This window comes from Sinohyriopsis cumingii, chromosome 7 (genome assembly GCF_028554795.1).
Source record: "Sinohyriopsis cumingii isolate HCF-2022 chromosome 7, ASM2855479v2, whole genome shotgun sequence".
NCBI lineage: Eukaryota > Metazoa > Mollusca > Bivalvia > Unionida > Unionidae > Sinohyriopsis > Sinohyriopsis cumingii.
In genome coordinates this window covers 94,863,941-94,936,029 of record NC_142967.1, presented here as the reverse complement: position 1 = coordinate 94,936,029, position 72,089 = coordinate 94,863,941, and the positions used below count along the sequence as shown (strand labels likewise).

Genomic DNA, 72,089 nt, shown 5'->3' with positions numbered 1-72,089 from the left:
CTAAGGGACCTTGAATTTTATTTTGTACGATTGCCACATTAATGTTCCAGTATCAATACAACAAGAAACATAAACTGGGGAATTAACATTAAGTAGCAGAACTAACAAATATATATCACACAATATGGTTTAGGGTGAAAACAAATACATTAACGTAAGCATCGTGTTGTGTGTGTGCGAGTGTGTATTTGTTGTTTTGAATTTTTAACGTACGATTAACAATTTTACAGTCATATCGATACGAAGTATGCATTGCGACAGTTTATAATAATGTCTAGCACTGTGGCATCATGATGCAGACATGTAGCACGATGTCCCACCCAGTCACATAATCCTGACACCAGGCCTACCAGTCCTAACACTAACCTCTTAATGCTTAGCGCCAATAGCGGCAGCTGTTAGTACCATTTTTGTAAGTATTTCGAACCCAGGACCTCTCACATCTGAAGGGGAATCTGTAACCACTAGGCGACTGGAGTGGTCTGCGTCGTTTTGTAAATAGGAAATATATTAATATGAAATTGTTTAGGACTTTTGGTTATTTTTATATAGTGTTAACTAAAATTAGTGTATTTTGTTTTTTAACCTGGTCGGTATCTTTCGACATTCTTTAGCTGAAAAAGTCTAAACTATATTAATATGATTATGTCGTCGGAAAGAGTTTTTCTGACAAGGTATTCATAACGAACTTTTATATCAAAATTTTTATAACGAAAGTACCACTCTAGGTTTGTGAATTATTATTGTCATTATCATCATCATCATCATCATCATCATTATTATTATTATTATTATTATTATTATTATTATTATTTATGAGAAGTTATAGCTTAAACTACGAAAATTATATCTAAAGGGTTCTCAGCATCTCTCCTTTATCGTGAACATGAGTCCATCTTTCCATTCTTCAAACCATACATATAAAATGCAACAAGGTGTCGACCCAAAGCCTTGAAGCTTTGCTACATGGCCCCCTCTTATTATTATTATTATTATTATTATTATCAATGTTTAGTAGCACCTATTATATGAGGGTTTTTTTGTTGTTGGACATATTCCAAATAGTTTCAATAAAACATTTTGGGACAACTGTTTTCTTGCCTGTTTCATGGCATGGGTGGGTCAGGGTGAGAGTATTTCGATACCGCCCATTATCATTTTGTTAGGTTTTGATTTTTATCTAGACTAATTATATATACAGTCAGTTACTTTTGTAAATTCAAGTATACACAGCCAGATATTAATGTATATTAGGTACAAAATTGATCAAATAAAGAATTCAGGTCTAATTATTACATACTGTGTTCACGTGATTGTAAAGACCACATCGTGTTGATAACAAGAAAGTTTCTTTCAGGAGACTGGAGTTTCTGTATCATCCTGTGGGCTACAGCTTTGAAGAAACAAATTACAAAATTTGAAGAAGAAATTGGCAAAATTTGCATTCGGCTGTCGTCAAGACAACTGTTTGATTTAATACAAAATAAATTCTCCAAAGTTTAGTTCCTAAACGAGGACAAACGAAAATGTAATTTTCACGGTCTTCTACGCAAGTTTTTCTGCCTTTGCATTATGTGTATTCCGTTCGTTGTCGATTTATCTCTAACATCTACGATATTCACGCTGAAACATAGCTAATCATTTCGAAAAAAATGTGTATCCAGAGTGCTTAAATAATGTATTCTGGATCGCAATTTTCCAGTACAGTGGTAAAACCCGTGTATAGTTAATTCAACTAAACGCTCCGGAATTAAATTTCATCAAATAAATTCAGCTCCACAACATTACGCGATAATGCCAACGCAATGATTTGTTTGATTTTTTTCATATTTTAGAATCCTTAACAATATTTAAACAATTGGTTGCCAATTACTCATTATGTACTGAACCTTAATGGTCATATCAACAAATTATGATTCCAAAGTTGTTTGGCCATAATATTCCTTGATTAGGACATTTTTAGTTCTAATTGGTTTTATCCATGTGAGGCAGAACATGTTGTAATGAGGTACACGTATGTTCTTAAGCAAATTTGTTTTAATTCAAGATGATCTCTATGTTATACGATGTTATATACCATTTGATGGAATCTTATTCTCTTGCAGGGAAGCATATCAATTTATTAACATTAGCTCGCATTCACATTGTAAATAATCATCTGTTTATTTATTTCCAGCACGCACTTCTTTAATAAAGTACTGTTAAAATATTAGAAATTCCTTGTACTAAATGATATCGATGTTTTCTCTGTGACTGTGCATGGAAGTATTTCTTCCTATGTGTCTGGGTGGAAGGGCATATTATGTATTATTGAGCATCCTTTTACCTGTCTATTCGTAACCATTGAAGTACCTAATGTCGCTTTAGTGTCAGAGAATCTTCACTTTCAAAATAAATGCAGCGTTATGACCGATGTGGAGTCCATCCCAACGTTTTAATGATCTTGCTGCGATCTCCACGTCTGTGTCTGATTCTATGCATTCTTGTATGAGAGCGAAATGTTGTGTTTCATATATGTGATCGTCTGTACACCTTTGTAGTTTTGGTTGATGAATAGCATATTGCTTTTGATACTCAAACTTGAAGGTCATCCCTTACCAACTAATATAGATTCCATGGCATGGTCAAGTCAATCATCACACGAAATATCCGCATTGCGAATGATAGCAGGATTAATATTATTATTAATATTATTATTGCTATCAGAATGCACTGTAGAAGTAATAGTGGTGTTATTGGTTCTACCGCTTCTCTAATTATGTGTTCTCAACCAAAATAATATCATGGTAACAAGTATTCTAGCGGAAAGGAAATACAAATAATAACAGGGAACCCGCAACAAATCAAAAAATTTCTAATAATATGTAAATAAGCTAATCATAATTGGCAGAGTTAAATTTCCGGCGTGTATTTGGATTCGGTATATCATGGTAAGGCTGACCGATTATACTTTTCACTTTGTTATCTTTCTGCGAAAATATATTTGTTTACCCAATTTTTAGCTTTATTGTTGTTTATATATCATTTTCACGAACACGTTGGTCGGTTGTATTTTAACGACACGTGAAGCACACACACACACACACACACACACATCTATATATAAGGAATACAAAATCATATGGCGAATAACAGTCCTTTCCAGTACACTGGTTCCATCATGGGATCAGGTTTGTCAGTGATTGATTAAGATAAATTTAATAAACTGGTTACAAACGGTACAAAACTAGTATGATACTAGCCTTGTTATCAGGTTTGCAGTGATTGTATTCAGTTTATTGCACACACACACACACACACACACACACACACACACACACATATATATATATATATATATATATATATATATATATATATATATATATATATATATATATATATAATCTCGAGCAAATGTGAACTTTCTCTAAATAGTCATTTAGGCAACAGCCCTGGAATGGTCTGGGCATGTATATGTCCATCGACCATTTAGTTATGTGTCCGACGCTATACAATCTGTGGATTCTATACCATAAAACTCGCCACACTACCAAAATTAACCAGACGAGATATCGGAAAAGAGCATGATAAGAAAAACTCATAGGTGAATATGGCATTTTGCCATCTTCAAATAAAAATAAATAAAATAAACGTTCAAGTCCTATCGCTTACCCTTACAATTTCCATGTTTTCAAATTTCTTCCTAACGAAAGAATAAAGACATTGGGATTGAAAGTAGTAATGGATTTTTTTTTACAAATAACTTTTATTTTTCAAAGTTTTATTTTATTGTTCAGATTGTTGACTGCATCAATGCATGTGACGCACCAAAACCTCATATGTAATGTCTTGCTCGTTTTAAGGATTTCCCAGTATTCTAAGCAGTATTTTCATACCATTTCATACCTAAGTCTCAATAGTATATGTAACTACCATGACGAGATGCCATTACTTACCTTTACTGAGCTATCAGCATCTACCATTATCGTTCTCGATATTTCTCATCACTGTTTACCTCTGTTTATATATGTTAAGGTAACCGTACTTCAATATTGTAGAGTTGTTAAATTTGACACTTTTGCAAAAAAAGAGTTTTGAGATTGGCTAGATGGCAATATTTTTACTCTGATTTAAAATTTTTGTAATATTTCAGCGAGTCTAATGAAATTATTGAATTGAGACCATTATAGCCTCACAAATTCTTTTGAATTAGAATTACAATTAAAACTAAACCGAGTGCTTGCTATTAAGAACAATAACATAAATATATATATATATATATATATATATATATATATATATATATATATATATATATATATATATATATGTTTTCTCGCTAACAATGATTAACAATGACATATTAATGAATGTGCTAAATTGTTTGTAACTGAATTTTTTAAATTACCGTAACAACATATTTTGATGTGTAATATATCCTATTAAACAAAGAGACGTGTTTTTCTTAATAATAATTATAGTGATTTTCAAAAATAAAGAGAAAATTTCCCTGAACGTTCAATATTACTATCACAAATTCATAATAAACACGGTTCACATACAACTATCGGGAACTCGAACATTGAATAAGAGTTATTTAAGAGTGATTACTTGCAGCTAATGTCCAACCATCTAACTGAAAACAATGTGTGTTTTACAAAATAGGTTTGAAAGATGTCTTTCAAACCTGTTTCTCATTTTAATATAACACATAGGAGAAACCAGCCTCTTCCCGAACTTAATTTATGAAACAAAATACCCTCGACAACGCTATACATAATGTATTATTTGTTGGACACATTGTAGAAACCTTAACAATATTGAAAATATTGTGTTGTCCATTGACCATTGTTTACTTAAGCGTAGTGGTCACATCGTAAAAGTATGTTACATACGTTTTTATTCGCGCGCATGTTTGGCCATATCAGTCTGCTTGATTAGGGAATTGATACTGTATTAGTTGTATCCGTGTGAGGTATGATCAGTGGCAATAACACGTCCTTATCATACGGTTTATTTTTCAAACAATTTGTTTGAATTCAAGTTTAACTCAAATATTTATCCCATTTTTATATGCCATTATCTCTAAGCTGACAGTTATGCAGAGAAACACGTCAATTTATTAACGTTTGAGAGCATACGCATTGTAAACAATCATACGTTTATTTATTTTCAGCAACAACTCCGTTAATAAAGTAGAGTAAAAAATACTAAAAGTTTCCTGTTATGAATTATATCGAATTTGCCCTCTTTGTACATGAAGTACCTCTTCCTATTTGTGTCGGTGAGTAGGCATATTATGCATGTGTTAGACAAAATGCAACTTGTAGTGTACATCTTTTTGCTTGTCTAACCTCAGCCTTTGAAGTAACATATGTCACGTTACCCTTCCTTGGATGTATGTGTGCTTTTGTTTGTGACTTCTTGTATGTGAGAGATATGTAACTGTTCGTAAATTATATTGATCAATTCTAAATGTGTTTAGTGTCTGTGCGCATTTAAAAGTTTGAGTGAAAAATAGTATGCTGATTTTGAGACTCAGTCTTGAAGGTCATGTCTTTCCAACTGATATAGCTAAAAGATACCATGGCATGGTCAAGTCATTCACCTCAGGAAATATTTGCACTCAGAATGATATCAAGAAATGGAAAATTAATATTTATCTGGGAACCGAGGAAATCACGTAGACATTTATATCCGATACTCTGCTTAGAGAATCAGTTTATGGGATGCGTATGGTTTAGGTTTTCTTTGTGGTTTGCTGTTTTGCGGTACTCCAACAAAGGCAGATGATATCATGAGGAAGCAAATAAATTAAAGTTCGCTTCTGGAGTGCACATCACGGATCTGATCTGTGCTGATCAGCTCCCATTTAGGTACTGTCACTAGCATTCTATCGGCAATCGCGAGCTACAAAGGTTGAACATTTCACTTTGAGTGTTATTTCCGATCTGTGTCACGCACAATATCATTAATATTAAGGCTGGTGCTCGATGAATTTGACTTATATATATATATATATATATATATATATATATATATATATATATATATATATATATATATATATATATATATATTTATATATTTATATATATATATATATATATTTATCTATATCTATATATATCTATATATATATATGTATATATATATATATATATATATATATATATATATATATATATATATATATATATATATGAGTCAAATTCGCTATACATATATATACATATATCTATATATATATATTAATATATATATCTATATACATATATATATATACATATACATATATATATATAGATATATATATGTATATATATAGATATATATGTATATATATATGTATAGATATATATATATATATATATATATATATATATATATATATATATATATATATATCTGTCATTTGTGTGTATGTCTGTCCATCTGTCCGTCCGTCCGTCCATCCGTCCGTCCATCAAATCATATATGTATCTATCTTTCAATGTATCTATCTATCTATCTATCTATCTATCCATCTATCTATCTATCTATATATATATATATATATATATATATATATATATATATATATATATATATATATATATATATCTGTCCATCCATCCATCCATTCATGAATCCATATATCTATCTATCTATCGATCTATCTATCTATCTATCTATCCATCTATCTATCTATCTATCTATCTATGTTAGAAGAGAGAAAGAGAGAGATAGACAGATAGAGCTGAGTTGAGGACCGTGAAAAATGCTCTAACGCGGTATACCACGGCATTTCGGAACCATTGGATACTACAAGTTTAGTAATAGCCAAGAATCGAATGAGGCAGGGGCCTTATATATGTTTATTAATTTGAGTCTCACAGTAGCTAGAAAAACATCTTTGTCTGTTTTATAGGAACATAGCAGCTAATTATTAGACAAAAACATGATTGTGTGGAGATAAAGGAAAATAAATTGTTCTTCTCATCACATCAACCGACAACTAAAATTAAAGGACCATTGCCTTGTAGTGGATGAGTTTTTTTTAAGTATATGTTAATTATTGTATATTTTATAATCTAAAAGCGCTAACGTGGACTTGAATAATCTTACAGTATATTGTAAAAGACATCTTGCTAACCTGAGGGAGGCTATTAAAAAAGAAAATGTTGCTACTAAAGCGTATAATCTTTTTGCTACAGTATTGCTATGATAGGCATGGAGACCTTCAGTGGCATGCCAATTCCTGTGCAAGACCATTTTCAAAGATGGCTAGTAAGTAAGGCTAGAGCACACTTACTCAAGAAACAGGATTATATATTGTAAACTTACGTGAAGTTAATACCCGTAAACAAATGTTGTTATTAATATCGTTGGATGATTCGCAGTGCTACAAAGGAATACATATACTTAACAAATTTATAAACGCTTTTATATAACTAAAGCATCACATTTTATTTTTGTATTTTTTGTAAGCTGACCTTGTTCTTCATTTTGTACATGGCCTGAATGTTTCACAATAGTACATGTGGCCAACGTGTCAGCATACGTTATACATGTCAAACATGTGATTAAAGAATCATAAATATAATCATATTTCTTATATCCACTATTTACTTGCGTTAAGTACTTACTGATGTAAAATTAATGTTATAACTATTTGTCAAGAATAGTGAAAACAAGCCGTAAATGTCATTGAAGTAGTAACAAGATTTTTGTTCTTTATTACTGAGAAAAACGAAACGCAGAGGTACCATGAAAAGTGCCATAGTACGTACCACCGGAAATCAAATATGTCGGGAATCGGGTACACATAAATATATTTATGCATCACGCTATATATGTGTTACCTAATAATGTACAGTAGTTATGTCTGCCTAATATTGTACAAATACATATGTCTCATAATATTGTGCAATTGATATGTGTTACATAAAATTGTGCAATATATATGTGTAGCATAACATTGTTAAAGAGATACTTATTACGTAATATTGTTTAAAAGATGTACCTAATATTGTTTTGACGTTTACAAAATCGGAGATTTTCCCATGTCTATCAAAATCTGGCTGATTTCTTGTAACCCTATTGATGTCTATTTGACGCGAAGATAGCTCTCATTCTTTATTATGGGGGCGAGGTTTGGGGGTTTTATGATGCACATGATACTGAAAAATCTCATGTGTCATTTTGTAAAGAGACAATTGTTACGTAATATTGTTTAAAAGATGTACCTAACATTGTTTTGACGTTTACAAAATCGGAGATTTTCCCATGATACAAAAACTTGCCGAACTCTTTCTGGTAGCAGTAAATAAGTTCACCTATCTAGGCAACACACTGTCACGTGCAGACACGAAGATGATGAAAACAATACAAAAATTGCTAACAGAAGTGTGGCCTTCGGAAGATTATGTTCAGAATTATGTAAAAGAGCAGAGGGGACATTCTACTAACAAAAGTTAGATTTTTCGAAGCCATTGTGCTGATGACCCTGCTGTATACTTGAGAAATATGAAGTGTTTAGGTGTCATTCCAAGGAAATATTTGATATTCACTTGGTCCGCATGAGGAAACTAATGAGGATAGAATGGCAGTACATTGTTCCCGACACTGAGGTTCGTCCTCTGGTAGACATGCCAAACATCCATAATGTGCTGAAGAAATCCCAGCTGAGATGGACAGTCTACGCCATGAAGATGTCAAAAAATCTTCTGCTATGTATTGAATAGATATTTTGCAATTGATCTGTGTTTATTAATATCGTGCAATAGATATGTGTTATCTGAATTGGTGTCATATAGATATGTTACATATTATTGCGTAACTGATAAGTGTTACGTAATATTAAGCAAAAGAGATATGTTGAATATTATTATATAATCATTATTTTCTGCATTAACTTTATGTTATTGTCTGACTGGCCCATTTTTTTTTTCTCATACTGTAGTGCGTCATCCATGCATTTCTCATAGTACTATCGTATGTTGGGAACTAGTTCTTATTGCACACGAACAATATACGTTCATCAAGCAATCTCCGGAGATTTTAATTTATTGTATTTATCTATGGATGATCTAAGCAAGGAGTTTGAACCAAGTATAGATGATACAGTTGACGATGTGGATCGGCGGTGTACTGAGTCACAAAAGACACTTTCAACCATGCAAATGCCTGAACGTGACATCATCAATGTCAAACAATATCTTTTTGACACACGTAATATATGCCATTGTTCAGACTGTGGGTCGTAAAGTCTAGAGTTTATAAAGATTATATATGTGGGATATTAAGTGCATGGGCTATCCCATTACTATCTGAGACGACCGATTTTCAAAATTAGTATATGCACTCATTTAGAAGAAGGAATGGAACTAAAGAAGGTATACGTTGGTAGGAATGCAGGAATCACATGCTAGTAAGCCACTGAAATTAAACCAGTAAGTCATTGGAAATTGTTTTGTATGTCTATATCTTTGTAACTCCTGGTACACGATTTATTCTGAATTTTAAAGTTTTCATTCACGGCTGTAAATCGTACAGAACATCTTTAGTTAAATACTGCATATGTGACGTATGTATCTTAAGCGTTTGGTATTACATCGGATCTATCAATAGAAGTTTACGTATATGTTGAAAATTAATAATAATAGACTTAATAATAAGCCCTGATTGCTCCTATGGCTTAATCCTCATTCACCAATGGGGTTTCGAGGTTTTTTGTGGAAGAATTAAGTAAGTTCCCATTGGTTGGGCTCGATCAAATGAATAGGCAAAATGAGTACTGTATGATGTCACGTGGTGTCTATTGCGCAATATAATCACAATAGATGCTGTAAATAAAGATAGACTTGAGGAATCAGTTCCATTCCGTTTTTCGAGTCATTCATGTCGTGCATTCTTGTTGTATGTCTGCATGCGTGTTTTATGTTGCAAATATATATTTTTTGAGAGGAAAAACATGTGTTTGGACTTTTCAAACGAAAAGAAGGCATATAATACTATTCTGGAACTGTTATGAACTAGTCGTTGGAATTCTGGAAAACGCTATCTTGTCAAGGTCACGGTTCTTAGAGGAACAGTAATTTTCCAGTTTTTAAATTTATTAAGAACGTTTCATTTATTTTCGATTTTCATAGACCTTTTAAAATAAATTTTTGGATTCACTTCATAATACCTTAGGTTTCTCTTCTGTTGTCATTTGCAGTTTTGGTAATTAAATTCTTTGTTACGTTTATACAAAAAAACTTGTTGAGTTTGATATTTTCTGTTACTTATTTGATTACCACAGAGACGTAACAAAATGCACCTTTCAGAAACCTTAATGTGATTCACATTGTTATGGATATTAATGCTGTTCAGCAATACTGCTCATTCTCTCAAACGCTATGATATAAGATTTCATCATATTGGCTAATAAAAGTAGTGATTTTTTAAAATAACATAGGTCACCAGAACATGACACTAAGCAGTCTCTGTCTAAATCTCTGTCTGATCTTTACATAGGACTGTGGAGGTCTGACATGATGGGACTGAATGGCTAAATATCAATATAATGAGATGGATGCCTGGAAAATTAATTGATGATTACCGTGTCACACTTATTATACAGTTTTGGGGGCTCATTTATTTTTAAGATTATTTATATAAGTAGACAGCAAAACATTTGGTAATATTCTGTCATGTAACCGTTTCTTAAAAACACACTCAAAACCATAAAAAGACGAAAACAAACACTAAACGCATAAAGCAATAATGTCGAACAAAATATATGTATCTGTTCGAGCATTGACAATAGCTAAGTGTCTTTGCATGTAAATCTTCGTACTTTGTAAACCAATGAGCATGGGTCACGATTTTCCAACCCATGTATAATTTTTCAGACAAATATCACAAATATCACAAAGAATTTGTCATTAACAAATCACATAAAGCATGAATCCAATTTAAACTTTCACGGTAAAATCATGTTGAAGAACGTTTTTGAATCCAGGTGGTACCGCACACATCGCTTTCCTCGCACGTAGCAGCTCTTCTGCCCTCTCAAACATTTTTATAGCAACATAAACGATTGTATAATGTCGATGATACAGGCATTAGTGAGTAGCACATACACCCTCAGATCGACCCAGTAATTATTTCTTATCACGCCAGATTCCTACTTCATAAATCAAGGCATCCAGAGGCTATGGTAAAGAAGAGCTAATTTTCTAACCTATATCGTAATATTATTTATTCGTTATCTTATGAAGCATTCTCCTATTCGATTAAGGGATAGCAGACACACTTACACTCTATATATAGTTCTACCCGACCCCTTCATAAGTGGTGCATTTGCTTTGTTTAGCTGCAAGGACAACAATTGTAGTTCGTGACGGCAATATAGGCTGATATGTTTAAAAGCAGGTAAAGCACAGGAGTTGTATGAGCAGCCTAAATGATTGTGGGAACAATTATGTAAGTCCACGAAACGCACAATTAGGTCATTGTTTTCTTTTGGCGGTATCGGTTGGGTTCACAGCTTTACAAGGCTACATGACACTGATTGAATGTTTGTCATCCTATTTGACCTCCAAAGTACACTTATTATATACATCGGGCAAATTCGCAATGGATGGGTACATTTCAGTGCAGACCCTTTCTTAGCCAGCGGCCTGTATATCCATATTGGATTACTATATCACGGCTGGAACAATTCGACGCACGGCAGGGAGCTACAACCCAACTTTGGCTTTGGACAACCAAATTTCTCAAACTCTTGTGTCCGAACTGACAATAGTTTCAAACCATCGTTTCTTGAGTGCAGTGTGTCATAATCTTAGTTAAATACACTCCTGAATTGGCAAAACAAAAACAAATAGTCGTTGATCATAGTTTCCGACGAGAACTGACTTAAGTTGGATATATTAATCAAACTTCAGCCAATAAGATTTCCTTTTGGAATTTACATTGAATCAATGATGATACTGAGATAAAATTGATCTGAAACTAACACATTTTGTTGGAGTGGTTTTGTTTTGTATATTTTCAAGTAGTAATGGATTATCTGACTTTCATGAAGTTTCTGCCAAAATTACAGTGCCTGTCGTACATGCATTGTTACTAATATGATATATTATTATACTTGAATTTTCATGAACGATTAATATTTTACGAATGGGTTCACATCGAGCAAGCGATGTTGCTTGAAGTCAAGTGAAATATCATGAGCACGTATAATTTTAGATGCAAACAGTTAGGAACATTTTGCTGTCGCTTCAGAAATATAAGTTATATGATAATTGACACGTGATTTTAAATATATTCACTTATTTACCAGTTAACTGACTGATTATTAGCTGGACTATAATTGCAGACACGCTTATTGTCTGGCTTTTAAAAAAAATATAAATTAATACTTTACTATGAAAATAATTTGTAAAATTTATCATTCAGGCTGTGGATTAATTTCTTTGTGAAAGTGTAAAGGAATTTTATAGATTATCCCTTGTGTTTTATTACAATGTAGTACCAAGGAATTAAACTGTATTTTTGTCGTATGAGAAGATATTGTGTTTCTATTAGTTTTATTAGCAAGTTACTGAGCATTTAAAAATTGCTTTAATTCATTATGCAAGTGTCATGCAAAAGCCTAAATGATAGTGCAACTGAACTAAGAGAGAGAGAGAGAGAGAGAGAGAGAGAGAGAGAGAGTGATGATTTTTCTCTTCCGTCGTATTTAGTAACCCATCACCATCATTTGCGTAATCTCTATTACCAGTGTTGTGGCGGTTGTTTCATAGATTCAGTACAAATGAGATACAGGTAACATAATGGCATTGTGTTGGATCATCGTAATAGAGTCCAAGGCTTAGTTCTCTTCCAAATAATTTCAAAAGCGCTTTGCTCAATACACAATGGCATCATTGCATTATCAAATTATAAAGTGTAATGGCAATGCTATATTTGCAATAATTTGACAAAATTCAACCTATATAAATGTAGGATGTCGTTATGATATTCACTTAAAATACGATTGTCCGCAATGTTGAAAATAATAGTTCCCCTCCATGTGAGGACACAGAGAAAGGGAAATAGAGGAGGGAATATTGTTGAAATATTTTTCCCATCATAAGAATTTTCGTCATGGCGAGACCCATCCTCCACACAGTGAGTTTAAGCTGAAGGAAGGTTGCATGATAATAAAGATGTAATCATTCCTCTCTCTCTCTATATATATATATATTTATCTATGTATATATGTATCAATCAATCAATGAATCAATCAGTCTATCAATCTATCTATATATCAATCTAATTATCTATCTATCTATCTATCTATCTATCTATCTATCTATCTATCTATCTATCTATCTATATATATATATATATATATATATATATATATATATATATATATATATATATATATATATATATATATATATATATATACCCCCACGAATATAGAAAACTCCTATCACAAAGCGACGTTGAGATGACGAGACTCGTTAAACTGAACTTCATCGCAGGGATGATGTTTGTGGGAAGTTAGCAAACTTTCGAGTCAGTAACAGAAAACAATTAAAATATTCGGCTTAGTGTGTATCTTTAAAAAAAACGTGCATACACTTGAAATAATATGTAATGTTAATTTACTATTAGCTGCTTCGACAATACCTTCCTCAAACCGAACTTTCTTTTTTGCATTAACAGGCTCACTGATATCTATCTATATTTCTCTTCTGTTTTCCCTCACACAGACACGCACCCGAACGCACACACAGACAGACACAGACAGACAGACAGACAGACAGACAGACAGAGACACACACACACACTTACATATATATATATATATATATATATATATATATATATATATATATATATATATATATATATATATATATATATATATATATATATAAAGAGAAAGAGAGGAGCAATTTTTTTAAAATATTTTTATCCTTTATAAGAATTTTCATCGTGGGAAACAGCCCTCGACGGATATCAGAAACATAGACAAGTCTGATAAAACCCACGAATATCGAAAACGCCTATCACAGAGCGACGTTGAGATGACGGAAATTGTCAAACTGAACTTTATCGTATTGATGATGTTTGCGGGAAGTTAGCATACTTTCGAGCCAATAACAGAAAGAAATGGGAAGGAAGTAGTTTCATCCGGAATAGTATTCAGCTTAAGTGTGTATCTTTAAAAAAAGACTTGCATACAGTTGAAATATTATTTAACGTTAATTTGCTGTTAGCGATAATATCTTCCTGAATCCCAACTTTCACATCTGTATTAACACGCTCACTGATACTTATATATATTTCTCTTCTCTTCTCCCACACACACTCGTACGTACACTCACACGACACACGCACACACCACACTGACGCATATATATATATATATATATATATATATATATATATATATATATATATATATATATATATGTTATCTTAAAATAAGTAACATAAAAAAGTGCGAAATCGGAATTCAACAAATAGTTTAAACCCCTATACTGTACAGTGAAACTGTAAATGAAAGTTAAAGCATTGTGAATTAAATCCCATATAACACGAAAGGTTATATCGCAAGACCAAATGTATGATGTCTTGAATGTTGAAACAAAGTCTATCAAAATCTGGCCGATTTCTTGTAACCCTATTGATGTCTATTTGACGCGAAGATAGCTCTCATACTTTATTATGGGGGCGAGGTTTGGGGGTTTTATGATGTACATGATACTGAAAAATCTCATGTGTCATTTTGTAAATATATCCTTGTTACATTTAAGTGCACTCCAAATGCATTCGTATAAAACGTTTTAGGAAGAATTAGTATGCAGTATATATACTATATAAACATAGTTTGAAATATGGGTTTGATCCCCGGCCGATTCATACCAAAGACTTACAAAAATGGTACTTACAGCTGCCTCGTTTGTCGCTCAGCATTAAGAGGTTAGTGTTAGGACTGGTCGGCCTTTTGTCAGGATAATGTGACTGGGTGGGACATCATGCTACATGTCTGCGGCATGATGCCCCTGTGCTAGACATCACTATAAACTGTCACACTGCAGACATCGTAGCGATAAGAATGAAAAATTGTTAAAGCTACGTTAAAAATCCAAATTACACACACACGCTTTCCACTATCAGTCAATTCAGAAACAAAAAACCCACTCAGCTCTGTTTCAAAACACCTGGTCCAGTATCAGTATCTTGCTTGTTTGATATCAGCTTCTGGTTTCCCTCCTAAACAGTAATTCACACATTGTCTTGCTTTCTGTAAGCATGTTGTTACATCTTGCATAGCTTTGCCCAGCAGCATGGAGTTACTGTAAGATCTTAATTGTTTGCTCTTATTTGATTTGGATGTTTCATCAAAGCTGTAATTGTATATACGTAAATTATAGATGTATATGCTTAAATCGTAGGTTTTAGATATTAGCAGTTATAACACAAAGCATTTTGCTTTACCTGAATTACTTCTAGCATAGCTAATGTTAGTGATTGGATTTTCTCCAGTCCTAACCTTTCTACATTGTTTTACAACTTGAGAGCCATTGGGATCCCATTCATTACCCAACCGATGCTGACATTTAGTTTGATAATCCCACCATGAGTTCTTAGACACTAGGTAATTTTACAATTATAGTCCAACAAAACTCCCCTGTGTTTTGCTATATGAGGCAAAAGAACTGCTCAGCCATGCTCTGATCTGTTCACACAAGGGATTTGTCCCTCTATTTGAAGTAATTATAAAATAACTTTACCAAACCTGAGTTTTCTCGATAATACAAGTGGGGGATATGCTTTCCTTTATTCTTGAAACACTCAATTTCCTTGCATGCAATCTGATTAAAAGTATATTTAAAGATGGAATATTTTTTTACAACAGATGTTGACAGAAATGGGCTTGTATTTCTGTCCTACAGAATAATGATTATATCATATGGACAAGAACTTTGAGTATGTATGTATGTATGTATGTATGTATGTATGTATGTATGTATGTATGTATGTATGCATGTATGTATGTATGTACACATGGATGCACACATGGATGCTTGTACTTATGTATGTATGGCACATCTGCACTATCATGACCACCACACAGAGCCAGATTAATTAGGTAGTAATATTCGCAAAGTTTAATTTGCTAGTAATTGTAACTGATGAGATAAGCCACTCTTCAGATTAGAGCAAATTCATTTGGGTGCTCTTAGGACTAAATGAACGTATTTAAAAAAAATTAAACACCTTCCAAGCTCAATATCAAGCCTTAATAGTCAGGGTTGGTTCATAATGTTAAAATTATTATACACATAGGTAGACCATCTCCAATCATATCCTAAACTTCAGAGCATAGAGACTTGAACACTTTGGAGGACATGTGCAATAGCATTAATAAATCAACCCTTCCATGTATCCAGGATCGCATAATCCCTAAATTGTCATCAAAATACTCAAGGAAACTAGTAGATTTACTTGTGGTTTTTTGGAAAACAGTAACATTTCCAAGTCTGTACATAGTTATATTTATTCAGTCAGAAACTGCTCTTGTTTTTACATCTTAATGAATCTGTCTCTATCTCTCTCATAATTAAGAATATATTTCAACTATAGTGGTTTTTCATACACTTCTGCTGGGGAATTAATGATGTTTTTATGACCACTGACGCCCCACCCCACCACCCCAAAAAAATTGGCTAACCTAATCTGCCCTCCTGTTAAGCAAATTACCCTGTAGGAACATTTTTATTAATAACTACACTAATATACTGTACTTGCTCCATTCAATGTTATTAATTATCCTAATATAAATATAAATTGTTTAAGTATTACCTATATAAACCATAAACACATTTACTAGAACATAACAGTAATGTAATGCTGGGAAAAATTAAAATTATCTAAGTTTAAGGCCAGCAAGGCAACAAATTTATTAAAAAATATATTATCTTAAAATGATATTAAAATAACTTTTTATCCTTTTTCAAATAATCTTGCTAAAATAGTTTTCTTTTAAAAGATATTATGTAGAAAAGATAACTTATAAATAAAGTCGAAAAAATATTCTCATGAAGGCAGTAACAGTCTATAAGCTGATATTTTGTTTTGACATCAATTTCATTACTTCGTTGTAACTGCTGAATGTGGAAACCATCTCTGATATTCTTCAACAATATCACCATTTTCAATTTAACTGCTGTGGTGGACATATTGGAATCCAGATTGGTATCATTATTATTTAAGGCCAACAAGACATCATAAGAAGTCTTCTGGTGGAAATCACATGTTGATATTATTTTCTATTTTGGAGGAGTCTGATGTTTAGAATAACAATCTGGTGTATGTTCTTCATAGTTAATCTCTACATAACCCCAACCCCTTTTACTAAACATATGGGTTGGTTCACTATATGAATTTGTGGAAAGCAGTATCACATTAATGTATACCATTTTTTAAATCAGAAAATATTGTATTCTCATCATACTAAAAATATTTACAACACTTCTCTCTATCTCTATCTCTTTTTCTCTCTCTTTCTCTCTCTCTCTCTCTCTCTTCTCTCTGTCTCTCTCTCTCTCTCTCTCTACATTGTTTGATTGGCCAGATATTTAAGAATGTATAAAGGCCTCATTGGTTGTTAACACGTGCTGTGCACCCAACTCTATTTTACTAACATCGTCAGCTTGCTAACCAAGTATGAGCTCACAATTAGCAAATTCCTCACTAGGGAAAGTGCATGGATCTGATGTTTACAGCGATAGTGAATTATAGCCGAAAAATCTTCTTTATACCCATAAAATAACAAAGTTTTGTATAGAGAATTGATAGACTTCATTTATAATGCTAGGGAAAGTAGAAGAAAGCAGGTTTGGATTACTGAACTATAATTTAAACTCGGGAAAGGAAAACTGCACAAGAAAAACAAACCAAATAACTCTTAAAACTACACCCCCCTCCGGAAAAGCCATTTAGAATGAGCTAGCTATAAGGACACCAGCACCTTCCCCCCCCCCCCCCAACAGTCAGTGGCCCAAATTCGCTATTTAAAATCCAACAAATCCTAACACATGTACTAAAGTTATGTTAGCACCCCATGACTCCGTTCCAGCTAATGCTGGTAAAGAGTTGGAGGTGTCTCCCTGTTTTGCGTTTCTAAAGGTCGTGGTTTGTGATTTATGCATCCCATGTCCTCCCATTTTTGGATTTCATGTGTGAATTGTTATCGTTTTCACATCAGGTTGTTTTTTGTTTCGTTTTGTCATATTTTTCGAGTTGTCCATACATGCTGTTTATGAACCATGTACTCCATTCCCACCCGGTACTTAGGTCAGTTTCCATTCTCATGTCAATACTTGCAAACAATAGTGCTTGTGAGTGATTTCTTGCCTAGAACCTTACATGCTTGAAACTTAGGATCGAACTCTGTTTTACTTTGCAAATGTCCAGGGTGAAAGTTTCCACTCCCATCCCCATTTTGTTATCATTATTATTTTAAAGTGTTGTTGTTGTTGTTGTTGTTCTAGGGTTTAACGCCATTTTTCAGCACATGATAGGCTATACATGGCGGCCAGTATAACTGGTGGAGGAAGAACCCTGGAAAACCCAGGGAAGAACCACCGACCCACGAGAAGCTACCGGCAGGCTTTCCCACGTACCAACGTTAGCCGAGCCTTGGACTCGAACCCACGCAGACAGAGGTGAGATGGCAGTGATCCGTAACGGAGAGCGTTTAGACCACTCGGCCACTCGGGGCCCCTATTTTAAAGTGACTTGCCATTGTCATTAAAGTCTGGTGTGGTGCTGTTTGTGTGTGTTGTTTTGTAACTGTATGTTTTAAAACAGATCATTAGAAACTAATCTGAGACACATAGTGCCTCTAAAACAATGTGCGAGGTATATTAGTGGACAGAAAATGTCTTAGAACGGAACGCACAGAACAGTGACGTCAAAACTGATTCTTAACTTTGAGCATGCGCAATTTTAGTTACAACAAAAATGGCAACTCTGGTTGAAAAGGTATCATCTCGAAATTAGGTAGCAGAATAGAGACAAAATTTGATTTGTTTAGACAAAATTTGTTTTTTATGAAATTGTCCTAATTTATTAAGTTGTAAACCTGTTTTGATGGGCAAAAAGTTGTCTTCATAGAACAACCTGTCTTGTTGAATTGTGTATCTGTTCTGTTGACAAAATTGTCCTTGCTGAATGAACTGAGAATAGCTGTTTAGACAAAATTTGTCTTCAATGAGTAGTCTCAAGTTATCGAATTGCATATCAGTTTTGATGGACAAAATTTGTCTTCATGGCTCCATGGATTGTTGATCTGCTTTCTAGACGTAATTTGTCTTGACAGAACAGTACCGGAGTTGTGCATTTATGCATAGGTGCTCGACGCGAGATTGATGTTGAGAAAATAATAATAATAATAATAATAATAATAATAATAATAATAATAATCTGAAGGAAAAAACATCATACAGAGTGACAAAACTGCCTTAGATTACCCCCATGACCCGTTCTGACATAGGACCCTCTCTATCATAATATATAAGAGAGAAGGTACGTAACTTCCAAATACTTCGTAACTTACACCCATGACCCTCGATTTCCTTCTGCTATTTCCGTCTTTAAAGACAACCGGTCGTACTATATGGCTTGTTTCACTCCCGATATGTTTTTCTGTTCATTAAGTTATCATTCACTTTGTTTGCGTTGTACCAAAATGAAGTTACAGGCTCCGTCTACAATAATGTCAGTTATTGGTTGCTGATACCTTGCTGAAGTCGGTGATAACCTCAAAATGTTTTCCCAAGTCATGATGTTTCCTTTAAATGCTGTATTGCAGCATAGTCCTATGTGTAAGACCTTGACAGTGATATTTATGTTTCGGGCGTCAGGGTCTTACTGCCTAACTAACAGGGTTGTGTAGTGTATTTTGATGTTGACTAGCATCGTAACGAAAGTAAAATCTTCAGGAATATCTCACAACTGGCAACTAAAATAATGGCGCTTTTCTGCAAAGTAAAGGCATAATGTTTTGGTCAGACTTTACTTACTCTGGTGTCTTATCTCTAATAAATTAAAATTCTCACAAAAGAAATGGACCTGTTTTCAAGTTTCGTTGGCCTCCATTTCAATTGACTGGACAGCGATGAATGCCGAAATCGGGTTAAGTTGAAATTCTATTCTTTAACGAAACGAATAAAAATATATTATTCCAATTGGAACTGTAAAATAACATTTCGTTTTGTTCAAGAAACATATCCGTCACATGAACCTACTTAAACATACTTTGGCATACCTCGACTACCGTCGCATTGCAAAATTTTTAAATGTATGTCAACGGAACAAGAAAATGCATCCATGTGCTTGTGTGATATTTTCATTCCACCAGGATGAAGACAGCACAGTAAATATATTAATTACACATAAATTAGTGGAAGAGTGTTGATATATGCTGCTGAATGTGTGAGATATTCCTGAAACTTTGACTACTCGTTCCGAAGTCAACAACATCGGACCATGCTATACATGGCTGTTATTTGGATAGTAAGACATAGCACTATAACAAAACCACCATGTGCTATGTCTTACATTGTAGGACTATATTGCATCAGTGCTTAAAAATTTCCCACTAGTTACCTACCCACATCCGTTTGACATAATTGGATATTTTGGAATTTGTGTTTTTAAAAAAACCAATTGTATCAGTCTATTTTGCAGTACAAAATCATATGGCACATTTTTATTTGGTGTGTAAATATTTAAATTCAGATCATCTTAATTATTTGCAGAAGAGAATCAGAGCATCAGACTTGATGAAAAATTGTTGTCGTGTCGGTGAGGAAAAGTATGACTTCAGCAGAATTGTTGATCTAAAGGGAGGCGGTAGTAGAGATTCAACAAAGAAGGGTAGAACACCAGGTATTACATCAGGCATGCCATCAAAGACTGCAGTGAAACCTGTTGCATTGACACTACCAGATGCAGTACCATGTGAAACTGAGGTAAGATACTATTTTCATTGCCCAACATGCTTTAGGATTGTAAAAATATATTTAACTCATTACAGTTTAAGTCCATTTGAGTAATGTCTGCTGCTGCATATTTCTTCTTTTACAAATTTAATTACACGTATAAAAGTGCCCTTATCCCGTATGTGTTTGTATGTGAGAAATAAAAATTTCTTTTGCAGAATCTCATCAAAATGTAAACATTTACTGTTATATCAATAGATGACGTGTATTTACCAATTTTTCTATATTTTATTTCCTTTTGTCTTATTTTCTATGTTGAATGTTTATTGCAGACAGAAGTGGAGGATTCAACTACTGAGATATTACTTACATTAGAAGAAATGTATAGTAATCTTTTAAAGGAGTCTGATGGTCTTTTCATGATTGACAAGACCTACCAAAGATTTATGTTGCAGGATTTTGACAAAGATAAGATGGCCCTTAAGGTAAATTTTTCTTTAAATTTTTAATCTTTCTAGATTTGTGTAGCCTAGTACTCCATACTCCAAGTTCCTGCTTCCAGAGCCTTAAATTAGGTAATAGTTCTGTTATGATGGACATCTTGCTAAAAGAATGAATAATTGGAAATGAGTTTTGCTAGTAGGAGATAAGCTACTTTAAACTAGTGATACTTTGTCAATTATACATGTATTGAAAACATTATATAATACTGTATGTATGTTTATTCACAGATTGTGTCCTTTGTATATTATTGTTCTATATTTATGTGAACATTGTTCACTAACAAAATATTGTTTATGTATAGGCATCATATTTGCAAGATATAGCAAAATTACATTGTTTACATCTGGCATACACAATGTGCATGCCACTTGACCATGTTCTCAGGACCCTAATATATGTTATAATAAATAATTTAATGCCATGTCCTCCTAGTAAATCTTTACCAACCGCTCACTGCTTTGATCATGATATCAAAGTCAAGACACATGACAAAAATAAATTGTGATTATGATTTGTTTCAATACGACTTTTGTTTGTTATTACGTTCATTATAATGTATTCATTTTTATAAGTTTAAACTGTTATCAAAGATCTTCGGTCTGTTGTTTTTTTTTCACAGACAGTGAAGTTTCTTTTTGCAACAAGAAGGGGATGTCTTTTAATGACGATATGCATTGGATATATAAATGCACCTGCGATGTAACTAGATCCGAATTTATAGAATGCTGTGGAGAAAGGATGCATGTACCATACAGTGGTAAAAAAATAAAAATGATATCTCTGCAATTTCAATCAAGTCATCCACTTTAAAGATGCATATTCCAATACTGACATTGTCACAAGAAAGTGAGATATAGCAATAACTTTGCCCAGTTACATGGTCCATTTTGTTTTTGTTGTTCCCATTTCTGTTATGCATGCAGTTTCATAGAATTTTACTAAAATAACAATTCACAATTGGAAACAGTGTTATATATCAAAGTCAAGTTCAGTGTGTCACTAGGAATTGTAGCTTTACAATCAAAATAATATTGGGCTATGCAACTTTTGTTCAGCTTTGGAGAAACCTCGTATAAATCAATTCTTTGTGCATTACTGATGTTATGACTTGGAACAATTATGTACCACTACAGTTTAGTTATGTAAGTGGTGTTTCTGCATTTGTTCTACCCCATGTAAAATGACTCATACTTTACATGGAAAGTTTTATTTGTCAAACACTATATGTTGTTTCTGAAATATAAATATTTAATCAGTTATTATAATTACCTATTTATGTGATTACAGACAGTTTTTTCCTATTATTATTGCCCACTTCATTGATCATGGTTAAATTGTTTGATCCCTTGCTAATTATTCAGCAGCTCAGTGGCTTGGATTACTGTAACAAATTATGTTCACTTGTGTAAGGACACATTTTTTATTTCAGATTTTTGAGAGAGTGCCTGGATGCATCCACATAAGCACATTGACAACCATTTTAGACCCCTTCGATGCAGTAAACCAGATTTTTCCGACTCTTTCAATAGGTATATAAATAATATTCCAAGTGCCAATCAGTATTGCAAATTACTGTGAAACCTAAGTTGTAAGGGTAAAAAGAGAATGATATTATAAATAAGTCATGTCATGACCTAGATTGACAGCCCATCCTTACTTTGTGTTTATTTTAGTTACACATGTATTTGCATTTGATCTGAGACATTAGCATTAATAACTGACTGATATAATAACTTCTGGTAATCTGATTTCTGTAAAACAGTGAAGCTTTTAAATTGTTTTCTGTCAGTGGTGATACACATGTACAACATTAACATTACATCAACGAAACTCAGAACAATTACACATTCAGATATGAATAATAAGTAAATAGCCAAAATTTAAAGCTGACCAAATTGACATTTATTAGATAATTACCAACTGCATGAATTTGTAATAAATGGTTCATTTTCAACCTAATTTTATTGTTTTATTTAGATATTCAGTAAATCTTGTAATATATGTTAACCCATTATCAAGACTATTTGCTATATTTACTTTTGAGTTTTCGTTTACAAATTCTTCACTGTAGTATTTTCAGTTTTATGAATATTACATTTCCGGATAAAATTTCTGTTTGTCACCATGCCCAATGATCGCATCATGGACTGTCTGGTAATATGTAGAAAAATATGAAAATGATTGCATTGTTCAGAGTGTGTATTTGCTTTTAAGTCGCTTCACATTTTTAAGATGATAATGAAGAAGATACAAATGAGTGTGATACATACGCAGAGGTAAGTTGAAATTTTGTTAGGTATTAAATAACATGCCCAACCCCACCTTAAAGTGTATGGTTTACATTCAAATCTAATACCTAATTTCCCTCATCATAAAAAGGTATGCATCACTTAAAATTGTTGGCTATAATTGTGTTTCTTTTAGTAAGATTTGAAAATATCTTTGAAAAGTAAATGAGAGGAAGTTATGTTTTGAACAATAAACTCATCTCCCCAATATAAAGTAAATATCAGTAGATAATGCAAAAGACATGTCACAATAAAATATGGGTAATTGGCTATGTTGATCTTCAGGACTTTAAGACAACATTATTATTTTTAAAAATCAGTTCATACAGTAATGATTTCCTTTCTTTGTAAATTGAACATAATTTCTTGAACTTAGAGATCTGAAAATAATGGCTTGGTTTCTTTTATAACTTGTATATTTACTTGATACTTTTATTTTCAGTTGAATAACAAATGTCCTTGATTGTGTGTCTGTTACAAACATTGAATTATTCAGTAAACCTTCTGTGATAACAATATTGTCCCGTCCTCAGTGCAGATAAGTAGGTACTAAATATTTTTTATAAAGAAAAGACTGAAAAATTATATGAACCAAAATTGTTGAATATTCAAATGCAATGAATTTTAATATATATATATATATATATATATATATATATACACATTTTATTTTTTCATAGAAAATAATAGAAGTGAGGAAGGGGCTGTTCTGTATTGTTATAGAACATTGTCATGGTGTAATCGATGTCTCTAAAGAAACTAAATGCTTGACCTGTGGAACCATCATGAAGGTCAAGTGCATACACCTTCAGAAATTTTCTTCCCATCATGAAGAACTCTGTCAGACAAGTGGGAGCACACATCCATCATCATATGAGCCCAAATGTTTGTCAAAGATAATACCATTTCATTCCTCCATCATAATGCAAGCTGAGTATAAGAAACCATTGACAGAGGGATTCAAATACGATGGTGAATATGTCATCTTCGTTTCTGACAACCGGCTGAGTGATGTTTGCTCTCTTAGACTGCAGGAATCCAGCAGCTACATACAGGCCAACATATTTGGCGTCCACCAGATATTAAATGCTAAAAGTAAGCAAACTTGAAATTTTAACTGGAAATTTCATTTTACTTTCATGGGACAGTTAAGCTCAAACATTTAGTGCTATCTCAAAAGGTTCTTCTGGGCATATGAGTGATTGACTGTAGGTGCAAATGCAGTCTGGTTATGGTATTTTAAGGCTACGTATGAAGAAAGGTCCCAAATGATTTAAAAGATGAGCTAACGAGAGACAATCGTTTTTTTCTATTTTTGCACCATTGAAATAAACAGAATCAGTTACTTTTGTTCCACTTTCTTATTGAATTCAATTTTTATGGCATACTGAGAGGACAAAACTATAACCAGATTCCCCACCCCAGCCTTTGTTTTGTTCATTCCTCTTAATTAGCCCCCGTTTCTTTCCTTCTTGACAGTGCCTAAATTAACCCAATCATAAATGCAACCCTGTTGCTTAAATTAACTGCTTTCATTACATCATACTATAAAACTGAATAATTAGCTTGTTACTCAAAACTGGTGGAATGGTTTTCATCTGTTTGGATGAAAAATGCTTTCTTATACACACAAATTAAATTATTGTGACTTTTTCGTGAGAAAATGAATAGTGTGTCATGTGCAACAGTTCAAATTTTCAGGGAAAGTTTGTAATATAATATGAAATGTTAAGTACAGATATATGGAAAGATAACAGGTACCCTCCATTAAGAGTAAACATTGAGAATATGTTATCATTACCTACTCATATAATCCTTAAGCCTGTTATATTATCCAGTACCACTAAATAATACATGAACATTTTACATGTGTCTAATGACTCATGTATTTATTGAAATGTAACAGAGTTATGTGATATTTAATTTTCAGTCTTCTCCAAAACATGCATGGAATGTGAGAAAACGTTCCATTTGGATGGCCTGGAGCAATGTGTGCTAAATATGGGTAGATACATCATATGTCATGAAGTCCTTAGAAGATTCATGTATTACTTCTTAACTGGAAAGTAAGCATATCGTATTCTCTGAGTATTAATTAAAATATTCGTTTTATTGGGGGTTTTATCCCTTGTAATTAGGTTCTTCCTTTTCAGCCACAGCAGCTTTATTAAATAACTCATGTTACTGTATTAAAGTTTATGAAAGCACTCTTAATCATTTCCTTTATTGAACTGCATGTGTATGCTTAAGATATTATCATTGTTATTAACTACCTGTTTTCTTGGTCATGTTTGATATAATCTTCAATTGTTTGCATATACATAGAATTATATATACAGATCATGCTTTTGGCCAAAAATTGTATTGATTCCATGTTCATTTCTGAAGCAGATGAAGAAAATTTTTTTTGAAGCATCCAGTTTAAATATTATTCTTGGGGTTGGGGATTTGCCTTTTACTTGCAATTGTCTCAATATTCTGTAGTAATATTTGCAATTATTACAACAATGCAGTACTGTTTCGATGGCCTAGTCATTAGAGTGGCTACCTCGGATGCTGTATTTCGTATTATTGATCCCTGTCCGAGTCATACCAAAGACATACAAAAATGGTACTAACAGCTGCCTCGCTTGTCTCAGCATTAGGAGGTTAGTATTATGACTGGTCAGGATGATGTGACTGCGTGGGACCTGATGCTACATGTCTGCGGCATGATGCCCAGTGCAAGACAGCACTATAAACTGCCACACTGCAGACATTGTAGCGATATGACTGAAAAATTGTTAAAGCTACATTAAAAATCCAAATCACACACACACACACACACACACACACACACACACACACACGAATACATTTTAATTTGTACAATATTATAGTTGTAACACATGGATTCATCTGAGCTAGCCAATGTTCCTCTATGACAGCCCATCTACAACTTGGCATATCGTGCAAATATTTCTGTGCTGCGGTTCTGTAAATTTCATTGGATATAGCAGCAAGCCACTGTATCCAATCAAAATTAAGTTGTTAAAATTTTAACACTGTTCCTACATGACCAAGACAACGGGAGAACACAACTTGCATGGCTAATAAATAAGCAATTTTCCAGTGCTGGTCCATGTTTGCACAAATGCCTTTCACTCAAATACACCTGGAACTTTGCATAGCAAAGATCCACATGGACTATTTTTAATATCATAATTGAGTAATTGCAAACTGGATGAAAATAAAACTATGTGCTAATATCTTGTCCTTTGCTCTCTCCTTATAATTAATGATATCAAAAACTATTTTACTCATTCCTTTTTAATCAAATACTGGAATATTTGTTTATAATTTTATTTTGCACAGGTCAACAATTTTCACAGAATACACAGTCCTGTGTAAGATGCACACAGATGCTGGACATGACATTCAGGGAAAACTCAGTTATGGTGATTTTAAATCAGCATGGTACAGCTTTTTGGATCTGCTTGAAATAGATTATTCCAGTGCCTTTGTATGCCCACACTGTGGCCAAGATCCAGACACTGTAGTAATGGATGCAACGTCCGTGTCATTCCGAAAGGAACTTATGTCTTGGCAAAATATACTGTCTTCAGTTAACACCGTGGACAAACCATATTATGCTAGAGATGCACACAGGTAATAATATGAGAGTATGTTTCCATTTATTGATGTTTGTCCATCTGCCAGAAATTTGGAATGGACATATTGGCTTTTACCCCATCTTTGAAAAATATCTTGCATTGTTATTGGTGAAAGTGTGTTATATTAGACCTGGCAAAATGCCATTTGAGGTCATTAGGAAATATAATAGGTCAGTGTGAGTTGATGTCAACGATTACAGCATTTGAGCACTCATTCACTTATCATTGCTTAACAGTGTCTCCACAAATAATCGTTTGAAAATAATTAACACGTTATTTGTGGTAATTGTCAGAGTAAATTATTGGCATGGTTTGTTGCAACCCAGTATTGATTGATAGTGTCATCTATATATTATAACGTACCAAGATTATAATAAATAATGTAACAAGTATTATCCTACATATGATTTTTGGCCTGTTACTTTCTCCACTTTAGCCAAACGAATGAGTATCATTTCTTATAATTATTTATATAAGCAGATTTGTATGGTTTCATGGACACTATTTTTTCAATAGCCAATATTGATTTGCACTGCAAGTTCACAATTATCACTATACAAGACAAATAAAGCTTAATTCTAATTGTGCATGTATCAGTATATAAGTCAATAAGACACTATGGGGTTGAGAATCATTAAGTACTTCAACTCTAATAACAAAGTAAGTTTTGTTTTACTAAAATATATTTTAAATCTGATGCTATCATTGGTGATTCTAATTCCTGAGTAACAAATGTTCATTCCTTTTTTGTTTCATTTTGTCACAGAAATGGCGCCAATATATTACCGTTTCTTTTTTAACAGAACCAAGGAGCGGACACTTTTTTCAAGGATAGTGATAAGAAAGGGTCTTATCTTTGGCAAAACATGTTTCTATCTTTGAAGATGACACCACTCTTTCCAGAATTCAGAAAGAAATACCAGTATTTTTCAACCTTCTTTCAAATTTGAAGGAGAACTTTCCATTTGACACTCTACAAAACATCTTTCCCTATTTTAAACAAAAAGGTTTTGATCCATTCGTTAAAAACACATGCCCATCAGAATTACCAAATGAAGAAGATATCGATGATCTGGCATTTTTTCCTCAGCTTCCACAGATTAGAAAGAGAGGAACATTTGTTGCAGATAAGAAAGGGTCTAGACTGAAGGACATTTGTTCCAAATTTGCCAAGGGACATCCGCATCTGCTGCCAGGAGTGTTTACACTGTTTTGCCCACATGGTAAACATAAGTAAGATATTGTCAGAAAAACAAATTGAATCATGTAACAGAGTATATTTTACCTGAAGATTGTCTTAACACATTAACCCCTAGCGACGACTTTACGGGCAGGAGGTAGTAGCCTACTGCCGAGCTCTGTAGCGTCATGGTCATGCATGATACACTAAACTGGGTGGTATTATAGAAAGGTAGACAGATGTAGCTCTACAATGATACCAAGAATGTGGAATATCTAGTTGCACTACAAAATACAGATATAAAAACCTCATTTTTTAGACCCAAATTATTTTAACCCAAAATTTGCCTGTGGTCGGAATCTGATTTGGTGTCCGGATTTTAGACTTTTTGGTATCAGATCTAAGGCAAACCGGTATGAACTGCAAACAGACAGATGAGCTTTTGTAAAAGGTAGGATAAGATGGGCATTTGGAATAAAGAATGGTCTCCATACAAAAATAATGGCTCCGTTTAGCAAAAAAATAAAAATTAAAAAAAATTCCTACTTTTACTCCTCTGCTCATGTGCGAGTCAAATAGCCAAAAAATAACGATGTTTTTAACACAACTAGGTAGCATGTTACTGAAAGATGGCTGGGGATTTGGTGTTTTCGAGTCTATTCAGAAATAGCTTTCAAAATGTGTTTCCTACTCGATTTTCAGGCAAAAATGACAAAAAGCTCCAGGGGTTAATGTGTTAATGGCTTTAAATTAACTGCACACGGGTATCACCAAATTCCAGTTTAATGAGTTCTTATTTGCTCAAAAGGCTACCAAATTTATCTATCACTGTTTCAATTAATCTTTAATTGTTTTTAGCCGACATTTCTTCAAAATTGTTATTAATAAATAATTTTAAACTAAATCACTTGCATGTACATGTTTTAGTTTGTTTATGTACTGTTACCCCATGATTTTGTCAAGAAAATATTTAAGTGTCTTATTTTAATTTATAGGAATTTGCTACGGGTTCCAGGTAATGAAAGTGCATGAATCACCAGATGTTCCATTCACCCTCATGTGGACCAGATTTAGGAAAAGTTAGTTGTGTGATTGGCTGTTATAAACTTAGATCTTTTGTTTCTTTGACAAGATATAAATGTATATTTTCAATCATTATTCAGCTGATGGTTATATTTAATAATGCCTTTAACAACAACCATTCAATAATCTTTTCTTTGTTGACAATATTAATTATAGAATGAAACAAATTTTTGGCGTTTGGAAATATGGATGGTGTTGTGGATAAGTTCTTTGAATTTTTATACCATGTAATATGGATCATTGTCAAAGGTTATAATATTCGGCCATTTTTCTACCATTCATAGGTAAGCAGTTAAGAAAGAAATGCTTAAGATTCATATACTTTATATACAAATTAGCAGTGATAATTTTGAAGCCATCATTCAGATATAGTATATGAGTGTGATTTTTGTTTCAGCTCCAAAACTGGTAGTTTACGATAATGCCTGCTCTCTCCATGTTTACAGCCTTAATAGGGATCCAGTATTTTTCAAGGACACATCATTCTGAGTGAACAGTTTGCATTTTAGAAATCATGCAGGTACATGTATTTAAATGAAGTTTTGTTTATTGAATTCCTATACAACATTCTATGCTATCCATCCTGTTATAGCATTAATTTTATCTGTACAATGCAAACTACACTTCATACCAAAGACTTGGTACCAGCAGCTGCCTCACTTAGCACTCAGCAGTAAGAGGTTAGTGTTAGGACTCAGGTTGGCCTGGTGTCAGGATAATGTGACTGGATGGGATATCATGCTTCTGTGGCATGATGCACCAGTGTCAGACATCACTATAAACTGATACACTATCAACATCATAGCATTCTGATAAATATTGTTAAAGATACGTTAAATACCCAAATCACACACACAAACTCTCAAACTACTCTTGATTTTGTGGAAAATTCTGTTCATCTTTTTTCTGACGTTTTACTATTGTTTTGTTATGAAAACAGAGACTGTAATATTAATTTTGGGGTCCATTCTATATTTTATATTCTGGAGTTTACTTAATTTAAGGATTTGTTTTTCTCTATATTTATACCATGTGGTCCGAGTTACGAGTTGAAGGCGTATCCACAGTATTGTAAATTAAATTCCCAAGTGGTCGAACAGTCCAACTCAAGATTGCAGAGGTTAAAGGGATCCCTGTCTTACACGACGCAAAATAATTTCATGAAACCCTGTAAATTTTACTTGTGGGGCCAAAATCAAGAGATACTTTCTAAAAACAGATGACCCTAAAGATTGCAGTTATTGTTGGCATCAAGCAGGACGGTTGTTCCATGAAAAATTACGCAGAGATCCCCAGGCTGTGATCTCTGATTATCATGACATTTTCTCCATATGTACATCTGTGTAAATGATGGCAGCATGCACATTTTCAGTACAGAATTTCAAGTTACTTATAAAGTTCTAGCCAGTTGAAATGGCAAGGGGTAGCATAGTGATTTTACTTGCAAAATCGTCAGCTGACAATGACGGGTTTTCAGTGCCTTTAACTTCTCACATTATCTCAATATTTACTGTACTATGTATTTGTGGTCTTGGGAATTTGAGGCATAGCTCAGACTTCAAACGCCTCATATTTATAGAGATAATACACCCCTGAAATTTGGCCTTTTGTTCGTTACAGATTTTTGTCTTCAAAATTTAAGTTATCTTTTGCCTGGTTGTCCATCACAAACATTAGAAATGAAGATTACACCTGCATTGGTTGTATCCAATTGATCTCATCTGATCAAGTTTATTGTTAAGCTCTACCTGGGGTTCAAACACGAGACTAATCACCATGCAAACTGTGTATCCTCTTTACATATGTGGTTTGGCCATGTGGGCAATGACCTAGCATAATGAATTTTTATACGATCGGAATCCATAGCTGTATTTGTACCACTGTTCCAAGCTGGAGCCAATGGATTTTTTTATCATTGCTGAAATTTCCACAGGGAACCAATCAGTACAAATAAAAAATTAATCTAAGATACCTTCAGAGATGACTTCACAGTGAAGTTCTTGTCATAAGTTCACCAGAATTTCTTTGAGAGGCTGGATTGTAAACAAACCAACGTGCAATGGAACACAGATTTCACTTCTGGATCATCATCAATTCCTTATTACTCACTGTACACTGTTGACAAAATACACCCAGACAACCATTTCCTAAGCTCATATTCTGAAGAATAAACGAATACCTTTTAATCCACGCCAAGAATGACTAAATTTAACTCTTGTAACACCAACAAAATGAGGACAAAATGCTCCAAAAATAGACTAGGACTACATTTGTGGGCACTGAACTGGAAGTACTAATTGTGACCTGATTCCTAATAGGGTTAGAAAAGTTTAGCTGAATGTAAAGAAAAACTTCCATCTGTTATAAAATGTGTCTGAAATAATGCTGCAAAGTTTAAGGAATTTGATCCATGAATATAACATAGGTTTTTATTTGACACCATTGTAACAGAAACACAAGGAAGTGGAAAATGGCAGACTCAAAAATGTTTAAAACTTAAAAGTTTAAAAGTGATTTTACTAATCAAGATAAACATTGGAAATAAACTGTAATTAGTTTTGAGTAAAAACAAATATTTGGAAATTGCTAGAAATTAAATTTGTCTGTTAAACTTTGCTAAAAAATTCAATTTTAAAAACTGATACACATTTTTGTATGGCAACTTTAATTCAAATTATATTTTCTAGAGAATTTAACACTAAAGTTGAAAAGTTTTGTTTTTTGGCAAAATGTCTCCATGCCTTTATCATGAACATCAGTGGTTTTCCTTATCGGGTGTGAAGTAATTAAACTTTAGCCTGTCAGTAATAGGCAACACCTGAAATCTCTTATCATCGAAATACACTAGTTAGGGGTACTGATCAAGGAAATGATGTCATTTCCATTGATGAAGGGGAGGGGCTCTCAGATGTTAAGCTTCCTATAGTATTGAAGAGTTGGTGGAGTTCTTTGAAAATCAAGCAATCATGCCTCTTCCTAGCTATACAAGTGAGAAAAAGGATACTTGTACTTTACATGCAGTTATTGTAACTGAAACCATGAAGGTGTACAACAAGAGGAACAAGACTTTATTTTAAACCTGGAAATATTCACATAAAGTGGTCACATATCTGATTGATAATACTCTACCAAATTCCAGTGCTGCATCAGTTAAGTGACCAGAATAATAGCAGGGACAAAGCTGACAAATGAGGATCTTTATTCAGTTGTGGCACCAGACAGTAATGGTCTGGGTCTTCTAGAATTCTATGGCCATCATCCACAACAAAACTGTACCTAAAATAGATGGAAATGAATCAGTATAATGGGGCACATATGATCTGTAGGGGGAAAAAATGTTGAAAAGTTTAACCAAATCATTCATGAACATGGCAATCCAGATAGCATATCTGAGAGACCCAAGTTCCAAATTGTTGATGAAAGAAAACGGAGACTTGCTTGGAAGCATATAATGATGTTTAAGAACTGCAACTTTAAGTCAGCAGAATATAAGTTGTACAAGGAGATAAAAACAATAAACCTGGGCCAAATCCTGATGTTTCCAATATGATGCTTCAAGCTGGACTACAAGATACACCAGTGAGCAACACCAGAGCTATATATTTTCTTGTGGCCATTGACATTCCACCACATAGGAGAACATCTATGCAAAGGACCTCTAACATTGTAGGCAAGCTACTGTAGAGTTAAATACAAACTTTTTATGGCAGACAAGCTGAAACTAGTCAGACAAGTTAATGTCATACGTGGTGTCCAGGATCCTAAACAAATGAAGGTTGCTTTTGATGCAAGATGCAATGCCATTAGCATTGAATGTGAAAAGAAACCTGGTCAAAGTTTATCTCAAACTGTTGGAATTGCCTGTGAAAATGTTAAAGAGAAAAGGCTCAACTAGCAAATTCTCAGCCAAGATAAGTACTCGACCTCAGTACTCTGCAGTTTGATCTTCAAATGAATGATGGAAGACAATTATGGTGGTGATGTTAGAAATATTAAATGTCAACTCCCCCAAGTACTGGATGCCACTCTGTGCTGTTATTCTGGGTACTGCAGGAAATGTCAGCATTATTCCATGGTCTGTGGGGAGGACGTTCTAACAATTGATCGATACGATCAGCATACCTGGGCCCTCATCAAGTGATTCATCTGAACATGATAGAAAATGATAAGAATATCCTACTAGAAGTCCTGAAAATGGAATGTGTTGTTGTAGAACAATTGCAACTGAACACAATGACACGGAAATGTGAGGCTGTGAACTGATCAATCAGTGTTAAATTACCTAAAAATGTGAACTATTCAATAAACTTTGAGGCAAGACATAGACTCAATAACAGACTGGGAAAACCATTGAAAACCCCATTAAATTACTTGAGAGGTATACTTTCACCAAGGACTCTGAGATCAATGGAAACAGTGGATAAAAACTGTACTTTCCATGAGTTGTATGAAACCAGGCAACATATTCTGACAAGACGAGTAGATACGATGCAGGCTGATCTGCGGTACAAAACTCAGCAAGGCAAAATGAAGTCTGACTACTGCAAAGTACTGCTGGATTCCAAGGGTGATGACTCCTGTATGCGTGTTTATCAGGAGCCAGTGGACACTGCAGACAGAACTGAAGATCTTAGTCCATGTGTAAAATGACTGTGCTCAAAGAAATCTTGAAAAACATGATACAGAATGGAAAGCTGTCGTGGGGAAATCCGTAGGTAATACAATGCATGTTATGTGCACTTGTGTTATTTACTACCACCTGATGAGACCTATAGAGAGGTCGAAACAGTTTTCTCAGAATATAAAGACAAAGTAAAGAAATTAAAAAGCAAAATAAATCTATAACAAAAAATTCTAAAGTGAAATGACTCACTTACTGAACGAATAAAGGAATGTATTTAAGACAGAGCTGTCATGCCAGCATGTTCTAATACATAAAGAACACACTCTTTCTGTTATCCTTGTTATTCAACACAATCATCCATGTTTGCATGCATGATATCAATCAATAATCTCCATTTCATCCATGTAAACAGTAAGTCAGACCTGATTTGATATGGATGTGGGTGGGTGTACAGGACATATCATGATACAGGTAATACCTGTAATATTATATGTCACAGTTTCAACTTTATCATGCAATCTGGAAAGTCAACATGCCCTTTAATCTTTGCAGCACTGCCTATTCCTGTTGATGGAATGAGGTTTTATATAAACATTCACACCTAAACTATTGTGGTAGACATGGGATGCATCAAGCTCTTTTGGAATGTTTAGACTTCGCAGCTTTACTTTTAATTATAGTCTTGGGATGGACACACTTTTTCTTCGATATGTTTGTCTCAAGGTCCCTATATGAAACAGGCCTTATAACCTAGATTATATTATATATAGAGAGACAGACAGACAGACAGACAGTCAAATCATTCAATAGCTCGTGAAACAAAGAAAGTTATCGCCTAAGGCAGTGTAGAACCATTATTTGTTCAGAAAACTCCTGACATACCTCGGTGGAAGGCAAAGACCTTTAAATACAAGACATTTATATATTTGCTGGTATGAAATTTGAATCCCTGTTATTATCTGGTGACTACAAAACACGTGTTCGTTAGTAGTACAGGTTTGACTGTATGTGTTAGTGTGTGTATGTATGTTTAATATATATATATATATATAAATATATATATATATATATATATATATATATATATATATATATATATATATATATATATATATATATATATATAACAACAAATATCTAAACATATGAATCAACATAGATCCGACATAAAAAAAATTATATCAATCATTATCATCTCATGTTGCCACACATTTTAACAAGAGTTCACTTACTTTACAAGATTTCTTCTTTCAACCTATTATAGCTGATGCTGAGATGGAACATTCGCTAAAGAAAACCGATTTGATTCACCGTCTTAATACGGTATATCCAAAAGGTATAAAGTTCAAAACACTATACCACATTCATCAATCAAACTTTTTATGATAATTTTATGTCCCCTGTTTACAATTAGTTAAGAATATTTGTATATTATTCTAATATACAGAATAATTTAACTAGTAAAAGTATCGACGAATATCATACAAATTAGTTTACTAATTCTTTAAAAATGAACAGGCATTTTAAAATTCTCATTATATTAGTATTAATTATCTATACAATATTTGTTAATTGATTATCAATATTATGCACGCCATAATTTGTTATTATATAATTAGAGTTCTGATGAAACATTGAACATTCTTCAACAATGTCAAGATATATATTTTTTTTTAAATTGTGCATTATACATAAAAAAAATATTAATACAATTATTTCACTCTATTTATTCATAAATGTTTGAGATAGTTATTAATAGAAATATATGTATCTTTACGATCCAGTTTTATGCATTGAAATACAGTCTATTTGTACTGTATATGCATATTTCCATGTCAATTATTCATTCAATTATAAAATAATTAGGTTAAAAATGTAAGATATTACGTCATCTTGTTTATGTTGTAATTGTCTATATCATTGATCACTTAGAAATAGAATATATTTAATGGCATAAGCAATGATATTGAATTCAGTGTGATGAAGCAATAAAGCAAAACTGGTCACACATTCTATGTGTTTGTGTTGTTTATTTTATTATATATATATATATATATATATATATATATATATATATATATATATATATATATATATATATATATATATATATATATGGGAGATAACACCTAATCTTATCTTGTTACAAAGCTAAAATAGTGCACGTCTTTTAACAGATAATCATTAGAAACAAAATATATACTTTGGTCTCAAAAGATTTCATCTTGGACACCAGCAAAGAATTGTTCATTAAATATCAACAACTTTTGATCATCCTGAGTTGCAGAGGCAATTAAGGCATATACAGATATGCATTGAATGGATTGATCTGAAAATTTTACACATTCAATAAGAAAACATTTTAATAGTAAAAGCTGCAGCTTGTGCCAATGAAAAATAAACTTTGATCCAGAACTCTTGACAGATTTTTTACCCCTGCTGTGGAGAAGATAAATTTTTCAAGCGATGTGTTTCTGATGCTGATCTAAGTTTCGGCATATTGGGTATATGAAGGACAAATGTAGGAAAAGCCTTGGGTTTTGTGCCAATTGTGATCGATTCGAGAGCTGACAAGAATCCGTTACTCATTTTAAAACAGTGAAAACATCGCCACTAGCTTATGGTTCTATTGTGTACCATTAATAGCGGCAATCTTGCGATGCTGATGTAGACGAATGATCTGATGCTATTCAGTCGGGGAATCCGACTTTATGTTGCAGTACTTAGAACTTCCACTTGATAAAACGTCTATACTGAGGTAAATCAATCATCACTTTCTCTCAGACGAATAAAACTGGCTCTTCAGTATACCATCAAAGTATATTCTAATCCATTTATTACCGCATATTACGCCTTTCGGTCCAAATACAAAACATCCTTGTCTTTCTACTGCTGAAATTAATCTCTACTCAGATCAAAGAACGATATTGAAACCTATCGATAATTGAAAAAAATGAAACAGTGTCATCAGTCATTCCAGGAAAATGGTTAGAAAATTAAGAAAATATAAAGTATCGAATTTAAGATAAACAATCACGTATTCTTAATCATGTACTCATTTTTCTTCATAATTAAAAGTTTTACTCGCAAATTATATTTGGCTATTTGTATGTGTTATGATTAATATAATATATCTGTTATATTAGAGAGATCATGACCTTGGAAATAATTTCTAAAACCACAATGCATGTGACTGACGAGTGACTTGCGACCTCTTTCATAAACAAGCGATATATTAAACTGAAAGGGATTGTTTTCTAAAATAGGACGAAATTACCTTGTCAACATAGTATTTGAGTAAATTGTATTCCTAAGACGTTCGTTAATATCTGTCCAGAGGAAGAAAAAAAACGTTATGTAGGTCAGGGTTCTTAAATGCGACAATGGGGAAAATTCGGCAAAGTTACGTAGGTTAGGCGTTTTTTGACATTTAAAAAAAAAGACTAGACCAAATAAGTATTGACATATTACCATTATCCTTTCTCCTACAAAATTACATCCACTCTTAAATCCACTTTTGTTTCGGAGTAGATTTGGAATAATATTAAATTTCATGATCCTTCAGAAAGTCTATATACGACTGGCGACATGCATGTTTCGTATAATTTATGACACTTTCGGAACTCTAAAAGAAACATAAAAAGTTCAAATCATGGTTGATAAGTTTGTTATGTTGATCTAAAGAAAGTCACTTTGGAAAACACGAGCATTTGACGCTATTAAAAGGAATTCATATTTAGTGAACTGGGTATCAGTTTGTACGAACAGAACTCTTTAAATGAAATGTACAAGTGTTTTCCAGAAGGAAAAGGTCAATTTCACCAGGAACAACGGTAGAATATTCACTCCGTTTGGAAAGAAACACACAAAACATTTCAAATCTAGATGAGCGCGCGAAAAAGCATGGCTATCTAAAGGAATGTGTTCCGCTAATTTGTTTATTGAAAAGATGGACATACAAATTGGTCAAATAGTTTATAATATCAGCAGATTAAAATGCATGTAACAGTGTATGATTCAGCTAATGTACGTAACGAAGGAGCTGTATGTCCCAGCTTTGTCACAAAATATATATTCCCAGGAATGAAACATTACACACAAACCGCAACTCACGTATATACTAATAATCTATAGTATCTGTTTAGAAGGGACGATCGCATGGCATTTAACTTATGAATAAGGTATTAAAATAAAAAAAGGAATTTGAGGTTATTCTTGGTATTTTTCTTCATTGATATACATTTACCCGTAGGAGTAATTGTTTCTTTTAGTTAAATTAACCCTAAAAATGTCAAATACAATTAGAGGTAATAACAGTCGGCATGGTTTTCAAACGTTTTCTTTTCCTACTGGCTTGCGTATCTGTGTGTACTGCCTATTTAATAAGTACAATTGCTTATAAATTTAAGTAAAGAAAACGTAATAATGTTACCAATTTGTATATTTCTTTTTATTTTGGTTTTAATGAAACAAATTTGGACTTTTTGGGTATTTACGGCATTTTATCACATCATTCGCTAATCTCCTTTTACAATGACCTCATGACACAGCAAGGCAGCCTACCCGGGATGTCCTCGGCCGGTATCGATTCTACGACCAACGAGACATACCGTCTTCCAACTGATCGCCGTCATTACAGGAACAATGCATTACAGTTAAAAAATGTATGGTATTGAGTGAACAGGAACTTTATTATTAGAGATTGCATGAAAACATCATAGCACCATTCGCTATATTTTGCTTCAGAAAAGCAGTAAATTTACAAGTCTCGATGCATACGTGATAAAATTAAATGAAGTTGTTGTCAGTAATAAAATTGTCATGACAACCAAATTTAATATATTGGCACCGTTTTTGTTTTGGATCAATTAGGCATCATTAGAAGTCTTGGTGTAATTATTTGCATAAGCAATCTGTTCAAAATTCTCGAGTCTATGATCCATGCTTGTACTTATGTTACACATTATTCCATTGAAGGGACTATTTCTTCCTTTTGAGTGTCCATTGTTGAAACCATCTCTCGTATTCTGTAGTGATAACACGATTTTTAAATTAACTGTTTTGGTAGATGTACTATGTACTATTTTGCATCATTTTCAGAGTAATGATATAATCTTCAAGATGTGTGCCATTCTGGATGTCAGATTGACACTATTTTCATTTAGTATCAACTACACATCATACAAAGTATTTTTGTAAAAGCACAAGATCAATATGATCAGTATACAAGGGGAAAGTAGTATTAACAGGATTTTCAATGTGGTGTCCATACTGAACAGATCATAACCATAACGATTTATGACCAATTAGACATCATATGAAGTCTTCTGCTGAAAATAAGCCATGTTAACCTCTCATTTCCAGATGAACGGCAATAAGATTTTCAAGATTGCTATTATGGATGTCAGAGTAGCGCCATTTTTATTTAGGACCAATGTAGTTTAGTAGTAGTAGCAAAATCAACCTTGGAGAAATGTAAAACAGATAATAGGTTGTAGCAGTCATGTGGTTTGAGGAACATACAAGGATTTTATAAGCACTCTTGATACAATGCTTTATTGTTTACATCTGGCACATTTTGGGCATAAAAATAATATATTTTTGCTTCAAGGTAGTCAACCTTCATTTGCTGTGATTTACATGATAATCCAGCTTGTGCTTTCTGCCTACTGTGTAATGGGGTCAGTGATACCATGTACTTAATACATCAATGGCGTTTGGTTAAACAGACCAACCAAATCAAGTCTGGAATTAGTTTTGTGCTGTATTCTTCATTATCAATGCAAAGTGAAAAACTGTAGATGCAAAAATTGTTTACTTAAGAATGAAAAGGAGTTCATTATCTACTTTTCTAGTCTGTAATATGCTTATAACGATGAGGATATTAATCATTGCTTGGAAACAAAGGCGAGTGAATGAAACTATTTCCTGGTGCATGCATCAAAACAGTTGTTGCTGAAGCTGAGAGTGATGCTGGCAATAAAAACACAATATAGAAGAAAGCAGATTTCTGTAAGTATATAAATAGATTCTGCCTATGTGTTGTGTTGAATGGTAATGGCATACAAAGTGGCATGACTCCAGAAGCTGACTGACCTAAAATTCACCACTTAGCAGTGTGTAATGGATTGAAAGATAGAAGTGAGTAATGTATGCACCTTCCACATTTGTGGCAGAGAAAAAACAAAAGAGGAAAGAAATATGCCTTTACTGCATTTTATTACTTCTTATTTTCTTTTCTGGAACAAGTAACACAACATGAAACAGGTCGTGAAAAAAATAAAAAAAATCAGAAGTTTTTTTGCATCAAGTCTACATGTAGACACTATATTGAATAGAAAAACAAAAATATAAGGTGAAAATTTTTAAGCACCATACTTGTTACTATAATACTTTTGAAGCATATAAATACAACTGTTGCAAATGTCATATTTCCAGAATATAAATTCTACATTTTGTCTGTATAAAAAATCATAATTATAGATATCAGTGTAACATGCATACTAACTGGACTATATCTTTATTACTATAATATTACACTTAAAAGTTATAACACACCAAGACTACAAATTGATTCAAAAATGCTATACTGTATATACTTGCATATAAGCCGACCTCCAAACTGAACATGTATAAACACCAAAAAGTGCATGACCTTCGTATAAGCCGACTTACAAAACAGAGGCATCTCAAGATGCATGAGGTAAGTTCTAAATGCATTTATTTTGGCAAAGTTGTATTTAAAACATTACATGTATACTTATCTCGAGGTTATTGCGCATGCTTACTAAAAAGAAATTGTAAAATCTTGTTTGAAATGAAATTTATTTAATATTTTGTTATGTTATATAGCTGCATAAATAATGCTTCGAAAATTATGCTAATATCAAAAAAGCTGAGTTGTAGTTTGCTTTGATGTAAGCGACCTTACACCATACCTCTTAACTTTCATGCCGGGAGGAAAAACAACCTTCATTTTTGGGGTCGCTCAACGCCTACCTCCCCATTTTATAATATCTTCTGATTTTTGGTACAGAACACCTGATTATTACGTGATGTCTTCGATTTTCATTTCTCCTAAACAAGAAAAGTCCTACGTGTTCTGTTGTATCGCCTGTGAATTATTTTTATGACGAAATAATTATTTTAGTATAAAGCATTCGCCTCTTCACTAAATAGAATGTTAAGTTTAAACATTATTCACAAATTAATGATTATTTTTACCTCTACAATAATACAAAAATAAAAAATAAACTAGAAAAAAAGAAAAACAAAAACAATAAAATAATTCACAATTGATTTCAACTGCAATAATGATTACTAACAATGATGCATCTCCATATGCTAAAGCTCCTTCCCACGAAAGAAATTTACACAAGTGAAAACCTGGCATTTTAATACTGTATATACCAGTGTTAAACTGGTATAGTTACTGGTCAAAATTCCTTTTTATCACAAGCCAGTTTCAGGGTTTTAATGATTAAGTGGCCTGTACTGCTGTCACAAAATGAAAGACAAATTCGCAGACTATCAACATAGGAGACGCCAAAACATCAAGCTTTCCACTGTGGGGAAAGTAATGTTTGTTCAGCTAAAAAACAAAACTAAAATTGATTGATGGTGATCTTAGTTGATCTCGATGTGCATTTTAGGTTTTAGTATTACCACTATTCATGAACATGTAAATTATGATGGTTCTGTGCATTGTACAAATAAATGTGCGTACCTTTTAAAAAATATTACATCAATTTGTAGGATCGCTTATATAATTGAAAATTAGTAACTCATGAGCACGTGATTCAACATAAATGAAACAGCTATTAAGGACTAGCTGAAATGTTATCTGGAAGAATGCAATTTGGTCGAAACAAGGAATAAAGCAAAATCTGCATCTATGTTTGGGAATAAGCAAGAATTTAAGTGATGCTATGCACACTTTGCACTGTGTAAATATTGTTCATTATAGTTCAACATGGTCTCCCTGGTAAACTCAACCGGCCTGCAAATTATAAAGTCTTTGTTTACTTTTATTTAACTTTGTGTTTGAGAAATCAGAAAATATGCACATGCAAAATAATAACAAAATCAAGCATAGTACTTTAAAACAGTTTAATAATTGTCGGGTCACCCAAACATACAATTTTTCTACATGCTTATGTCTTAGGACACAGAATAAATTATTGTTTCATGTCCCAAGATTTACAGCCATTACGATAGTCAAAAAAAGACCTAAAAACTGTAAAGTTTACACATTGGCCCATGGTTAAGCCGACCCCCCCCCTTTCTTCCAGGCCTTTATTTATTTGTAAATTATTCGGCTTATACGTGAGTATATACGGTACACATTTGCTATTGATATAATAAAGAAAGCTTATACCCCACATCCATGTTATGAAACCTGACATTGTGTACATTATAATCAGGTCGATATTAGTATCTTTTCAGTGACAGCTGGTTTTCAACTAACCAATGAAAATGTCCGACAAGGAGTCCATTATGAGTGTGTGTGTGATTATGATTTTTAATGCAGCTTTAACAATATTTCAGTCATATCACTAAGATGTCTGCAGTGTGACAGTTTATAGTGATGTCTAGCACCGGGGCATCATGCAGCGGACATGTAGCATAATGTCCCACCCAGTCACATTATCCTGAGACCATGCCGACCAGTCCTAACACTAACCTGTTGATGGTGAGTGCCTAGCGAGGCAGCTGTTAGTACCATTTTTGTAAGTCTTTGGTATGACTCGGCTGGGGTTCGAACACACAAACTCCCGCTTCCGAGGTGGAAGCGGTAACCACTAGGCCACGGTTTGTTGTCAGTCTATTATGAGAACAACGAAGTCAGCAACCAAGCTTTGCTTCTTATAGCAAGAGCATTTATCAATTTTCACAGTAAAGCATAACGTGTATTCAGTTCATCAACTATTATGAATAACTTGGAAATAAACTGTCTTGCACACAATGAAATTAAATCTTAGTTGGCAGTCAATAACAGTGCTTTACTGCTTGTAATAAACTGATTAAGAAACTAGCTTAAAAGCACGAAGCACTGTTTTTGATTTTTCACTGGCATAAAAAATGTCAGCTGCCAAATGACACAGCTTACTCTGTGACATCTGGATATTGTTTGCTATGTGATGTTGCCACTGACAGCTTATACCACAATACACTCAACCAAAAAATTAAATTTTTAAGTCTGTTAAATTAAATTTGACAAAATACACAAACATATCTGCTTGCAGAAACAGCTTTATAAGGATCATTGGTTCTCATGCACTGGTAATGAATCCAGAAGTCTCCACACTGATCACAGCCAATCAGTACATATCAAGATTCATAACATTCAGTCCACAAATATTAAAAACATCTTAAAGTCTTGTATTGTTCAAAAAATATCAGTTTTATAAAGGAAATAGCAAATGTGCATTAGACACTATCGGAAAAGATACAGTAAAAATGAAAATTGATATTAATATTAGTTTATGTAACTCACATAATCTCATTAAACATCCTGAATTCTGTATGCACACAGTTACTGAAGTTTGACAATTCCATTGTCAGATGCTAGGACAGAGCATATGATGGTAGCTGAATGACATATTCCACCTGAGGATTCACAGCATCAGATTCTTCATCCTGGTGGCCTTGACAGGTAACTGCTCAACTGGATCTTTCTCCAGGTGGATATGATGGGAGAGAGAGCTGGTTGCTCCATCTCTCCATCCTGTTCCACCATGTTACCCTGACATGTGGCAGCCTCATTATCATTCATGAACACTATAAATAAAAGAATAGCTGATTTTAAATCTACTATTTAAACAAAATAGTACATTCTTAAACTTTGACAACTTATGAGCCATAACTGGAAGTAATTATGGATTACTTTAATATATAAAAAAATACAATTAAAGTCAATACCCCAGACCTGCCAGCCCTGACAAGTCCGTCTCAGTAAGGCAATAGATTTTTCCTTAAGTTTGACCAGTTTTCAGTACGGTGTAAAACAGTATCAAAAGCTGTTACTGTAAAGCTCAAAAACGTAATTAAAAGTTAAGTATTCGAATCATGCAGCGAAATTAAACATTATGTTCAACTGAAAAGTGTGTAAAGTAAACAGAGATTAGTTGCTACTAGTACAGTTGCACATACTCAAGTTCCAAACCCTATGCAGCTCAATGGCTTGTGGCTATATCTCAGCTTGACCTAATTCTTATCTTTTTCCATTTCAAGTAATGACGGCAATCACATCTCTTGCCACAAGTGATACTCAAATTGGCATGTGATGTCCAATCAACGTAATTGTGTCCATTCCAGATTTTTATTAACAATAATCTGAATAATCCTTTTTATTCTTTGGTGTCGATAATTAACACTTTTCAATTTCCCCTTTTGTCTTAAACATTCATCTCTTTTTTTTTAAATCGAAAATCAACAGTTTGATCATGGCGACAGTTTAAAGCATCTGTAAAGTTAGTCAGGCTCGCTGAATAATTTCACTTATTCAAATATGAAACCCCCGATCCAAATCAAACACAGATGAACAAATGTTCCAGAATTTTTGCCATTGATCATTTCCCACAGTTTTTGGTTTTATAACCTAAATCTGCATTTTATGGGTAATTTTCATAAGACTAACCGCAAAATTGTAAGGGCTGGAAGGTGTGATACCCTAATGTCATTTAAATATGTTGCAAACTTTAAAGAAAATGGCTAAAGCGGACTGGTCATCACTAACCTGTCTGATATTACCATAGTAACAAGCAACACATTCAAATTCATGGAATGCTTTCAATAAATGCTTTTGAATGAAATTTTTATGTAAAAAATTATTTTCCGATAAAGTAGTGTAATGGACTTTCTATTTTTCCTTATGGTGGTGTTAGTAACATAAATGTGAAGGAACTTAAGCTTTAATAAATTCATAACATACATACAGACAGAGTCCAGTAAGTTACATGGGAAAACGCTTCACCTACCACTAGTATATATAATAATTTTTATGATAGAGACACAATATATATAAATATAAATATATATATATATATATATATATATATATATATATATATATATATATATATATATATATATATATATATATATATATATATATATATATATATATATATATATATATATATATATATATATATATATATATTTCCTATAATATTAACACCTACATATCAGACCAAACTTTTAATTAGAAATTCTTAATTAAACCATCATCTTGATTTAATTGAATTTCTTTCTTACACTTTGTACTCTCGTGTATATTATATTTTAAGCTGCCAACATCTTTATTATTTTTATTGTTCATCGTCTAACTATTTAAACATGCTGCAACACATTAGTAAATCTAAGAACTGAAGTATTAGCATGCCAACATTCAAACAGTACTTTGAAATAAACTTGTTCCTGCAAGTATTAACAGTAAATGCAAATAATACACTTGACGACTTTACTATTCTGAGTACCAGGCAACTCTTAAAATTAATATTTAAAACAAAAATGATATACAAGGTTAACAATTAAATACTGCCCTGGCCTTGATACTGCAATTGGCCATATGACACAGCCAACTGATCATGCTTTGAATCTACATTTCCACTAAAATAAATATAATTTCTTTGAATCTTGTAAAGATTTCTGGCTTGCAAATATCAAATATCATGCAGCTATGTTTTTTCCTACATACTTATTAATCTATTAGCAAAATGGAGGAATAAGTCTCGACAGGTTTTCTTAATTTTCTAAATTTAAAGTTACATTAACCCACTGAGGACTGAGACCTCACGATATGTTCACTAATCAACACAACTAGGTAGACACATATATACCAATCTGATGAAAATTCTTGGGTTTTATCATGCACATGCAATCTTATGTCATTGTAATTAATATGCATTCGTTCATGATATAATTTTTAAATCTGATATTGTGCGAGCGAAGGAGACATGAACATCTCTATAATAGATTATATAGATACACTTTTGACATTGCTTTCTCAATACAATATAAAAATTAAATGAAGAGTCTGTACAGTTAATTCGAATTACTATCGTTATGGGTTTAATGTCATTTTTCAGCATATGATATGCTATACATGACAACCAGTATTTACTGATTATTATTTATTATTATGAATCAGAAACTACTGAAACTTAATTTGTACATACATACAATGTTAAATTAAACTTTCTTATCATAACTATTTGGTAAGTACTGTCTCCAGAGAAGTACTTTGGTCACAATTTACTCACTTAATTGTGAAAAGTCCCTTCTGAACTTGAAACAGGAGACAAGCACTATTTATCATGGACTTGAACACATATCTTTCAATAACAAGATAAAATATAAACTTTAGACAATTATTATAAAAACTTGCCACCTTTAGGCAAATTAACTGACTCGAACCACTCGGTATTAAAAATCTCCAAGCTGCTTGGGATGAAAAAGTTCAATATCTGTAGCTATTTCAACTTTGAGCTATGAAATATAAAGATATTTGTTCATAACCAGTTCATGAGGTGGCAACCATTTAACAAAAAACAAAAAACACCAAGATAATGACAACTTTTGCAATGCAATCTGACTGGACAAAATTACGATTCCATATTTAATGGGTCTATTCAACGTGAAGACAAAATTCAAGCTGTCAATCATTGGCTTTAGAAAATTAAGACATTATACATACTTCTGAATAGATAAATACTGCTTGGATATGAATGGTTAAGTGAATTTTAATAAAAATTAAAATATTGCCTTTCTCTTGTAAAAATTTAAAATTTATCACTATATAATAAATTTATCAGTAAAACAAAAGCAAAATCAATAAATGAAATAAGTATTACAACAGAAAAATATTTCCATTACAAAAGAATGAGTCTAATTTGACTATGGCTTGTTAATCATGCTTGTGTTGGCATTCAAAATCAACTAATACTAAGGAACAAGAAATAAAAGAAAAAAAGTATACAAACATAGTGTATTCATTTCTGCATTGTTCTAAAAGTGAATTTAGAACCATTCTCATCTCTCCAACACTAAGTCTCTTATTCTCTAGAAACAGCAACATGTTTATTTGAAATACACTATAACAACATCCTGACACAATGTATATGCATAGTGTAAACACAAAGCACGATAACTGTAATAGATAAATCACAGACAATACCATTACAGCATGCCAGCTATAGCCATTTATAATGGAACAGAACTTTTTTTCTTGCATGTAGGCAAAATAAAATGCATTTTTCAACCAATTCTGGAAAAAGTCTGGAAATTCAAGAAGGAAGATAGTCAAGGTTTGATACCCATGTTTGCAATACGACAATGTACATATTTAAATAAAAAAAGTTTATTGCATCTTTTTCTCTTAAAACAAAAAAATTTGGCTTTAAGGATATGGTGATGCAAAGCGAATTGTTCTCACCTACATAACAATAGGAAATCTCTGAAGTAAGAGTAAGATACATCTACAATGAAATTTAAAACATTGAAATCTATCTTTAACATGTGCTTGACTGAAAAGGTACAATTGAGAAAGGCAAATAAATGAAGGAATTCTTGAACAAAGCAATGGTGGCAATGCAATAGGAAAATCATCAGGATTACCCTGGGTATCGCTGTTTGGAGAGGGAAAGCGGACATCTCTTGGCCACCATGAAGGTTGTTTTTCTGGCCTATATGCTGCTTTTCCTTAAAAATTTAAGACAAAAACGTTACCATAAAACAAACATTTTATAAAAATCATAATACATGTATTTTGTTTGTGTGTACTCAATTAACATAAACTTTCATGTACATAAAAATCACCATGATGACTTGTTTTAAAGGCAGTGCTAAAAAAATCTCATAGTCAGACGCCTTGGGCCCCTCTAATGTCAGATCAGGCCTGTCCTATGTTATAAAAGAGGTGCACATTTGGGTTGTAATCAAATTTTCAAAGAAAAATTTGACTGAAATGATGAAATGCAGAAATGTATTTTCAAGATGCTGACATACCTGCCACAAAGATTAAAATCAGACTGCTGCTGTCCTACGTGAAGTCTAAATCTGATTTTAATCAAATTGTTACATGACATGTCATGCTAAAAACATGATTTGTAGTCCCAAGCCCCCCAACACTGACGTGTTTCGAGAAAACAATTTTCAGAAGTCTTTAGAAATAAAATATGGAGAAAAAAAACTACAACTCTCAGTAGATGCCCATTACAAGTAGCATATAAAAACAGTAAACAGTCATAATTGGAGCTGATGTAAAACTATCCTTTGGGCAGTTTAAAAGCGGTACTTAAAAGGCTAAGAGGTCAGGTTATACATCACCATCTCATATATTACTTAATTGGCTGACAATAGCTTGTGAGATGTGTTTGAACACTGCACTGGGTGAGACCACTGTGCGGTCTGCATAGGTATGCTCATTGCTCAGGACATGGAACAACGCAATAGGTAAATCAATGAGATGCTAGATGCATGTAATATTAAAAAAGGTAATGTGTATCATCGCTTTAAATGAAAATGTTTAAACCATATGTATTACAGGTTCTTGATATGTTTGTGAATAGCGGCAACATTTGAAGACAGATTTTAATGCACATATAACATGAACAGCATGATCATTTCCAATGTCAGAATAGTATTCAAGTGTGATTCATATCTAAAGTTGATTTAAAAAGAAATTTGTTATCAATAGTATCAACAAAGCCAAATAAAAATAAATTTAAGAATTCGTATATGGATTTTTAGCTTGTGAAACATGCTATTAAAAAAACAAAAAAACAAACAAGGCAGGAGAGTGACAATGAATTCTTTGCACATACTTTAAACAATATATTGGCATATGTCAACTTGATTCTGACCCTGATTGTCTGAGACACCAAAAGAGAAGTTTGAACACCAGGACAATCCAGTCTCTAGTGGGTGTAGTGGGGAACACTAAATACACCGGCATTTCCTTCAAACCCGCTACGAATTGCAATTTTGTGTAACAAATAAGATTAAAATAAGGGGAAATATTGGGTATATGGAAATTGGAGTTCAGGCTTGTGGAATGTTGGCCAGGGCCTGTGATCTTTTTAAGTCACAAGCCTTGGGTCTGTGTCCAATTTTTTTCTTTGAGTACTGCAGGGTTCATTATAATCAATTTTTATCACCATTTCCCCTCCAAAAATGTCAATATGTCACCAGCTAATGGTATGCATATTTGTCATTAATAACTTCTGAATGACAGAAAAAATACTTTCTTATGGTCAAAAAGAGGACCAATTGCACAAATAAAACACATATATGCTGTGCACATCTGGGCTTTCCCTCTATTCTTTGATCACCACACAAATGTATTCCAGGATGTTGATACTCACCATAAATTCCATTTCTTCTAAGTCTTGCTGGTATTAAGAACACAAGCATATCCCAAGAGGACAATGATGACTCTGCATATGGCAATGCAAGAGGCTCCTCCTCAGTTTCTCTTGCAACATCTATAAACATATATTTAAAACGTTTGATAAGTGCTGTACCAGACAATTCTTACGGTATGAAATACTATTAACATGACATAACAAAAGGAACGTTTAAGCACTGTTAAACTTGTTCAGCATCAATCTTTGTACTCGGCTTTGACAATAACCTTTAACAATAAAAAAATATGCCGGTTACAAAAATAGTTATATCTCTATGAAGGATTAAATGACAGTCACGCCTAGCGCAGAGCAATCAAGTTTCTAAAATTATTTAGAAGAAAACTAAATTACAACCAACATATAAAACATCATTTTCATGATTTTAAAGTGACTGTGCATGGTAAAAATATGCGTGATTACTAACCATTTTGTTGACTGGGCATGTACAGTTGCCCCAAAGCAACCTCCTTGAATTTGTCCAATATGGTTTGGCTATCAACAAATGCACTCATGTGACCAGGTGCTGAAATAAAATGTATCATAAATTTAAAAAAAAATGATTATATAAATCTCAAACTAGATTTTGTATTGAAGTACTTTTAGCATCATTTCTAAATGGAAAACAATGCATCGCAACTTTTTTCTTCATGAGAGCAGCCCACTAAAGGATGACTTATTCATGCGAGCATTGCAGGTACGTCTAAACAATCTGTAGTATCATTTAAGGACCTGACCTTTTTCTCCAACTGAATTGAAGAATCAATACGGATGATCTGCACTGATAATTTTAGCTTTACCAAAGGTACATTTCTGATGCAGAATTGAATGAGGAAGGAGCAGATCTTCAGTGGCAGAATGTATGAATGGCTCCGTAAGTCGATGGACGAATGAAAACAAACTGCTTCTCTTAAACACTCCTATATTTTTATCCCATTTTTTTTCCTTCTTGCCTGTTACTTCCTTTCCATCTTTTTTCCACTCCTTGCTGAGAAATGTATCCATTATGCTGCTGCGATTTGTGAGAAAATCTCTTTGTATTGGCGGATGAAAACCGAAATCAAGCCAGATATGGTAAAGTACTAAAAAACATACCAGACCAAGAAAAGTCAGGAAAAAACCCAGGAAAATGATGTTTTTGAATAAACAAATAAGTTTTTTTTTCCTTTTCGGGGAGTTTAAAAATCAGGGTTTCATCTTAAAAATCGGGGATTCAGGAGATCCATAAATCAGAATTTTCTTGATTTTTTCAGTATGCTTGGCAGGTCTGCTTTATATAAAATAACTTTTTGACAATTTATTATAACATAACTATTTAATGAACGGTTTATAAAGTTATATGCAAATTCAGCAGTTACCGTTTGATTGATAAAAAAAAGCAATAAATGGTACACTACATTTGATAAAGTAGGCAAAATGGATGATACATGTGCCAAAATTAAAATAAAATCGGATATCATTCATTAGGACCATTTTCAAATGATAACACTGGACAACAAATTTTTACAAAAGTCATGTTACTGAAATAAAATTAGTCAATTCTTATCAATTTTTATGTGCTGAACACGAATATGACAGTCAAATTGCAAAATTGGCTCTAGTTTTTTTGTAATCTGCAAGAAATTAATGTTTACATAACGAAATGCATTCCAATAGTAAAAGGTCAACTGTAATAGACTACCTATAAAAAATCAAGTCATTGACTACATCTTAGATTTCTTCGCCTGTCTCTTGTACAGCTGTTCGGGAGCATCTCTGAGGAGTGTCCAGCAGTAGTCAGCCAGCATTGTAGTGGACCATTTTCCCTGGTATCTTTGTTCCATTGTTGCGATATCTTGATGAAAACGTTCGCCGTGTTCATCACTAACAATACCACAGTTGCTAGGAAAGAAATCCAAATGGGAATGAAGGAAGTGAATCTTTAGAGACATATTGCAGCCAAGTTTCTTATACTTCATCAACATGTCTTCTACTAGTTCCTTATAGTTTTCTGCCCTAACATTTCCGAGGAAGTTTGTAGAAACTAGGCGAAAAGCATTCCATGCTTGTTTCGCGTCACCTTCCAGCAAGTTGTTGAACCGGTCATCTTTGAAAAGCTCTCGAATCTGAGGACCCACAAAAACTCCCTCTTTAATCTTTGCTTCGCTGAGTCGAGGGAATTTTTCATGCAGGTATCGGAATGCTGGCAAAGTCCGGTCAATGGCTTTCACGAAGTTCTTCATCAAACCTAGTTTGATGTGAAGGGGTGGTAGCAAGATTTTCTGAGCCTCAACCAGAGCTGGGTGTTGGATATTCTTCTCTCCAATGGCTACATTCTGCCTGTGAGTCCATTCCTTCCTCATGTAGTGCATTTCCCTTGCTCGGCTATCCCACTCGCATAAGAAACACATGTATTTTGTATATCCTTGCTGCAGTCCCATTAAAAGGGCAACTACCTTCAAATCACCACAGAGGTGCCAGCTGTACTTGTTATACTCAATGGAATTCAGTAGCTGCCTTAAGTTATCGTATGTCTCTTTCATGTGGACAGCATACGCTACTGGAATAGATGGAAGAATGTTTCCATTGTGCAAAAGCACAGCCTTGAGACTCAGTTTCGAAGAGTCCACAAATAGTCTCCATTCTTGTGGGTCATGAGTGATTTTTAAAGCATTCATGAGGCCCTCAATATCGGAACAGAATATCAGATTACTTTCCTTTCTGAAGAAAGGCTCCAATTGCTGGTGGCGCTTTCGATATGCAGTAATTGTGACATCTTCTTCTAGAAGATTCCATTGTTGGAGTCTTGATCCTAGCAATTCTGCCTTGTTCTTTGATAAGTCCAAATCACGAATCAGGTCATTTAGTTCTTCCTGTGTTATTCTGTGTGGGGTTGATGATGCACCACAGTGAAAATCTGGATCACTGCATGCTGATGGACCAGGAGAAGAACAGGTCGACTCACCTTTGTCTTCGTCAGATGAATCAAGAGAATATTCTGCTGGAGGTTCTGGAATAGGAAGTCCCTCACCATGTGGAACTGGTCTCAATGCAGACGGAATGTTTGGGTAGACTATTCTCGACTTCTTTCGCTTCGTTATTCCGCCGGAAAGAGGAGGAACCAAGCAGAAGTAACAGTCATTTAGGTGGTTGCTTGGCTCTCTCCACACCATTGGGACTGCAAACGGCATTGATGACCTTTTGCAATTCAACCACTGTGAAAGCTGTGTTGTACATGTAGCACAGCATATATGCGGAGCCCAAGGCTTGTATTGGTCACCAACCTTGCATCCGAAGTAAAGATGATATGCCTTCTTCACTTGAGAATTGATACTTTTCTTCTGGTTGGCAAATGTCACTTCCCCACAAATATAGCAAAAATTGTCCGCGGTATTAACACACTTTCGAGGCATTACTGTTCTTTATTGTACGTAAATGGATAAAATAATAAGTTTTATGTAACAGTAGCTTGAACTGTCTCGCACAACGTCTAAAATATTTTAAATGCTGAACCTATCTGATTGGGCTTTATATAGTACACTGCTTACGTCAGCTTCAGCAGCCGCCTGGCATTAGTATAATAGGCCTACACATGTATAGTACACTGCTGACGTCAACTTACTTCAGCAGCCGCATGGCATTAGTATTGCATTGCATCAGAAAATGATGCAATCAACTGTGGATGATGTGAGCATGATGGTATTATGCAATGTTACATCATTATTCCGGATGTTGCTGCAGTCCTACTGGAGAAATTTACACAGTGAAACATAGAAAATGAGGTATATGAATATCTTCAAAACGAGAGCCAATACAAATTTTTCACGGTTATATTCGTGTTCGGCACACCAAAATACTACAGATTAGGGCCTTTTCAAGTCAGTAATGATTTCACTGTTGACCAGTGTAATTTCATGACAATCCAAATAAACAGACAAATTTACCATAGGAATAGTCTCTCTACGATACTGCCAATGATTAGTCTTTCTCAAGTTTCAGCTTTCACTGAACACCTTGAAGGTGTGATAATGTTTTGTACAATTCTTTGTTGGAAGATTTACATAGGTTTTACCTTTTTCTCAGTTATTATAGTTTTATCTACCATCCGGTGCAATAGTTATGATATCTACAATTATTTTTACTGGGGTAAAAAAATGTCATCAGTTGTTCTGTATATATCTTTTTGTAAAACTTTACAGATTTTACCAATGATAAATGGAGCTACATATGTAAATGGAACCTATACACATTTTACTTGTAGTCAAATATGAAAACAGAAGAGGAATTGATGTTATGGAAAAGTGTTAAATTATTCATAACCTCGCAATCAAGAAATATTATGGGATATATACTGGGTATAGGACTATTTTTAGTTCCAATACTTGCTGTATATGGTATTAGGAAAATGGGAAAATAGTCAGAACATGGCAACCAGTGCAAAAAAAAAAAAATTAAAAAAATTGCATGATGGATTGTGTTTATATGCACAAAAACAACAATTGAGTATATGGAGATTAAACGATTGCTTGCTGCACCAATATTTGATTTAAGGTAATGACACACATCCTTGGTGTCTACTTTATGTAAACTCAAATGGGACATGAAAGCAATTCACTTAAGAGAAGCCAAAGAAGGATAATTAGAAGCAGTTTTATTGAATAAAGGTGTTTATTAATAGTGAATTTTTTTGACAGAAATGGCTTGTTAAGGAAGGATGCCTATGAAAAGCATAAAATAAAATCACCTTTCCATTCCACTCTATCTCCTCGCAAAACCATCATGGCAAACTTTGGTGGCTGTTCAGATTCTTTGAACCATGCATCAGCCTAAAAATAAAAAATAGGCCAGATAAAAGCATTTATTGTTTCAATTTCATTGGCATCATTTATTATTACCATTCATGTTCTGAAACACTTACAAGGAATTACGTAAATCCACTTTCAAAAGTCTACAAAATGCTCTCAGACAGCTACGGTGGCCAAGTGGTTAGAGCATCTGTCCTGGATTGGTGAGGTCATGGGTTCGAACCCCAATTATGTCATATAAGACTTCTACAAATGGTACTAACAGCTGCCTCGCAAAGAACTCAACATTAAGAGGTTCAAGCTAGGACTAGTCGACCTGGTTTCAGGATAATGTGACTGAGTGGGACTTCATGCTACATGTCTGCCTCATGATGCCCCAGTGCTAGACATCACATTAAAATGCCACACTGCAGACATCGTAACAATATGACTGGAAAATTGTTAAAGCTACGTTATAAATCTAAATCACAGACACACAAAATGGTCTCTAGATTCTATGAAACAAAAGCTTAAAATAATTGGTCCAAAAATACTTCCTTGCTGATGTATTTACCATATATCATTGGACACGATAAAATAAATATTTTTCCTGTCTCAGAACTTTTTTCAACTAGGTCATATATCACCAGAATTAAGAAACAAAATAAATTTGTGTTGAAATTTTTGCCTGCCCCACCAACCACATGTTACAATAAAATAGATGCACAAAATTCTTATTCAATAAGAAAATTAAAGAAACTTACCTTCTACTGCTGTTAAAATGTATTATTCATCAATGATTTATTAAATGTCCACAAACTCTGGTTATGTAATTTATGCACCCATACCATAATGTATATAGATTTGGAGAATATAAAATCATTTGATTAGTTCGTGAAGGACAGAAGAGAAAAAACTGACAATTTGATCAAAAACATTGATGAAACAACAGTGTACTTTGACCATATTCACACAAAATGGTGGATCATATATGTGGATGAGGTGCATAGGAAGGGTTTTGTTGATGAGATGCAGTGGATTAAAGAGTTTTATCTCGAGTACTTAGTTTAATATTTTAAAAAGATATATTTAAGTCTGCTTGCAACTCACAACTTAAAAAAACTAACAAAAACAATGGGTCCAGAATGTACAGTGCCAAACAAACAATGTGTTTCCGGTAAGTCGATCAACAGTGTTTCTTACCAAACCTAACACTTTCCCCTCCATAAAAAAATAAATAAAAATAAATCCCAACATAACATTAAATATATATATATATATATATATATATATATATATATATATATATATATATATATATATATATATATATATATATATATATATATATATATATATATATATATATATATATATATATATATATATATATATATAATATTGAGGGGAAAAAATGACCGGCCTACCCTAATCTTAAAACAAGTGCAAAAGGAAACCAATATAATGTCATGTTTGTCATTACATTGTTACTAATGTCACCTTGTAACTCTTTAAACCTTACTAAATAAGGCAAATGGTTTGAATTTCAATGAAGTAAATATTTTATATAGCAGATTAAATTTTAACTGCACTAATACTGAGTGTCATGTGTCATATTAAAATAAAAATTTGAATATGATTCTTTCCAAAATTCAAAACCAAAAACTTGAGTTTTATCCATTGAATGTCAACTTATTATTTGACCCCATGGCAGATGACCTGGAAAAATCAAAATATGATTTCTGCCTAGTTAAAAGCAAAATCGAACAACAGAAACTACTTTTTACCAGTAGTCATGAACTGTCACTGCACAAAGATTTCAAATCCTGTTTAATTATAAAGCCAATTTTATTGTGCTTGTGTTTTAATAAAAGTCATACAGGTTATGTATGTGCACTTAATCATCTTAATTATACATAAATTTTTGTAGTAAAATTTAATACTAATTTTCTTTAAACAAAATCTATTCAATCCTAATTATTAATTATGCACTTTAACTATCTTAAGAAAATTCCTGATGAAAATTATCAGTCGCTGTGGACTTTTATCATGGCCAGGTAATAAACTGGTACAAGAAAAGAGAATATCGAGTCAAATCAGCACAATATAGGGTATTATGTATTTGTGACACCAAAGCATATGGCATTCAATTAGGATATAAATTGATTACAACTTTAGTTTGATCTTATCCAGATATGGTGACGTACTTGAACATTGATATTGCCATATGTACTTCTCGGGCTGTTAAATAATGACCTTTCAAAGGAATATGGTTGTAACAGGATCCTAATATAGTGAATAACTGTCATTTAAATGTACTTTAATACAATTTATGAAATAATTACACTCACTACTGAAATGTTTGGTGTTGAACGCCTACATGACCAGTACGACTTTTACTATGACTGAAAATACAATAATAAAATGGCAGTGACTGTGCAAAGAAATAAATACCCTTTTCACCAACAGATCCCACTGTCTCCTCAATCGCTTCTTCTTACTTTCTTCTTTAATTTCCTGCAAAAGGTCTTATGCATTAAAAATGTGTGTGAAATTCACTGTGCAGTAGTCTAACAATGTAAGACTTATCACATGCTATTTATAAAAATAATAATAATGAGGACTTTGTATAATGCCTGATCTTTAGAAGCTCTAAGCGCTTTACAATACTAGTAAGATAAAAAACATATAATGATATGATTAAAAAAACAAACACCATGAAATTAGAAGAATTAAAAATAGATGTTGAGAATATTTAAGTTAGGAAACATTATTAGGTCTTTAAGTTTGTTCTTGCAGTCGAAATAAGTGCGTTTTGATGGCCCTCTTGAATGTGATCAGTGTCTTTGTGTCTAATTTCAGTGGGTAATTCATTCCACCTTGCTGGGCCCTAGTATGCAAAAGAACGCTGTCCATATAACTTTGATTTCATAGTGGGAATAGTGAGCATACGATTGTCAGAATTGGAGCGTAAGTATCTTGCTGGTGTATACACATGGGTGAGGTCAGATAGGTAGGTTGGACTAGAGTCCGACAGTGAAACGTAGCACAGAGAAGAAATTTTGTGTTTGATTCTGGATCGAATGGATAGCCAGTATAGGGTACAGATCAGCGGGGAGGTGTGTTCTGATCGTGGTACTCTAAGTATGATCCGAGCAGCTGTGTTTTGAACTTTTTGAAGTTTCTGGAGCAGATATTGAGATGAACCAGACAGAATTGAGTTACATTAGTAAAGTCTTGAATGTACTAATGAACACACAAGTGTTTTAGTGGCATCAACTGAAAGATATTTGCGAACTGAGCTGATGCGTCTCAGCTCAAGATATGCAGCCTTGCATATGTTCATGACATGAGAGTACTGTCCAGAGTAACATCTAGGTTTCGTACTGATTGTGTGAATTTAATGTTGGTCTTGCCGATATTTATTGTTTGAGGTAAAGGATGTGAATGAAAAAGTCTTTGTGTTGTGATCAGAATGGCCTCAGTTTTATCATCATACATCTGCAGCTTGTTACATGTCATCCATGATTTCACATCAGAAATGCACCTCTCTCACCTTGGATGGTAGCATCAACTTCAGTTGGGTGGCTAGATTTGTATATTTGGGTGTCATCAGCATACAATTGGCGAGACACTTGGTGATGACATATGACACATTTTTGGTTCGGTAACACTAAAGCAAAATTATGTGATGCGTCTTACGTTTTAGAACTGCAGCAATTTTAAATGGGTTAACAAGTAACATTTTTACACTGGCAAAGAAGCCTAATACATAAGCGAGAATTGCAGATTTTCACTTTATATTTTTGTTTTTCTATTTAGTATAGTGTCTACATGAAGACTTGATGCAAATGAACTTCAGATTTTTTTTCACGACGTGTTTCATGTTGTGTTACTTGTTCCAGAAAGGAAAATAAGAAGTAATAAAATGCAGTAAAGGCATATTTCTTTCCTCCTTGTTTTTTGTCTACCACAAATGTGGAAGGTGAATACATTACTCACTTCTATCTTTCAATCCATTACACACTGCTAATTGAAAACGTTTACAGTTGTAAATAAACGTGAGCTTTTCATCTGAAGGTTCCACTTAAAATAACATAATCACTAACGGTTGAATAGATCACTGGGGACTCTGCCCAACTTATGTGTTCGTAAATAATGAACTAAGCAACAATGTAAACATGTCTAGAATTTAAGAACTATAAGCATAGTACCCTCCTGGAAGCCGCCATTTTTGTTGTAACTAAAATTGAGCATGCTCAAAGTTACGAATCAGTTTTGACGTCACTGTTCTGTGCGTTCCGTTCTAAGACATTTTTTGTCCACTAATATACTACTCCTAGGACAGACCCCAGGTCTGAATATCTCTAGATTTTGATGCTTGCCTGCCAGTGTTTGCTTTATATGTCATCACCTTGTTATCAGCAAGTGTGAATTTCACTCATGTCAAATATAATTGCTTCTAGACTCCCAACTAACTGTCCAGTTATAATGCCCCTGTTTCAGTTCCCTGTGTTTGAAAGCTAGCTTTAAATATGGGATTTCTATATTTATTGTATTGGGCATAATAGATGGTAGCTCTATATCTTGTACCAAAATAAGATTAGCTGACTGTTGTTGTGATGTATTTGATTGACAGATGCTTGAAATACATTGTCTAAATAGTTTTGTGACTTTTTACAAGAATATTTACAGTTTTATCTTGAAGACACGGAGTATGTAATATCATCAAGAATTTGAAAAGGAAGAAATGGTAAGAATTCTATATTACTTGCATTTAGTAATATGTATTATCACTTAGTGTGTCACATACATACACTTTCTATTGTGAGTTTCTATCTGAGATACTTTATCTATCTATCTATCTATCTATCTATCTATCTATCTATCTATCTATCTATATATATATATATATATATATATATATATATATATATATATATATATATATATATATATATATATATATATATATATATATATATATATATAATAGCTTTATACCACAGTCATTTGCAAATGTTTATAGAATATTAATGTATCAATTCAGTTTAAGTTCACTGACAGTTCAATAATGATAAGTTAAGTTCAATAACAATGCTCTCTCCAAAATCCACAAATCAAGAAACCCAGAGTTCATGTCGCTTTAATTCTCATGTTGGTCATTTATTTGTCTAATTGCAACAAGAAGTAATTAAGGCATAACATTGTCCATGTCGGTATATTGGAAGTGTATCATGATTAGATAGTAGTACTTTTTTGCCCAATGTATATTATAAGTAGCATAGATAGAGACTATGGTAATTAGCATATATGTTTGTAAATGATCATGGAAGTTTATAAAGCATTTAATCATCCATTGGATCATAATTGACACCAGGCTTGTGTAAAGAGCATTCAGGCAACAAACTGAAGCATTTGATAGAATGGGCATATGTGTTTGTAGTTTATATTTCTATCCATCTCTCATATCATTGATCAGTCATACTTGTAATCTTTTATCTTCCAATACATAAAATCTAGTACCGAAATTCTAACTTTATATTTTATTATCTAGTTTGACAGAATTGTTGACATCAGATAGTTAAATAATTTCATTCTGTATCAGGTTTCCATCTGTATACCATCACTCGAGTCTCTACCTTTCAATAAAATCGAAGATGGAACTTTCATAGCCATAGATGATCTTGTAAAGTTCCTTAAATCTAACCATTCGATTCATGACAAGAAAAAAATTGTGAAGAAAGAAAATATTGTACAAGAATTACAGAGACATGATACTGGGATAATCCAGAGAGAAGAAAAGAATTTGGTTTCTTTGTCGTCTTTCTTTCGATATATGTTCCCTCACTATGATGACTTCCAGGTTTGCAAAGTGGTATGTGATGAACTCTTAGAAAAACAAACACAGTCTATATCTTCAAACAAATGGAATAAATCAACATGGAACCTTGATCAACAACTAGCGTCTGTTGAAATTTTAAGTTTGGATCTGTATGAAGAAACAATTAATAAGCTACAACTTGAAGGGCTGAAGATTCCATCTTTAATTACTGATTATAAAACACAGTTCACCGACAGCGAATGGAATAAAATTCAATTGTTTGAATGGCATTATAGTTCCTTTTGTAAGAAAGAAGTGTCAGACTATGAAGATGAGCAGGAAAGTAAATGGGAATTCTTTAGATTATGTAAAGAGTTGGCAGAAAAAGGACAAGAACTCAAACAGTTGTGCTTGAAGGTATGTCAACGGAATGTTGCTCGAAAGTTTGCTGCTGATACAATAAATAGAATTTCTATCCATCTTGAAAGTATCCATTGACCTGAGAAAATAGAAACCGACACAGAAAATGCTCTTAGAGACATACCTGCTCCCCAGTTTCAAAATATCATTTGTTTTCAGTGCACAAATGTGTGTGCACATAAAGCAGGAGTGCACATTGGTATCGAATTGCAGGAATTGCAACATAATGTTGAAATGTATGATGATATGTCTCTGATAGTTCGTGCCTCTCTGAAGAAAAGTCACAATGTTTATGTGCCAGTCATACTCTTCTTTCCCAAAGGCTGCCTTCCACCTGGTGAGCGTTTTCTTGCAAGAAGTCATCTAAAATCTGGAAAACTCCAACCCCATTATGTGTCCCTTTCATCTTGTCTGGATGACCAAGATCTCCCTAAGGAATATAGAATTATTGACTCCTTTCGCTTTCAATGTTTTAAAGAGGAGAAACATTGGCTTGCTGACCCCTTAAATAATGAGAGAATGGCGCTTGCACGTTCCTTTACCATTCCAGTGTTTATTAGAACAAACACTACTGAACAAAGACAGCCTCAGGCGTCGATCATCAGATAATTTCTACACATCAAAACTATCCTCGTTATATTGCCATTTCGATTCATCACTGAACATACTTAACAGAAATTACAGTGGTCTCATACAAGATATTGTCACAGATGAGTTGTTCATCAACTACTATAACATCATATCTGTTTTTTCCATCACATCAGCTACCAATATGAGTCAAAGTCTGCGAAATGGAGACAGACGTCTTAAGAAAGCTGCAGATCCAGAACTTTGTCACTTTAAAACATATCTGAAGCCATATCCACTTTGCTATATAAAAGCAAGTGATGTCTCATCTTCTGAACATTTGGTTTGTCTCAGAGACTGCCATCTTATATTTTTCATGGACAATCTGGTCCAGCTCACCATGAAAACTGACCCACAACCTGGTGAAAGGAGAATAAATCAACTATGCACCCTGCCCATTACAATCAAAGGCATTCCAAAGGATTCAAATAATGTATTAACATGGCATCTTCCACTGTGTGAAGAAAAAGAAGATTGTGCATGCAAGGAAGCACCACCGCTGAAAAAAAGAAGATCTAGAATGGGCTCTACTAAAGATGACCTCTGATGAAGAGTGTGCTTTTGAACGTTTTCAGCAGCAAGGCAAATGGGGCCTGAAATACATATGGACAAGACTTACATCATTACAGCCCTTCACAAACATCCTAGGCAAAGCGGCTTTGATGGAAAATTCAGAATTTCAGGAAGAAAACATGGATCTAGATGAAAGCTTTCAATCCTTGTCCATTCATGATTTGGAGAAAATGGATAAAATTAGGAATAATGATATAAATGAAAACTTCCCACTAAACATCTCCAGTGAAGAAATAGAGAGCATTAATGGAGCCATTACCTCCATTACATCAGTTGACAGTAATGGGGATACAATCGAGGATGTGAAAAACATCCAAGATGATCCAAATGTATCTTGTGATTTGTTACCATATATTGTTGTCAGTGATATAGATGAGGAGGATGTACATCCAATTTATAAAGATAAAATGAATGAAAAAAGAGGAAAAGAAGAGGAGGAGGAAGAATATGCATATATATGGATAAAAGTTGATGCTAATAAAGATATTCTCCAAGATGTTCAAGCCCTCCTTGAAGAAATACAGATACCATTTATGACAAACAAAGATGAAACTGTCGTCTGCGGTACTGATAGTAGCATACTAGAGTATCAAGATCTAAACAACACACCATCACCGCCACTATTATGCCGCCATCCTCCACCCTCCAGTGGTAGAGATGACGACATAACCACATTGAAAGTGGTTCTCGATGATTTTTTGGAGAAGGCTGAACTGAGTGAAACAAATGATAAGGTTCTGTTTGCACCTGACTACAAGATTGCCAGAAATCTTTTTTAAGCTTATACATGGGAAGAAAAAGTATGCAACATTTCTTCCAGAATTTCCAGTACTGCATTTGAGAAAGTCTAAAATCATGAATTTAATATCAGCTTATGAAACATCAGGCCTCATTCATATACTGAAACATATGAGAGATGATGATATTGAAAAAGACTGCAGTAAATTGGTATGCATAGAGAACATCAAGACAGCCACGCGAAATGTTTGGCGATTGTCAGCAGCTTTGCATATATCGGTTATCATCACGTTCATCAACTCGCTACCTCATTCACATGCAGAGGAGATGGAAAATAATTTGTGTGATCAGGAGTTATCCGTCAGCCAGATTGAATTGAGATGGGGACAAATGTTGAAAGAATTCATTAAGAAAACATCCACTGAGAATAAAACGTTTTCCCTGCATATTGATATAATGAGGCATTGTGACGAAATAGTAGCCATCGTCATTGCTGAAAGACTAGGAGGAAAAGATGGATACAACTTACTACTGGCCGGTGTGAAGTCTTCACTTCCGTTCTCATTCTTAAATGGAGCTTCCAGTTATGCTGCATTTTGCACACGGCTTTTGAAAGAACATTACAAATCAAGTCACTTTCACAGACAAATGAAACATGCTCTATTCAGTACCTTTCACAAAGGTAGTATTATCAGGTTTGGATTAGACACTGCTCGAGAGATTGACCACAGAGATGCAAAGAAATGTATTCGACCGGGGGCCACACTAAGCAATGTAATGATAAGGATGTCCAAAGTAGACGAGCAGAGACAAATCCATAAAGTAATCCACTCTGTCATCTCATGAAAGGATGCTTCGAAGATTAAGCAAGATAAGACAAAAATCGAAGAGATAGCATCCAAAATTTCAGAAAGGTACATGGGAAGAAATGCAAGTGATAATGACTTGGGCCATATTGTAAGAACAGTTGGTCTGATACATTGAAGAAAGGGAATGTCATCAAGTTTTGATCCCATTCTAAGAAATGTATATCACAAGGAGAATCCAGAGGTTCAGCAGGAGATGTTAGATTCAACCACAGAAGAGATAGGAACATTCATGATTCACAGATATGCAGCAAGAGAGTGTCTATTGGGTATGACACTTAGTGATTGTCCTAACATTGAATTAATAAACGGACCCAAACATTTCATTAACAGAATAAAAAGATCAAAAGGGTCAACAATCAAGAGGACTAAAGGCGTACCAAAAAAATGCATCATGTACAAGCATGAAAGAAAAAAAGCGAGGAGAAAAGAAAAAGGACAGTAAAGAAGATGACAACGACTGTGGACTGTCTATGCTCTTCCATGAATACTTGTCAGTCAATCTTTAAGCCAGATGGGACAAAATCATCCACTAATAAATCAGCTGGTGTGAAAAGAGCTCTTCACGAGTTGATAAAGAAAATATCTGCTACTAGAGCTGCAAGTGAGCAAAATGAAGATTTGCCAGACTTAGATGAGTTCATCCTAACAGATTTCAAAGCTGTTCCACAGACCATAAAGGAACAAACGAAAGCGTCAGTTGTAGAATTTGCCGGTGTGAAGTTCAAGACATTAGCTTCGACTGGAGACCAGTACTTAGAGTACGTATCAAAGGCAATTCTTCACAAGCTGATAGGACACCTTCCAAATTTACGTCACATTGTTATATGTGAGGAAAAATATTCCTTCGCACCAGACCCACTAAAAGCACATACAAGAAAAAGGCGGGATTCTAAAGGAAAAATATCTATCTTACATTTGAAGGAAGAAAAAGAGGTGATCAGTGAAGATAAATTTCACAAGCCCTCTGTCGTGGGAACAGCGACCGGCAAGAAACTTGTAAGTTCCTATTTAGGCAATCACATTGATCAGCTTCTTCTTAAGCAAAATATTATACTGGATATAGACAGTGAAGCTCTGCTGACTGCATGTCATTGCCAAGAGGTCCCCTGCACATGTTGTCCTTTCACAACACGACTGAGAGTTCGATTTACTTCTGAATCAGGAATTGTTGGTACGGAGAAGCTGTCTAACATCAGGCAGAGAAAGGGAGAAGCAGAAATGGCTCAACTTGATTGGCTGAAGGAGCTTGATGCTGATTTGTCTGATGGAGATTCTGTTGTCAACTTTGTATCATCAGCTGATATCGACACAGTCCTTATTCACCTCTTTGGTATCAGTCTCCACTGGAAAAGAAACCAAACTGGAACCTTTACACGCCCTGTTTATGTTTGGTTACAGAAACAAAAGCCTGAGCTGTACAACATCTCCAAAATGATAGAAAGTATTGAAAGATACTTCAATAAGAAGTATTCGGCGGCTCTGATTGCCATCATTTTGTGCATGGGAGGAAATTACTTTTTACCACGACATTATGGAATTTCACACGAAAAGATTTTAATGAAAGCCATTGACAATCAAGGTCTTAAGTTTTTCAAACTCTTTCACATGGAAATCCATGAGACAGATGAGTCAGTTTCATCCATAATGCTAAATATTGATGCATACATTTCCTTTTTAAAGGATTTGTACTGTCCAAAGATCTACAATGCAGCTGCATTGTCCTTTACAGAAGTAAGGCAAATAATGATCAAAATGCCTGGGAAAGAATTCCGACATCCACAAACATGGATCCCCCGGAAAGTGCCCTGAGGAATTTAGGAAGCCTTATTCAAGTTCAGATAGATAATTTATTGACTATATGGTGTCACGAGGCCGCTTTGCCAGATCTTCTTCGATACTATTGTATTTCCATGTGTCCAGACGGTAAAGTTTATTACAGTTTTGGAGATGATGTTCATGTATCTGACAAAGAACAATTATTATCAATACCAGAGGAGCTACTCAAGGAGAAAACTAATTATGCGAAACATACTAGAGTACGAACGTGAAAGAAACGTGCCTTGCATGATACACCATGCAAACAGAATCCGAGAAAACGACAGCCTCTAATGCCAACTCCAAGGTAAGCATACAAACATTTTTAACTCAACAAATTTCTTTTTTTTTTCTCTTTTTTTTGGGTTCTCTATGAACAAGCTGTGCAGTTGAATTTGAATTGTAATTAAGCACACCACACATGCATACATGTACATTGCCGTTATACACAGTTTAAATTATACTATTTGATCAAAAAATGCTTCAGTAGGGTTTATCAGATAGCTATTCATAGAACAAAATAAATTATTTTTAGACCATTTTAAATGTATAGCTACTTCTCATAGATTTCTGCTTCTCATTTTTCCTGGCAACATCTTTGAAAGAAAAACTGTTAACTTAGCAGCTAAATATGGGGAAAATTTGTACTGGACTGTTTTGGTCAAACGTCACATATCAAATGGCCAATTGTAGATCAATTTACATTTTGTCAACATCAGTACTTATTTTCCTCAGTAGATACATTCTTCTTGGGACAAAAACTTGGCATGCATCTATGTATTGATCATTTGTATTAAACTGATTTACATACCTTACCGTGGTGCATCTGTATATACATTTTTGAGGAACCCATAAATTGCATTCCATGAAGATCTATTTTTGAATCTAAGTTTCATTGTTTACCATACAGCAGTGTACTTGGATGAATTTGTGTTCTTTTCCAGAAAGATGAAGTTTTCCTAGTGATCAGCAACCAGACGTCGTAAAACACAACCAATAATGTACTACAGGACTTAGAAAGGAATGATGAAAATGTTGAATGGCCATTAAAGTCCAATGCAATTCAGATAGGATAACGACTCGTACCTTAAAAAGGAATTCATTTAAAATGGAAATAACACACAATGTGGACAGTGTACCCCATAGGGCAGCATTTGGAACAGTTGTAAATACTATGCTCAAATAATTCTAGGATTTTGTAATAAGCATGGATAGACGCATAGTTGATATTTTACAATAGATGTTACCTCTGATGTGTTCTGTTTCGGATGTACGAAATGTTTATGTAAGCTTTTACAATACTTTTAATTTACTTATCATCATTTGGAAAATAAATATCAAGTTCGTTCATTGGACGTTATAAATTTACAGTTCAGTCTGCAATAGATGTTTAACATATTTTGTACAAAAGTGTTCCAGTAGAAGAGTCATATGTAAAAATGGGGCATAGCAAATGATTTTTTCATAAGTTAATGTGTTTACTAACTTAGAATTTCTAAAGTATTATGTGATATTTTTTTTTGTTTTTAAAGTGCACATTCATTGAAATTAAAAAAGCAGGTGCATTATTCTTTGAGACCGACAAATTACAATGTGGGATGTAATAACATTTATATGGACTATTCATAATACCATTTAAAATGTTTCTTTGTGGCTGGAAGAAAAAAAAGCATGAAGTAATAAGCCTTTAGAGTGATGAAATGCATATGAAACGACACTCATTATATTGTCCAAACACTTGCTTCAATTGCATGTTTGGAGGTTCTGTGAACTAATAACCGGGTGCATACAGTAGTTTACACCAGCCGGGAAGAACTCATCAGGCTCACATAGGCATGGGCTTGGGATGTTAATAGCAGAGGGCCATTCAGCTGGGGTGTCATATTACCTTGGATAGAAACTATCCAAATTTTTGGGGCCTGTCCTATGAGTAATACCTCAATGTGCGGGAGAAAGTGGGCCGAAATCCCGCCAGCTGATGACGGATGGAACACAGCAGGCAGTGAAACCGAGATCAAATTACCAAACAAGACTGATAAGTGCGCTCACATAAATATGCAACCTAATGAAGAATGATAAAGACAGAAGGGACTAACATAAGGACATATACGAGTGATTCATGCGAAATACCACAGCGGAGAATTAGCAGAAAATAACCAAGAACTAGAGTACTAATTGCAAACTAAATCTTACACACAGGACCAAATAAGAACAAATGAAACTTAGCCAAAATTTTCTTTACCTTTACAAAACAAAAAATACCCACCACAACAAAACCAACATAGTATCTCTCCCTGGAAAACCATCTCAGGATGTGCTGGCTGTGCGGACAAGCAAAAAATTGCATTAGAGAAATCATCTTGTCTCTGGAAAGCCATCCAAGGTGGCTAGTAAAACTACACCAGAAACTCTTCTGATTAGCATATTTTCTATCACGTCCGCGTGTTGTACAAATTTCAAATGTATATAATTTTAATCATTCTTAGTTGAACATTTTGCCATCACACTAAGGTGGATTTGGAACGGGCATACTGATATACGGATATAAGGACATAGAAATTTCCTGAAGGACACAAGCAAAATAAAAAGTCACAAGGAAGACTTCAAAGGGCTCAAACTATGTGATAAAGGAAGATATAATGAAGGCAACATATGACTTCATGGTAAAAGTAAAACATGAATCTTTGGAAACTGTCGTTTTTGTAATGGAAGAGTACTGGAAAAATGAATAATGAAAGAAAGATTCTGGATGACAGAAAACCTCTGAAAACTAAAAAACCACATTCCCAAGTAAAATCTTACAGCATAGTGCAATCTGACCAAGTATGTAAGCAATACTTATAAATTATTATCATAAAACTTTTTAAAATTTAATATATGGATGTGTTCCTTTACTACAATATTTGTCTTTTGTTTGATATTTAACTTAATTGAATTGTTTGTAAGATAGATTTTATACCTATTTAACCGCTAGTGGTAAGAGCATATGCCTTGAATGAGGGAGGTCGCAGGTTTTAACCCTGGCCGAGCCATACCAAACACTTTTAAAAAGGTACTAACAGCTGCCTCGCTAGGTACTCAGCATTAACTGGTTAAAAGTCCAAATCACACACACTCACACATTTAGCCCTCCTTTTATCTTGACAAGGAAGATAACTATTGTTAACCATGCAAAACTGTAAAGGATATCCCCAAATTACCTATTTTCAGCAATCATTATTTAGTATAACTGGAGTTCAAGCTTGTGTACTTACAAGCAGAGTTAGAAAACCAAACTGCTTTTGTTTCTACAAATCATCTAAAGACTAACTGTCGGGCTGGAGAGCACCTAAAATCCCCTTCTTTGATGCGGATCATGTAGTACGAAAACTGGTCTTAGGGTGCAAGGGACAGTTTTTATGATAAAATTTAATGTTGCATACACCTGCCAAATAAACATTTTAAACAATAAACAATACATGAGTGAGGTCAAAGAGGGCCATACTTTTGGATAGGCATAATAAAGCAAAACATAAGAATATCACTCACTTGGCCTGATAAGTCAATGGAAATTCACAGAATAAAAGGTTTTTGCACCCCATCCCCAAATTAATTTTTCCATGCATTTTTCATGTTCGAAGGCCTGCCATTTTTGAGAGCATGTGATGCTCACAGTGCAAACACCAGCCCTTTCCCTGGTTAATACGTCTGAAAAACACTGCCTACTTAATAGCTAGACGCAAGTCAAAATATTTGCCATCCATGCAATTTTTGAGATATTCTACTTGCCTTGAACCGACATGTTTACTGCTATAACTGGCTAGCTCTGCTTCCTAGCTGAATATTGGTATTTCATTGGCTACTTACTGTGCACTGCTTATATGAGGAGTACATGACTCACATCAATTTCAAGAATAACACAAATCTAAAAGACCTAATTAACAAATATATCATATCTTTAATTATTAAACAATAATATTTTTAAAAAAAGTCACACCCTGGCCTTAAGTTAAGAAATTTGCCATTTCCACTACATCTTTAATACCTTAAGGGTGGGATTGGGGGTTGGTGAAGGGTATCCATTGGTAAGCCAAAAGCAAACGATTTTTCACTAATGCCAAATGAACAGCAATGAAGCAGACTACAAAGGCTGCATCATTTGGATTGCCGTTGATATTTTAGGTAAAAAGAAATTATTAAAAGCAAAGTTAAAAAATAAGTGACTAACAAGTCAATCAATACTCTTATTGAATTACTGGGCATTGGTTTTTATCATTTTAAAAACATTTCTGCAACTTTTAAGATTATTCTCTTAACATCATGGACAATTTGTGTTTTTGATGTCATGTGTCCCTTTGTTTATCTTCTCTTTCCTCTTTTCTCAGTATCTTATTGACAGTATGAACCTTTATTTATATGTAACCAAAGAATAACAAATCAAATGTTCACTATTGCAGTTTTGGAGAAGAATGTCTCTGCAAATACAGAAATAAAGTACTCAGCAATGTCAAATATCGTTAGGTTTAAGATAGGAACAATGAATGAGTTATTGAGAATTGCCTCCATGGGTTTGGTGAACCCAGTCAAAAAAGGGACGTTTTAAACAAATGAAAAAGAAGGCAATACTTAATATATCTATTGCAAGATTTGCAGATTATAAAACAATGGGAGACATATATTAGATCATGTTGGGGTTATGAATGTATCTTCAATTCCTTTGCATCCTATTCAAGGGGAATATTTTTTTTACCGAACAATAACTTTCAGTTTTCCCTATACATAATAAAAGGAGATGTAAATGGCAACAAGATAGTTTTTACATATTTCAGCTAAGAATCACAGGTATAAACTTATAAACAAAGAATATATAGTGTCACAGTATGCAGATGACACCACTCTCACCCTGGATGACTTTTAGAAGTCCCTTAAGTCTACTATTTATGTTATCTACTAATATTGTAAATTTTCAGGACTCTGTATAAACAGTGAAAACAAATGTGTATTTATATAAAGTACAATAATGTACTGTAAGGAATATTATTTAGATTGGAATACATCTTATTTTAGGTATGTAGGTACATGTAATACATTCTCTGTAGACAGACGATATGGTCAAGCTTTATTATGAAAGCAAATTCAGAGAAGTTAAATATTTACTTTTACAGTTGTCAGTATGGCCTTGTTTATTTAATGCTTTTGTTGAAAGGAAAATAAGCATGTAACAGTTGTATATACACATCAGTAAAGTAATAATGCAGTAAATAGCTGTTTGCTCTTTGTCTCATAAGAGATTGGTAATAAGAGAAAATAAACATTTAAAATAGTAACATAATGCAAATATTGTCAACTTTATAAAACTTGTAATAACAAGCAAATGTTGAATCTAGTGATAACATGCATATGTGCATGGGCATATATGTATATGTGTGTATATGTCTAAGTATTTGTGTTTATATAAGTTTCTACACTAAATATGTGTACATGTAGACAATGCTTACAATAAATATATGTTCTTTTTGTCACTCTCACTCTATTCTTTTATTTCTTTTGCACTCTCTTTCCTTAAGAGACTGACATATTTGTCTCCCTCTTTCTTTTTCACTCTGGAAAGTAGCCAATATTAAGTTCTGTATGGGGCTTAGAATATAATGCTGTATGGTAGTGTTAACCAATATTACATGTACAGTAACGTGCTTATAATGAATTATGAGGTAGTCAGTCAGAAGGCTCCCTGACCCACTGCTGCCTATGTTTGGGGAATATTTAAAATAATTCCCTTTCTTTTACGGCAGTGATGGCATAAAATGTGCTAATATGAAGTAAGTGTGATTTCTCAACATTAATAATATTCTTCTGTTGAAATTATTGTAATATTATGTACTTTAATGTACACAGTCTATGACGTAACATTGATTTGATACACAGAGAGAGCTTAGTTGGCAGAGTGTAGGACTATAATGCAAGATTTGCAGGTTGGATTGTAACCTATGCCACCCTGGGTTAGCATGATATAGCCAATAATGTGTTGTAAGTGCCATAAAAAGTACAAGAAAATTGATACTGGGAAAAGTCTAAGGCCCAAAAAGTATATTTAATTTTACACTGTTTTTATTTAAAATGACTAGTATATATAATTTACTAAGCACTTCAAATGCTTTGCTAAATTAGAAGCACAAATTAAATTTTGGGATTTAAAAAAGAAATTTACTCCAGGGGGAAAAAGTGATAGGGTCAGCAGCAGAAAACAGAGATGGTAAGCCAAGCAGAAACATACATATTTTCTTTCTATTGCCTAATCTTGTGATTTTTGCTGAGACATGCTTAAGCACAGTATTCTAAATGATGAAATACAGGAAGGAAATGATACACTTGAGTATGATACAAGCATTTATATAAAAAAAACCATTCAGACTGTTCTACAGTGTGACCTGGACATGTCTGACCTTGAATGTACAGTTATAGAACTAGACAATACAGGAAAGAAGGTAGTAGCTGCAGGAATATAATGATCACCCAATTTTAAAATAGCTGCTTGGGAGCAACTTGAATTTAGTTTAGAGATAACCCAATCTACTAAACTTAATCATATCATTTCAGTAGATTGTAACTGAAACATTTTCTCCTTCTTGAATAAAAGAAATTTACTGTTTTGAAACTTAAACTCAGTTAATGTGTAAGGATATAGGAATGGTCCCAAATTTGGTTGGCTACATTGAATTCATAGAAGACTGAATTAATTATAATACAATATCACAAAAAGGGTACTCAAACTATCC

General features: G+C 33.6%; 1 pseudogene; it reads left to right on the top strand.

Annotated features, from left to right (window-relative positions):
- Window positions 1-18,984: 18,984 nt before the first annotated feature.
- Window positions 18,985-30,897, top strand: LOC149795752 (uncharacterized; annotated as a pseudogene).
- Window positions 30,898-72,089: the final 41,192 nt, after the last annotated feature.